Consider the following 72,089-nt stretch of genomic DNA (forward strand, 5'->3'; position numbering starts at 1 on the left):
CTTCTACAACAATGGCCCTTCAGTCATTGGTTGATCTGATCTATTACCTCTCAAACTCCCATGCTAAATTTTTGGTATTGGGTGACTTCAATCTCTGGCCCTCCGGCCCTCAAGATCTAGCCTATAGAGAACTTTGCCAAGCGTGTAATAACATTCAACTTGTACAGTTGGTTTCGTCACCTACTCACGCAAAGGGGCATATTCTAGACTTGGTATTCGCCGAGAAGGAGCTAGTTGTAGTGAAAGAGGTCGTGGATCAGTGTTGGACCGACCACTCTCTGATTATCATGTCTATTGCTCTGCCTGCTTTGTTAAAACCAAGCAACTCGGGTGGCACTAAGCTCAATCGACAATGGTCTCGCCTTCTCAGGGAGCCCACTCGACCCACACTACTGCACAGAACCTTCATGGTGGAGGATAGTGTGGATAAGAGCTATGCTGTCCTCTGCCAGCAAATTTTGACATCTCTGGATGAGTTGGCCCCTTTACGAAAGGGGAAGAACAGGCCTAGAGGAGCCAATGCTTGGTTCACTGAAGATCTTGGACAAACTAAGCTCCGCTGTAAACAGGCCGAACGCACTTGGAGGAGAGGGTATAGGGAGCTGGATAGGGCAGCTTTTAAAGCGGCCCTGCAGGAATATAAAAATCAGCTAAGGAGCGCAAAAGCAAAGTTCCTGGAAGACGTATTGGCAAAGGCTTCTAATAAATCGCAGACCCTGTTCAAGCTGGTTAATAATTTATCTAATCCGTCTTGTGCAGTACCAACTATTCCGGCTTCTCAGGAACTCTGTGACTCTTTGGCCCTCGCGTTTGAGGAGAAAATCAGGACCATTCTGAACGGACTCGTAACATCTGGGCAGTTTGTGCCGCCTCCATCTAACCCGATGGAATTCCCATGCCACTCGGAATCCGTATGGGTGGACAACAAGGCAGTGCTTTTCCAGCTATCCAGCTTCCCTGTTCCCTCGCTAGAGGAATTTAGCATCTTGGCCAACAGTGTTTCCTTAGGTTCACCGCTTGACCCAATGCCTCATAAGATCTGGAAGGCCTTCCAAGATGAGTTGTTTCCTCCACTCCATTCCATCTGCTGCCAGTCGCTGATCACGGCCTCAGTTCCAGACAGCTGGAAGTTGGCAATAGTAACACCATTGCTAAAAAAGGCTATGCTGGACCCTCTATGCCCAGCCAACTATAGGCCCATTTCGCTTTTACCATTTGCAATAAAAATTATTGAGAAGTGGGTCACGAGAGCCTTGTCTAACTTCCTGGAAACAAACTCCTGTCTGGACGTAGCTCAATTTGGCTTCAGGCCGGCCCATGGCACCGAGACCTCATTGGTCACCGTGTTGGACGATCTACGAACGTGTGTCGACAGGGGAAAGTCAGCATTCTTAGTGCTGCTTGACATGTCGGCCGCGTTCGACATGGTGGACCATGAGGTTCTACTGGGTCGTCTTCGGAGCGTCGGAATAACTGGTCGGGCTTTAAGTTGGATAACATCTTACCTCTGCAACAGACAGCAAGCTGTGGCGTTACCACCTTTTCGATCAGTTACACGACAGGTGAATCAAGGTTTCCCCCAAGGATTGGGGGTCAGTCCGATCCTTTTCAATCTATATCTCCGGCCCCTGGTTGATCTGATAAAGTCATTTGGCATATCAGTCATCAATTATGCCGATGATACTCAACTGATTTTCTCATTTGAGGGCACTGAGACAGTCTCGAGGGACACCTTTCACCGCTGTATGTCGGCTACAGCTGAGTGGTTGCGAGCCAACTCACTCCAATTTAATGGGTCAAAAACGGAGGTACTCCACTACTCCCTTGATCGCCTCCCCCGTGCGCTACCGGATGACTTCTGGCCAACCTCTATTCGAGGATCGGTGGAGGCCGCGAAATCGGCCCGCAACCTGGGAGTTATGTTCGAACCCAACTTACAGTTGGATGCCTCTGTAAATAGGACTGCAGCGACCTGTATGGGCTTGCTTCGTGCCCTACGTAAGATCCTGCCACTACTCCCCCGGGAAGCTAGAGCTGAGGTAGTGCGTAGTTCTATTCTCAGTAGGATAGACTACTGTAACGCACTTCTGCTGGGAGCCCCAAAGATTTTGATCCTAAAGTTGCAGAGGATTCAAAACATGGCGGCTAAATTGGCTCTATCTTGTCCTCGCTCCGCTTCTTCATCCACAGCACTGGCTGATCTTCACTGGCTACCGGTCCAGCAGAGGATTGCCTTCAAGGCCTCGTGCTTGGTCTTCAAGGCTCTGCATGGACTAGGACCGATACCACTTCAAGATCTTTTCTCCTGGTATCAAGCTGCCAGACCTTTGAGATCCTCCTCGGCGTTTCTGGTGAGGATTCCCAGGATCAACAGAGTGAGGATGGGCGGCCGCGCATTTAGTTTCGCAGCCGCCTCGTTATGGAACACCTTACCTTTGACGTTGAGGAGTAGACAAGATCTGTCCTCTTTTAAAAGGGATCTCAAGACCTATTTGTTTCCAAGAGTAATGTAATGCACTTCACCTGATGATTAGATTGGTCTCAGCGCCAAGATACCCTTTGGGTGACAGCTGCGCTTAACAAGCATTAAATACATACATACATACATACATACATTTCGTACATCAATTGAAAATCCTATGACACTGCCAAGGTTATCACAACCTTTTGTGGGGCTGAGGGTACAAATATCTGGTACACCCCTACAATCATATATCTACAGGATGTAGGTTGAGTTCCTTAATTGTTTACATGTATCTTGACCACAACCAATTTAGTGCAGGATGTAGGGTGAATTCCTAATTTGTTTAAAATTATCAATGTTTTCTTTAGCTTCTTCCTATCTCGAATATACTTCAGATGTAGACTTTGTTCCCATTCCCCTTTTCATTGTCACTGTCAACTGCATCTTACCATTGCACTGCTGTCCTTTTGATCCATTTCTTAATTCAACTCACAGTGTCTCCCTCTGCACCTCTCTTTCTCTTCCATTAACCTGTCCTGGTATCCATGCAGTTTTCCACTACCACATTTATCTCTTTGCTCTGTACTGCACCATTCCTGTATGCCCTGGCTGTCTGAAAAGCACCAGTCCCCTTGTGCTCAAATTACTTTGCCCTTTCCATCCTGCAGCATTTTATTTTATAGGGTTCGCAAATGATGGAGCCCCAGTGCAAGTTTTTTCAAAGCAACAGTGTTAGACCTATCAGCTTTAAGGTGGTTTTCCCCCACACTTGTGTCTACGTATCTGCATTTTTGCTGCTGAAATTCTTTTTTTTTTTTCGCCTCCGGAATCTTTGTAATTTACCACTGCTGATCAGTGCTAAAGTGCTTGTGCTTACTACCCTAAACACAGCTTAGTTGGCTTACACCTAATTGGCATATTCTATTTATTTATAAGTCCCTTGTAGTGTGGTATGCCATATACCATATACCCAGGGCCTGTAAATTAAATGCTACTAATGGGCTTTCAGCACTAATTGTGCTACCCACTTACGTTGCACCTTAAAACATGTCCCAGGTCTGCCATTGCAGCCTCTGTGCAGTTTTAAACTTCAGTTCGACTTGGCAATCTAACTTCCTTGCCAAGCCCTAAACGCCCCATTTATTGCATATAAGTCCCCCCTAAGGCAGGCCCTAGGTAGCCCATAGGCCAGGGTGCATTGGAATCAAAAGGTTGGGCATGGCCTTTTAAGCTTTAAATGTCCTGGCAGTGAAAAACTGACAGGGATTGTGACTGTTGCTGACCAGGGTTCACACCCCAGCCAACCAACAGCACAATTTCTCACAACCACTCATAATTCTGTTTCTACTTTTGGGTGCTCCCTACAACATGTTGACCTCTTGTTGATTGGTGTTGTGACATCATGAGATAGATGCCTACAATGACTTTAATGCATCTGCAGCACTGTTGCCCTCTGTCCCAGCGACACAGCTGCCAATTGGGCCGACAGATTCAGTGGTCCCTAATCACATCTGTCAAAACCTTGTTATACTAGACCTTAGAGGCGCATAGAACTTCGTTGATGCACATGAATTCTGACTTAGGTCATTCCTGTCCTTTATAATTCTGTACTTTGGTACAAACATGCATACAGTTTTGATCCACACACTCCAAGTGCTTCACTTCACCTCAATACTGAGTTAAAGTATTCCTTGCTATTCAACTATTGAAAGCCATAGAAAGCTCTGCAGTGCTTCTCAGCACTAACAAGAAATACCCTATTTTACTCCATTAATGAACCCCTTGAGACTGCAGCTCAAATGCAAGTCACTTCAGTGCTGATTTGTAATATTGAAACCTATAAGCAACTCAGTGTGTAAGAGCTACAGATTTTGCAGCACGGCACATATTTTGTTGTTGTTTTTTCTTTTCAAATGGGAACGGTATTGGCACATTGTAGTGCAATTGGCAATGGGTGCGCTGTCAGTAAGAGGGGCTCTACAGGGAATAGCCCAGCGAACGTGCTTCAACAGACACAGCACAACATCTCTGCCAGATGGCTCAGCATCACTTCAGGGCATTGTTTTCTAATTTAAGACAGGACGCAGATCAATTTGATCATGGAAACTTGGCCACTGACAACTCCTTTGCAGTCATGTTCGAGCTACTCTTCAATAAACTTAGAAACTTTGGGCCTCATTTATGAAAAGTGACGCATCGCTGCGTGAAAACAGCGATGCGTCACTTTTCATTGCGCCCTCCTTGCGACACCAATGATGCGTCATATTTACAGTATGACGCATCATTGCGCAAGGAGTTACAGATACGTCAGTATTTCTGACGTATCTGTATGGCGCAAAAGTGACGCATTGCTGGAGTGTGTCACAAAGTGACGCAACTCCAGCAATGTGTCCTTTCACATGGGGCAAGCCCCTGTCGGCAGGCGTAAGAAATTGACGTATTTGCCTCCTAGAAGTGGCGCAGTAAAATCTTATAGATTTCACTGCGTCACTTCTATGACCCTTTCTTGCGTCAGAACGCCCCCCTGCATACATTATACCTGGCGCAGGTATGATGTAGCGCAGGGGTTTACAAAGTGACGCATCTACCTAGATGCGTCACTTTTGTAAATATGGCTCATTTTTTACGCTGCTGGTGCGTCACAAAAAGTGACGCACCGACGGCATAAAAGTGACGCACGGCCTCATTAATGAGGCCCTTTGAATCCAGCCAATATGCACCTCAGCTCTGAACGGTATGGCTCCATCTAACTTTAATGCTAAGGATTGTGATGCTCTCTCATTATGAGAACAGTAGCTATAAGTCAATACATTTGCTAGAAACATCTGCGATGAGGAGTCGAAAAGCAGGTGTCTGCCAAACAAAGACTGTTTCAAGAGGATGTTCTCTAGGCTTCCTAGTGGCACACTGCCAAACCCAAGGTGGCTGATAATTGCAGCTCAAGGCCACAAACTTGATTATGATAATGATATATACAGAAGCGTTAAGCTTTCTGTCAATCCTTGATATTGTTGCTCACAGCACTCAGCAATATGGATCTTGTTGCTTCCCTTTTACCTGAATGCAAACCAGTATAAGCCAGCAGGGGTGATGGTCAATCACAGCTATGTGAGTGTACACCTAAACTTCGAATATTTTTTATTTTTTTTTACAAGAATTGTCTACATAATACGATTTGGCCACGCATCTATAGAGTAAATATGAAAAAGGATGGAAAACAAAATAAAGTAACATATAAAATATATTTATTGTGAATTGGTTCAGTTGCAGATGTCAGCAAACTGTTGGACGACCATGATAGATCATGTGCCCAACATAAGTTCTGCATCTAATGATGGCTGCACACAAAGTCCAGTGGCAAGAGGAACGTTTCACTCTGGGCTGACACTGCAGTACTATTAGGGCTGCGCTGTTGGTCCATGTTAGCATTGAAATCTAAGTGTGCTTGGAATAAAGGTCATTGAGGGGAATCACCAATGCAGGTATTCATTTTAGCTTCCTATGATTCTATAGGCAACTATACAGAAGGCTTGATTCACAAAGGCAGTCTGAGACAAAAGTCTAACTTTACAACTTTTGGTATTCACATAGGTAATTTACGAGTCGTATCTTTACATCCGCAGTCAGGCTGGAATCTCCGCTCCCAAGCCATACTCTCCTCCTCCAGCCAAATTGTATTCCAGACCATTATTACACTTCATACCGCTCCAGCCGGGGAGTACAGCTGTAGCTGGAGAGTACAACTGTAGTCAGAGAGTACGGCCGGGTGCGGAGAGTACCTCTGTGAATACCAAAAGTCGTAAAGTTAGACTTTTGTCTCAGATTGCCTTTGGGAATCAGGCCGGGAGTGAGCAATTGTGTGTCTTGCCTCATCCCCTTATAAAATATTGGCATAATCAGTGGGTTGGTTTGATGCAGTCTCAGTGCTAAAAGGCTTAGCTATTCAGTTTAGCTCTATCATTCCATGTGTCAAAATACCATCAGAGATTCAGAGATGCACACCATCTAGTACGTCTCAATTATGTTGCTATTGATGTGGCTGCAGCACTTCCTTTCAGCTTGCCATAATATATTAGGTAAGCAATATCGCTAAGGAGTACTGCTTGTGGAAAGTGCATGAGTAAGACTTCAATCTTGACTGGTCCAAGGTTGTGTCATCCTGAGCACTTTAACATATTCATAAGACTCAGATATGCATACTTGGATAGCAAGCATATGACCCTTAAAATCATCAAACCATATTATGTGAGTTACAGTTGCTGTAACCTTATTTGTGCCTCTATTCTGTCCTCAAATATCATTAATATTATAGGAACATTTCATTAGCCGGTATTTTTACTGATGAGCAACAGAAAGGGATATTACTCAAAACTGTTTGAACCCATAACCACACTTAGCTTAAAAATGGCTACCATTCCAAATCACTTAAGAGTAAAAGCATCCTAATAAAACAAATACAATGTAGTTAGGAAAATGCGATTAAGAACTTATTTCCATTTTTGTTACAAAGTTTACTTAAATTAGCCTTCTTATGCTTTAATGCAAGTAACCCTACTGCCATTATAAAAACATTGAGGATGTGCTATGTCACCTTCTTTACTGTCTACCCAGCAGTAAATAATTTATACTGATCTAAGGTAATTATGTGTCCATTACAAGAACCCTAAGTCTTGTCTTAACCACTTGGTGCCTGCAGCCTATGTCCTGGACCACATGACGGTCATTAGCATGGCAAGTAACGTTTGTGGATCCCAGACGGTAAGACAAAGAGGAGGGAATAGGTGTTGGCAGGATGGCCATCCTTCCAGGATGTGTGGGTGGAGCAGTTCTCAACCCCAACTTACATTTCAAAGGAGCTGCCTCAGCACACTTAGAAAAAACCACTCCAGTTTTTTGTTAACCCAGACCCCTTGAAGCCTGGGCAGAGAGGAAGGAAATGCCAGACCCATCTGTGAGGGGAAAGTCTAGAAGTTATGTCCACTTCAAAACTGGCACCATGTAGAAAAATAAGACCCTCAGACCCACTCCTCAATACACTACTGGACCTGGTTTCCTGGAAGAAGGACTAACCTGTTGCCAGAGCACAGCCCTGCTGCTTGCCGCCTGACATTCTCTGTGAGAAGGAAGACTGGACCTACTTCCTTCGGGCCAGGATAACCTGAGTGACTTCAAGGGTCAGGGGGTTGAGCTACACAGATACAACAAGCTCCAGAGGTCTCCCTACAACTGCCCAGTTAACCTGTTGCAAATGGACCTGTAACTGGACCTGCCTGTGCCCTGCAGACCTCTCTCAGCTGAGTCCCTGATCCCCAAGAGGTGCCTCCCAAGGCCCTAGACCCTTGGCTGGCATCAGAGTGCACTCCCTTGAAGAAAAGCGAGAAATCATGAAGTTTTGAAGAAAAGCGAGAAATCCTGAAGTTTTGGGCTCCTTGCGACCACGAACATGCCCGTTCTCACTGAACTCTTGCCACTCGCGATGCACATGACTACAAAGGTCCAAGTAACTTGACTTTTCGCCCAACTGTCACTGCCAGAGACGAATGGCAAAGCGAGATTGTGCTACAGCAATGGCAGCCTGTGGTGACTGCTGACCACCTGCAACGCCCAACATGTACTAGTACTAGAGTGATGATCATCTGCGATGCCAAACCTTCTCTTAGCACTACAGCAATAACCATCCGCCACACTCTTCTCATTCCTGTGGCCTTCTTCCCCGCAAACTGGACTCTTTGCACTGGACTTTGCGAAGGTAACATTTTCAGCAGGCTAACCCGGTCCCTGAATCTGGCGCTCACTCCATCATGGTTGGCCTAAATTTGTAATTTCCCCCTGGTCTAACATGACCAGATGACCACGAGTGGTGCATTGTGCTTTCAGCACAATACTTACTGTAGGAAAGTAGGATCTGCTTCTATGTTACCCCCACTTTTTTCCTGGTGCTAAGCTGTATTTGACTAGTCTGACTGGGATCCTGCTAATCAGGACCCTGCTCTATCTGGTTTCACCCTAAATTGTTATGTTCAGTACTTAGGTACCCCCAAATTGGATACTGGGGTACCCTTATAAGTCCCTGGTATATGGTACCCATGTACCCACGGCCTAGGTGCCCCGAGGGTTCCCATGGGCTGAAGCATGTATTCTGCCACCCATGAAAGACAATTTAAAATGGAACTACATGCCTGCCATTTCAGCCTGTGTAAGTTGGTGCTTGCACCACTTACTAAAGATATAGGTTTCCTATATCTATGATCACGGAACTTAATACATATATGTCACCCCTACAGCAGGAGGCCTTTGCAATCCTAAGGACAGGGTGCTCGGTTCTAAGTCAGAGGGTGCCACTGCATGAGCTGGACACCCCGGCAGACTACGCAGTCTACTCTCCTGGGTTGTCAGTGAAGAGGGGTACCCTGTAATTAAGTGATGACCATCTCAAAATTGGCTGCGGCGAATCCTATCATGTTTGGCATCAAACATGTTTGAATCATACACCCATGTGATTCCAGGCACTGTAAGAGCCCTCCATTAGGCTCACAGTGTTCCCGGTACCAGCCTTCTTGACAAGGACAGCACAAAATGGTTGCTGCCGACCTGAGACATGATTCTGATCTCCTGCTACTGAACCCAGCTTCAGCAGGGGAAGACAGAACAATAGGCATCCTGTCACAGGGAGGTGTGACCACCTCCCAGATAGGAATTAGTGTATTGGGGTGGGGTGCGTACGCTTTCCAGTGCCAGTAAGTCTGCATGAGGGGCACATTTGGTGTCCCTGTGCATATTCCAGTTCAAACCAGTCCTGCAAGCCTTTGGCTCCCGCTCTGGGCGAAACTTGACAAATGACATGGGAATAACCTCCCCCCTGTCCAGACCCTCCCCTGGGAGGGTCCCCTGAATCTTCCCAACCTTTTCCCTAGGGTTATTGAGGGCTTAACTGGGTGTAAGTCCTTAGATTCGTCGTGGATAATAGATTTAGATCAGACACCACTTCTTCTTCTACCGTCTGAGCACTCTGGACTTCACTGGACTTTGTTTGGGACTGACTCAGTCTCCCTTCCAGTCTGCTGCATTGTCTGTGCCTGTGTATTATACAAGAAGCTTCCAAGGCCTGTGAAGCATCAAAGACACTTGAAGGAATCTCCCTTGGCATGAAGGAGTCACTCCCCTGCATTCGCAGTCACCGCAACTAAGTGGATGGTCTGCTGATCCTGAGCTCCTCCTGACTCCCTAAGGTTCTGCAACACAAGTGATAATTTTCGCCAGCTCCTGAGGCCTGCTCTGCCCTCTCACCAAGTTTGAGGCAAGTATCCTTCGTGGGGGTTGCAATAACTGAACCCCTGTGCACCGAATCAACCTTCAGTTGCAAAGGCTTGTTGGCTTCCTTACAAGAAGATATTCAGGCTCTACGTAGCCTCAATCTCGAGCACCTCCAATGACCAGAATCTTCAGCCACACCACATTGTGTGCATCGTGGCCTGCATCTTTTTGTGATCTGCTTGAGGTCCTCTCGCGACTACAGTGCCTCTGCCCAGCGAGTCCACTTAAGGGTCACACTTGTTTCTTTTGGGCTCTCCTGATACTTGGGATCTGCCCTGACGCCCCTGCTTTTGGTGAGTCCCCTGGACCTTGTTGGTTCCGACATTGCTCCTTCTAAACTTCCTGGATCGGTTGAATTTGCAAAGGCTTGTTGGTGCTCCTGCCGCACACCGACCTCCTTAGTACTCAACATCCTTCATTGGACAGCTTCTGCAAGGCTCCTGTCCTCTTCAGTGTCGCCTAGTCTTTACAGCTGCAGAGTAAAGGGCATTGTTACCCATCCTGCAACATCCGACACGAGGGCATTCGTTTTCCAAATCTCCTGGTCACTCCTGAGTGACATAGACTCTGTCCACTCTGCTTGCAGGTACCTCTCATCTATAATCGACCTTCGGAATCTACCGGACACTTTCTCCTTCTGCAACAGTGGCACTTTCCTGAAGTCCTCTATTGGGTTCGACGGCGGTTTCCGACACCACTTCACACGTATACACCTGGCTTCCCTGGTATAGATAATGCGGGTACTAGGGTATCCATGGGTGGGGTGACTCTCCAACCTTCTGTTTTCCACTGGGTTTCTTCTGGGTCCCCTGGGAAGGGTCTTTAACCTTTAAAAATCCAACCACGACTTGCACATAGAGATGTACGGAGCACGTGGTCATGTTTTGACACTGCACAAGCTCTCCATGGGGTCCCTATCTACTCACCTTGGGTGGTTCCTTGGGTCCCCAGCACATCCTCTTCACCCTGTCCTGATCCTAGTTGTAGTTCTTTTACCACTTTCCTAGTATATGGTTTGGTCCCCTCCTTGGGGACCCTGTATATTTTGTGCTATTTACTGTGTTTCTTTGCTAAAGTATTGAGTGCATTGTGTTTACCTCCATGTACGAGATATTTGAAAGTACTAAAGAGTATTATATAATAAATACATATTTTCATAAATACTTGGTGAGATTCTTTTCACTGGATCTATACTATAAGAATGCATTCTGATAAAAGAAGCTGCTTTATAAGCCTGAAGGCTGCTTTCCACAACTACCACTTAGAGAGCTTTCTGAGGTAGTCTAAGACCCCTTAAATCACCATAAGGGTTGTCTGGACTGGTGCCAGTCGCCCACTTACATTAGTGGACATCATATACCAGGCCAGCTTCTCACGCTTACCTAAATCTTTGAAACTGAATATCTCCAGTCCTACTGACTGGATTTTTATTGTTGTGGTCTCTTTTTTATATCATTACAGTTTACTCAATTTGTTCTAAACTGATGTAGTATTTCTCTTGTGTGGAGATGTCACTTTATTACTGTTTATGTGCTGCACACATTCTTTTTGAGTTCAAAAATAATTTTATTAGTCAGAAGAAAAAACAAGGTATCAATACACAATATATGAAAAAATGAAGGGGAACCAAAGGAAGGGAAAAGAAAACAAAAATAATCAGGAAAGGTTTTACAAAGTGGTCAATGACATGGTCTAATCATGGGCAATAAGGCCAAATATAGGCAATGCAGTAGTTACATACATGTTCAGGTAAGAGTATATACATAGCAAGTAATATTGAAGAAAAGAAGAAATGCAAAGGGTATTCAAGGGGGTTTGGGGACTTCTTGTTGGGAAGGCTGCAGATGAAATGAATAATTAGCACAATTATCTAAATACAGTGTAACAGGAAGCCACAATTCTGCACGTTTCACAGCCATGTGAATGGGGAAGACAAAAGTAGTGTCCAGTCTATGGTTATGACAAACATTGTACCACCATGCTTTGAGAGAGGTGGTAGAAGCAGCCTTCCAATTGATAGTAATTTGCTGCAACGCAACAGCTAACAATAAGTCAACAATACGAACATCAAGTTCAGCGTCCTCCCAACAAGGTGAGGGGCTACCCAAAAAGATATGAGCACAAGAGAAGGGAATGCGAGTATGGAAAATTACATTTATTTGAGCCCACACCTGTACCCAAAAGTCGTGCACCGACTTGCAAAGGAACAGCATGTGGAATAGGGTGGCATGCGGGGAGGAACAAGACCAGCACACATCTGGAATGGTAGAAAACCGCTTGTTTGAGGTAGAAGATGTATGAAGCAACCTGTTGTAAAAAAAAAAAAGCATTCCGTTAGGGTCGCCGCTCTGGACGATTTGCGAATCTTAGACCATATCTTGTCCCACAGGGGAATAGGCCAAGTCGTGGCAAAATCCTGTTCCCATTGCTCCTCCACCTTGGATTTAGGCCTAACAGACTCGTTAGCATGGAGTTATTTGTAGAGAGTAGAAGCCTTGGAGATAGAACGAAGAAGAGAATGAAGACGTGCAACAGGGGTGGGAGAAGAGGAGGGGGATGTCTGTGCTTGCAAAAGTCGAGTGTATGTAGATAGCACTGCCTTTTTATGTAGGAGGTATTTAGGGGCGAAGGAAGCAGGTAAATCAAAGGAGGAACAAAGAGTCGAGAAAAGTAGAAAGGTAGAGTGTGAAAATAATTGCGATACCCAAACTTATCCCTTGTGCCTCCAGGATTTCCAGTAAAAGGGTTTATCGTGAACAAGGAGATGTGCATTATGCCAAATAGTGGAAGAAAGGAAATCAGCGATAGTAACAGGGGGAGGAGGACTGGATGATAGGAGGAGCTTGGTAGTAAATTTGTGAATGGGAGTGGGAATAGAAGGAGGTTTACGTGTGAAAGAAATGTATTCAGCAAAAGAGAAAGGGGAAAGGAAACTGTTCTCGACCGTAGCCCATAAAGGACAGGAGGAAGTGGGATCCTGTAACCAAAAGGAAGCCTGCCTTAACAGAAAAGCTTTTTGGTATGCTGGGAAGTCTGGGAAATTGACTCCGCCTTCTGATGCCGGACGGATTAGTCTAGCAAGGGACATCCTGGATTTCTTGTTGTTCCATAAAAAGGAAGACAAGACCGAGTTAATCTTCTTAAAGAATTTAGAGGGAATGGGCACAGGAATATTGGAAATCGTGTAAAGGATTATGGGGTACAACATCATCTTAATAGTATCGAGGTGTCCCCACCAAGACAAATAAAGAGGGTGCCTCCGGGCCACTAAATCCGATAGTTTTTGAATACATTTGTTTAGGCAAAGGGAAACGGTATCTGAGATCGAGGGGGTAATATGTAGACCTAAGTATTTGGTTTGCGAGGGGCTCCAAGTAAAATTGGAAGCGTTGAAGTCAGGTTTAAAAGTGAACTTCGTCAAGGGCAAGATCTCGCACTTGTCATTATTAAGTTTGTAGCCAGATATCAGGGAGTAATGCCGAACTTCCTCTAGGAAAGCCGGAATTGAGTCTGTGGGGTTGGAGAGGAAGAGTAAAATATCATCTGCATAAGCAGGAAGTTTAATGTGGGAATGAGTGGTTTGAAAACCCTGAATGTTGGGATTCTGACGGAGTTTGGACAAAAAAGGTTCCAAAGCCAAGTTAAAAAGAAAGGGGGAGAGGGGACATCCTTGGCGGACACCTCTTCCAAGATCAAAAAAGGAAGAAACATGGCCATTCGCACAAACTGCTGCACGCGGGTGGGAATACAGTAAAAAAACAAAGAAATAAATTTGGGACCAAAGCCAAACCATTCGAGAGTATGGAAAAGGTAGGCCCATTCAACCCAGTCAAACGCCTTTTCGGCATCCAGGGCAATCGCTGTAAGAGGATGGTGTAAACGTGAGGATTTCGATAAGATGTTAAACAGTAATCTAGTATTGTCAGTGATAAATCGGCCCTTCACGAACCCAGACTGCTCTTCACCCAGGAGGGCGGGAAGTAAAAGATCCAGTCGTGCCGCCAACGACTTAGCGAATATTTTATAGTCGATGTTTACTAGGGAAATGGGTCTGTAATTCTTACAGTATTTGGCATCTTTCCCTTCTTTGGGTATTAAACAAATATGGGCATCAGAAAAGGACCCAGAAGCCTTCCCCAGGGCAGCAAACGTATCTAGGAGAGAATGGAGTTTTGGAATCAATAACTTAGATAAATGAAGGTAAAATTTGACAGTAAAACCATCAGGTCCAGGGGCCTTGTTCATTTTGAGGTGCTGAAGTATAGAAAGGAATTCCCTCTGAGAGATGTCAACCTCCAAATGGGAGAGGTCGAGAGGGAAGTGTTCAGGTTTCTGGACGGTAGAGAAGAAATGTGTAAGAGAATGGGGAGAAGGTTGGGTCTCAGAGGTGTACAACATTTTGTAGAAAAGGGAAAATTCAGTGAGGATGTCAGCATCCTTGTGTTTAAGAACGGAATTGGTGTCGTAAATGGATTCAATGTTCAGCTCGTTGTGTTTAACCTTCAGGTAATTTGCGAGAATTTTCCCAGCCTTGTTTCTGCCTCCGTAAAATGTAGCACTGGACTTCAACAAAGACAATGAGGCATCCTCTGTGGACTTCTTGTTAAACTTTATTTCGGCAGCCACAAGAGCAGTCAGACTGTCCTGCGAGTGTGAGGTAAAATAGGCGTGTTCCAATCTCTTAATGTCACAAAGAAGATCCTCAGTAAATTTACGAGCAGCTTTATGTTTCTTTGCCACAAAAGGAATAATAAAATCTCGAGCTGCAGCCTTAAATGCATCCCAAATAGTATGTGCTGGAATAGAGGGAGTGTCATTGAGCAGGAAAAATTCATCAAAAAAAAGTGGTAAAAGAAGTGGTAAACATGGGATCCAAAAGAAGAGCGTTATTGAAGCGCCATCTCTTAGTTCCAACACATTTAGGGAGGACATCAATACTGATCAAAACAGGGGCATGGTCTGAGAGTAAAATCGGACCAATTTCGGCAGTAGCAAGGGTTTGAGCAATGTTGTGAGAAACAAAAATGTAGTCAATCCGTGACTGGGAATGGTGAGAAGGAGAATAAAAAGTAAACTCCTGTAAAGTCGGATTGCAAAGTCTCCATGTGTCAATAAGCTTATGGTGGGAAATGGCTTGGGTAAAAAGCTTATGGGATTTGTTAGGAGTGTAATGGGCAGCAGAGTTCCTGTCTACAAAAATTCAAGGGGATGGTTGCATTCACCAGCAAGAATGAAGTTATCATCCATAAATCGGGTAATATGGCGAGAGAGCTCAACCCAAAAAAGGGGTTCCCCTACAGTAGGAGCGTAAACATTAAGGAAAGAGATTGGAACACCTCTAAGAGACACCTTAGCATATGTCCACCTGCCATTGGTATCTGACTCTTGAGAGATAAGGGAGAGGGAGAGAGATTTTCGACACAAAATTGCTACACCATTGCGTTTGCCATCACCCTGTGCATAAAAAACCTCACCCACCCAACCTTTTTTAAGTTTTGCCGATGCAATGTCAGAAAGATGAGTTTCCTGCAAGAAAGCTACATCAACATTCAGCTTAGCCAAGTGGGACAAAATCCGCTGGCGCTTGATTGGAGAATTAATACCCTTAACATTCCATGAAATTATATTCAATGACATGTCATACAAGATAACCTATAATAAACACAGTGGCAAAAATAGAGAAAAAACCCATGAGAAAAGACGAAAGTACAGGAAAAAAAGTACTCCTGAGAAGCGAGAAAAAGGAAATGAAGGGAAGAGGTAATAAACAGAGAATAAAGAGAGGGAAGGAAAAGCAAGTAAAAGATGAAGAGAGGTATAAAAGGCCATAGAGTGAAGAAAGTAAAGATAAAAGAAGGAGCAAATCCTGAGGGAAAGAAATCATCACCCGTACACGGAGAGGGAAGAAAAAACATAAGAGGAAGAATACATAGAAGGAAGGAACAAAAGAACAATATACCTGCAAAAGGAGAGAATGAGAAGGAACTGAGGGTGGTGGGGCCACACGGGTAAGGCAACACATCCGAGGTCAGCTGGGCGGGAAACCGGGGAGACATCAGCAGACAGGGACGGGTTCCTGCGGAGGAAAAGAAGGAGAGCAAGGAAGTAAGGAACAGACAAAAATGGGATCGCAAGCGTAGACAACAGTGAACGTCAATACAACGTAAAGAAGGCTAGATTTAAAGTTCTAGGACATTTTAGAAAACCAGAGAAGCAAAATGCAACAACATTAGAAATACTAAGATGAATACAGCTCAGCCAGTGAAGGAAGAAGAAGGTCCGGATGAATCCATGGTAGAGGTTTTATGCGCGTTGATGAAACTCTGCAAACGGATCGGGTCTTCATAGGTGGTAGTCTTGTTAATAGAGGTGACTTTAAATAAGCAAGGATGATAGAGGCCATATCTTGCTCCCATCAAACGAAGGTCTTCTCTCATGCCTAAGAAGGCCTTACGACGGTTAGCCGCAGCTTTTGCGTAGTCCTGGGCGAAGAACAAATAAGAACCAGACCATGTCAATTTCGGAGAAGATTTGGCAGCTGTCAGGACTTTCAGAAGATCAGTATACTCTAAAAAGTATAAAATGACGCCTCTAGGTCTCTGTGTAGGAGAAGCAAAAGCAGATGGGGGACCCAGTCGGTGCGCTCGCTGAATGTTGAGATTCGTGCCCTCCAGCAAGCGGAGTAATTTGGGGAGGAACGATTTGAAAAAGGAAAGTGAGTCTGAGCCTTCAAGGCCCTCTGCAAGACCATATATGCGAAGATTGTTCCGCCTATTTCTGTTTTCCAATTCCTCCACCTGCCGCTGGAGAGCAGACACCTGAGAGTTCAAATTAGATACTGTGGAGCAGGTTTCCTGAAGAGACGTGACGGAATGCTCGACTGAGGACACCCTTGTTTCCATCTGTGACCAATTGTCCGTTAGAGCCTGAAGTTTGTCGTTGGTTTCCTCCATGAAAGGACGAAGGGATCGAAGTTCCTCTAAGAAAGGACGAAAGGATCTGATTTCATCCAGCAATAACTCCATAGAGACAGGTGTAGATGACTTGAGAGGCGAGGGGGATCCTTCTTCAGCCTTTTGGTATTGGCTTTCCCCGACGTAGGGTGAGAGGATTCCATTGTCGAATCAGAACCAGACGAAGTGAGGGAGTCCTCTAGTTTGGAGAAGGCAGAGAAGATTTTAGAGTTTTTAATTAATTTAGTCTTTGTTGTGAGAGGCAGATGAGACACAGACTTGAGCCTTCCATAAAGCACGTGAGATAATGTAACTATCACGCAATGTGCGTAAGACACACAAAGGAGTGAGTGGTTCCACAAAGAGAGTTGCAACGTAAACAGGGAGAGCAACTTGAGTGAAAGGAGAATCAAATGTAGTACTGATGCAGTTTAAACATTAGAGAAGGTGCCAAATCTGCATAACAGACAAGGCAAGCAATGTGAGATATAATAAAAAAGAAAGCGTGATTCATGTCCTACAGCTGAATAAAGGAGAGTCAGTAGGGAACAAAAACACAGAGAGGAACATGTCACAGCTGGCACAAAAGGCCGCAGAATAACTAAACTGTGTGAGCTTTGGATTTCAACATGCAATAGTCACTTGGCGGCAAGTAAAATGGCTGCAGTCCAAAAGGTACTCCCTACTATATGAAGAAGGCATCCAGGCTTCGAATAACAATAAGGCAGATGCGTGATGAGATGTTGAAGAACAAAGTCGTAAATCACAAAGTCAACAACAAGTCAGAGACAGCACTAGCCAGCTTTGAAAAGGTAGGGAGACAACTTCCTGTGTCCAAGAGCTGCATGAGCCTTCAAAGAGGAGATAGTGAAAAGACACTTGAGGTACCTCAAAATGGTGGCCACAGTAATGATGGAGTAGCAAGTAATCTGCAACAGTCACATGGCGGAGGGGATATGCATGGAGCTATGAGGCGCTGACAAGGAAGAGTTCCATGAGGCAATATTTGGGCCAAGCAGAGAGCGGACTGCGTTGTGGAAAAGTTCCATATGCCGGTGAAAAGAAGAAAAGAAGGAATTGCGACAGCTGACACAAAATGGCGGTCGTGCTAGCAGCGGAACCGCTAAAAACTCACTGTGTCAAGGTGCTCATTTGATGAGATACGAAAAAGATCTCCATACGCCGCCAAGCCATCTGGGGTTATCTTGGCAGATGTGTGAGTCCATGCGCCTGTGAGGGGAGAAGGACGCGTCAGCTGGCAGGACGACACAGGAGCGCAAAATGGCGGCCGCAATGTCAGCGAGGCCGCGAAGACTCACTGCTTCTAAATGCTCCATCTGGCGGGCAAGAGAAGAGCTTCCCGGCGTCGCAGGTTCATCTGGAGGTGTCCCGGTGCAGTGGCATCACCTCGTAGCAGGAAGAGATGGTCTCAAACCAGTGAAGCTCCCGGAGCCGCAGCGGAGCCTCACTCGAACGCCGCCATCACCCTCGGGCCCCAAGCCACGCCCCCCTGCTGCACACATTCTTAACACATTGTGTCTTAGGGAAATTTAAAACTGAATGCCTAATTTAAAACTAAAAGTATATCCACGGAAGACATCTTCTTACGCTCTTCCTCGACAAAGGCCAGGAATTTCCCTCTCACTTGACTAATCAACTTGTGGATATGGGCCTTGTATTCAAAGTTATCACCTCACCTGAAAATGTCAGCAAACTCTCCTGGCCTCAGACTTGGTAAAATACTCCGCCTTGATGTGCACATCAAAAAATAGCCAGAAATACACGATTCCAGTTGAAAATTCTGTGTAGGGTGAAGTCCTTTCTTGCAAAGAAATATCTGACATTCACTATCAAGGGTTTACTCCTTTCTCACTTATACTGCGGAAATCGCCCACTGATCGACTTGCCAAATTGCTTACTGCATCTCCTCAGAGAGGTCCTCCATACTGCAGATCTCCTTGTCTCTAATCCAAAAAGATTTCAGTGGATTACACCTCTTCTTACATCTATAGGCTGCCTTACCCTTGAACACTGATCAGGGTATAAGGCTACATACATTTCACGGTAATAAACCAGAACAGATGCGAATGCCTGTCAGTAAAATACCAGATTTCCAGAAGAAACAAAATTCTAATTCGGCCTTTCCTGCTTCTGACGTTTAGAAAAACACACCACTCCCCAACAACCTTTCTCTTGAAATGTAAATGTAAATGTAAATGTAGTGTATTTTGTAAAGCGCACAGCTGTCCCAACGGGGCGTCCCGGCGCTGTATAACGCTGTGGAACCCTTCCTGGCTCTCCCTGTGAGATGCCTCTCCTGGGCACCACCAAGGTGAAGCCAGGTATCCCAGTGTTGTAGGGGCCGTTGTGGAGATTAAGCAAGCTATTGCCCAGAGTTGCAGCGTGGGACCCATGATTAGAGTAGGCGCTGAGGCGAGAATTATCGAGTCCGCGGACATTGAGCCCAAGACCCTGCACCAAAAGGAAAGGAATGTTCTCTCAGTACAACTCGGACATGCCTCTTCAAACTATGCCATCAAGAGGGGCTTCGAACATCAGTGTCTTAAACATTCCTACATGAGCTGCATCCATCAATGGAACCAGACTATAAACAAGTACTTGCTGACACCCTAACCCTCTATTGTTACTGTAGTATGAATCCTGTTGATTATGTACACTACTTTGCCTTCACCTGTACTCTATCACCGTACTGCTTTGTAAATCGCCAGGTCGCCCTGTGCCCAAGAGCTTGACACTCTCAACTGATCCTAATTCATAGAGCATGGAGCGGAGTATTTTTGCTGCCACGAATTTCACATGTAGATATTGGAGCCAAGTGACTGCTATTTAAGTATGTTATCAGCTCTTGGTAGTGGGGAGATGGGAAGTGCCTAAAGGGGTGTCCATTGCATATGTTGTAAATGCCCTCAAAGTTTCAACATTGTCAATATATATTATTTGCAATGAATTTACCACTGAAAGTTGTAAATCTGCAAATTACAAGTTGACTTTAGTAGTGCATATATGGTGGAAAAGGGCAGCGAATATATATATAGATTGTGGGGGCTGTAGGGGAGAGATTCACACCTTTTTATTAACTCTAAGAATGTGCTGTCCACTCTGCGAGCAATCTGCCATTGTTAGTACATAGTTGATAGTTTTATGATTACTTTGCCCAGGTGTGCACTTGTCTGAATTCCCAAAAGTGAGTAATTATATGCAAACTGCAGGCTGTAGCCTATGATCGTTAATCTTTGTAATTCTGACTCTAATTGTCCATGTGTGTGTAATTCTGTCATAGAACTACTGGACAAATACCTAAAACGTTCAATCATGAATCACGTGCAGTGGATATTCCTTTATTTAATTTTTTATTATTATTTCAAGTCAGAGATGTTCAATGCATAACACTCGTTAAACAAAATATCTACACAGAAAGAAGAAGAAATCATTGAGGCGAAAGTGTCAGCCAACATAAATAAAAAGTAGATAGTAGACTTCAAAATAACTAGGGGCCAGGATATCCCTGATTCACACATACATACGTTGGGCAGTCCCAGACAAGCATCTGAAGGAAAAAGTATCAATCATCCATACAATGTGACAAATCCCAGCTGAGACCCGCCCACATTTTGTCATGTTTCCTGAGTGAAGAAGAGCCTCTCGCTTTGGCCAGGGCCCACTCTGACTCATATTTGTCTCAAAAGACACCACCATTCAGTTGTATTAGGGAGGGGCACAAGTATCCATACCGAGCCATACATAACCGGGCACAAACTCTCATTATTGACAATAGACACTTGGTATCACCATCACATTCAGATTTAACATTCATCAACATTTCTTTAGGGTATAAAGGCACATGAAAAGTTAGTCAATAAGACATTAATTTAGTTACATCAGTCCAAAAATGCTGTAGGGCTCGGCATATCACAAACATATGTGCAACGTCTGCCGAAGGCTTCCTACATTTTCGGTACCTAGTTTTATACCTGAAAGCATTGGCACCCCATTCAGAGATTATTTCTGGTGTATATTATTAAAGAAAGATAGCCTTGAATTGTAGCAGTTTCAGGTTGTTAGAATGGACTGATCCATCCAAAATCGTCAATACCCTCTTTATCTATGAAACATGAACATCAGTCCACAGCTACCGACCCTATTTTGAAGTCAGTAACACGTTGTCATCAGTTACATGCTGGCAAAGGACCTGACATACCGAGCTTATCATTGGTGTCCTACCGGCTTTATAAAGGCACACCATTAGCTCTGTACCTACAAGTTCCATCAGGTAATTACAGCGTGTCAGGAAGTAATCTCTAATTTGTACATATTTAAAGAAAAAGTTATGCGGGAGCAGGGCTCGAGTCGGTGGAACACGCGGGTGGACAGTGTCGACCCATTCTTTTCACAGGGTGGATGCCGTCCCCCCTGCCAAGAAGCTGGGCCCCACAGAAATAAGCTGAACGTGTCCCGTTGTAATTTTCAGACACCGGGACACGTTCCGCGCGTGACGTCATGGGCTCATTTGCATATTGTCAGTCCCCCCACTTATTTTACTTGTGCCCTGTGCGGGAGCCCATAGCTAGCCTGTAACCGGGATAATTAGCAAAAGCTATATGAATTGTACACCTGTCCAATAGTCTGAACCCCCTATCGTGCCCAGGTCTTCCCATTTAGATCTTGAAGCATTTACGGAAAAGCAGGATTATTCCACAATGGTGTTTCTTTATTTAAGAAAGAAATTGAATATTTGCTGCACATTTCCTTCCAAATGTGAATTGTATCTTTCACAGCCGTAAAGCAAACCATCTTCTAATAGTTTGGGTCCCCCAACCAGTATAAGAAAAAGCCTGTAGTCTACACCCAGCGCTAGTTGATAGCAGAAATGTACTTCATCTGGGTCAGCCGGGGTTAATAGACTACACAGGCCATCATTTACGAGGAGCACTCTCCCGGAGTATCATAAGGATTGAGAAATTATAAAGTCTGGACTGATGAGCAGGCCGGCGTCCATAGATTTGGAGGATTCCTGACATTGAAGACGCTCACAGTGAGGACGGCATAGAAGACTGCAGGAAATCTAAGACTCTACACATATAAAGTTTCAGGGGACCCGTATCTCAGCATTTTTGGTGGTGGTGTGTTGTTCAGCATACGTAGAGCCCGTGGACTCCAGACACCAGCAGCAGGAGCTGCCGTCATCATCCCAACGTGCCCGGAGGCGCTTTAAAAACTGGCGCGGGGTCCTGCAGCCTGGGACCCGTTTCTCAGCATTTTTGACGGTGTTGTTGTTGTGCAGCATATGTAGAGCACGTGGACTTCAGACACCAGCAGCCCCAGCAGCAGGAGCCGCCCTCATCATCCCAATGCACCAGGAGGCACTTTAAAAACCGGGGCAGGCTCCTGCAGCGCGGGGCGCACGCTGGCGTGCCTGGGCCTCGCCCGGGTCAAGGTCGGACACGGCTGGGCTGGGCCAGGTCATTGACACTCCAGGACCTGTAGGACCTGTATGACATAGGCTCAATGGTTAGAGCGGCAGACCCTGATGCAGAAGTCTAGCCCGGGACCAGGGTTCAATTCCCCGCCTCGGCGGGTCTTGGGCTCAAAATTCCACGGACCTGATAATTCTCGCCTCGGTGCCTATTCCAATCATGGAGTCCCACTCTGCAACTCTGGGCAATAGCTTGCTTAATCTCCACAACGGCCCCCACAACGCTAAGGATGCCTGGCCTCCACCTTGGGGGTGCCCAGGAGTGGACACCTCCCAGGGAAAGCCCGTATGGGCTCCACAGCGGTATTCGTACAAGCGCCTTGAGACCCTTGCGGGTGAGTAGTGCGCTATACAAGTATCAATTTACATTTACATTTACATTGTCTGGTATAGTAGTCTGAACTGTGGAACTCGGGTATCAGGGTATAACGCTTGCTTTTGTGGCACTATAGTATAAAACAGGGGCCGATAGTATGAGCAGACGTAAATCGCTAACAGGGCTGAGGGCCATGGGAACTTTAGATGCATTTTCAATTAGGGCTGATTCGGCATTGATGCATGAAATGGCCCTAACTGAACGCAGACTATGGCTCGAGCCCTTAGCACGCCCGAGTCATCTGCCAGTGACTGCCCCCGTAGCTAACACCATACATCCAGTCGATCCCCCAGCTCCCATTACTCCACTTACTGTACCAACTGACCCTGATACGGCAATCTTACCAGAGGTTCAGCAGCCGTCTAACAGAGTAAATAGATCAAATGTTATGACCAGGGGGCAAAAGGTGAAAAATAGTCATCTGAGGAATCTTGCCCCCCCCCCACCGAAGAAGAGGAAGGGTCAGGGCACTAGCAAGCAACCTCGCCTCATGCATGAGTCAGGGGGATGTATATCTGATTACGGGGGGAGCGTTGACTCAGGAACATACTCTGCCCCCTAACGCTAGGGCAGTCGCTAGTGGTATTTCGGCAGTGAATCATGGCGTTTTTTGGGAGAAGCTGGAGCTAACTGTTTCAGCCCTTCTGAAACCATTAACAACTATATTAACTAATATTGAGGGTAGGCTAGTCAATTTGGAAAGGCATATTAATTGTTTTCCTTTAGCTCCAACTGACCTTCCTTCAAGTAGACTAACAGTTGCACCCCCTAGCAGCAGAGTGGACTGTACATTAAACCATTCACATGTTAATTCTACGAATGAAGTTCCTGGCCAAACACTATTACAAGCAACCAATTCCCAAAATTCATTCAATAATTTGGCTCAGACTAGGTATAGCACGTTGGGTGCATCAGTAAGGTTACACTTAGCATGTGAAAATGAGGCTCCTCACTCCGCCCAGAGTAGATTTATAGGGTAAGAAAGTACGAGCAATGATTCAAAGTGGGTCACATCAGGCAGGGGGGCCCTACAACAAGCCATGAGGATCATACCCAAGGTAGATTAGGATTTCAAAGCATGGCTTGGGGGCATTATTCAGAAACAAGCCAGCTGCATATTTCCCCGGAAGTAACCCTGTATACCGTGGTTCTGGTCAATGTTCCCTTATTGCCATCAGGAGAGGTAGAACACTGGTCTGCCCTGAGAAATAAATCTCTGCACTTTTTAAGTGAGAAGACCGGAATAACCCGTAAATTATTTACTGAATTTAAGGTGGCGAGGCGAATTGGCTGGGTTGGTGGATCTAAAAAATCAATACCTGGAGATTGCATAGTGTTGACGTTTATGTCTCCAGCCTTGGTTTAAACTATTTTGGACAGGGTGTGCAGCTGGCCGGTTAGAAGCAAGGGGATAAGTGTTGTCCCCCTGGGATTCTTTTACCAACCAAATAGACTCCCTCAGTATACTTTGGTGAAGGAAAGACCCATGGGAACAGCACAGTATAGATAAGTTGTTCCAGTCAATAATTACTTCGAGGCTCTCAATGACCCGGAAGATATTGACTGACTGTCACCCTTTGTCCCGATTTTAAAAAGTAATGGCAGTCAGGTCAATTATAATGTAGTGGGCACAATAAATAAGTTTAGCTGTCAAGATCAAACCACTATAATGGAAAGGTTTTCATCCTAGTTATCCAATAAAAAGCAAATTAATAGGGGAGGTAGCACTGAGATGTCAACTGTCCTGTTAGAACAGTGTGAATGCCCTATTAATCCACTTGTTCCACCCGGTATTGATCACCCTGTTACCCCAGTGCTGTGTCCTCTAAATCCCAGGCCACCCTTGTATCCCCTGCCTGTAATGTAATCTCATGGAATATATCGGGGCTGCGCTGTAAGATTGACAATCCTCTTTGGGGCGAGCTCATTTAAAATAGTAATATCCTCTGTTTACAGGAAACCTGGGTTTTAGAACCACTACATATTAATGGTTGTAAGACCTTCTTTACTGAGGCTGTGAAGGGTAAAGGGGAAAGACCTAAGGTGAGGGTTTTGTACGTATATCTCAAACCAGATGAGGTATAATAAAGTAGAATTCCATCAGGGGGATTGTCATTACCATATAATTGTATTATCATTAAGTGTCACCTACCGCTTTGGTTTGGTTAATTTCTATAATAATGTTCCATCAGACAAACTTCATATGGTGGTAAAGGACATAGGGGGGCATTGAATGACATCTGTAATGCTGGATCGAAAGTTTCCATATTTGTGGTGGGGGATTTCAATTGTGCTTTGTGCAATTCACAGGATCCTAGAATGTGTGGCATGGTTAACGAGGAGGAGGAGTGAATACCCATTTTTGTCACACTTTGGTGGGGGAACCGTTTAATGAACTCCTATTCACTAGTGATCTGGGATTTGTTAACACATTTTTAGCGACTCCAGTGCACATGGCAAGTACTTTTAATGGTAGAGGCCTTTCATCCACTATTGATTTCATGTCAGCCTCAAGCATCTGTGCAACTTGGGTGCTTTCCTTTAAGGTTGGGATATTTCCAGAAGTGATCACTTTCCGCTATGCTTATCGGTTAAATTGCCTAAGTATACGACTAAAAGGGAAGAAAAAATCAATACTGTCATTGGCAATATAGAATTGATTAAAACTAACGGTTACTCCTTACGGTGGGCCAAAGTGGACTCAGAAGTGCTATTAAAGCAATTAATCAGGAATTGTAAACCCGCCTTTGATGCATGCCTGAGTGATCAAACTCCCTGTGAGGACATAGTGCAGTCTTTTGTTGAAATCTCAAAAGAGGTTAGGAATTTATTATTTGTAAAACAATGTAATAAACCTAAGGATTCTGGGTGGTTTGACAAGAAATGTACTCAAGCGCATTCAAATCTGATGCGCGAGTTACATAGGCACCCTAGATTTCCTAATAGTATTAGACTGGCTAGACTGGAGTACAAACGGGTTATTAAAGCGAGAAAAAGCGATATGAGAGATGAAGCGAGGGAATCCCTCCACAGTGTGGCAAAACAGAAAGACAGTGCTGCTTTCTGGAAAACTGTGAGGGCCCCTTTTTTAACAGCTGGTGAGGGTCCCTCAGTTGAGATTGCTATTTCCGAGGATTCTTGGATCAAGCACTTTTCTAAGGTCTATAGTGACCAAGGAAATCCTGTCTCATATTTGCATGATACCCCATTAGATCATACTGATAAGGTGGTTTTGAGAGTTACGCTGAAAGAAGTGAACAGAGCTCTTGACTTCAGTCTGGGTGGTAAGGCCACTGGGCCTGACGGCGTTCCAGTAGATTTGTTCAAATCCAATGTCTCATTATGGAGCCCTATAATAACTCAAGTTAATTGCACAAGTTGCGAGACAAACAATCCTAAGACCTGGGTTGAATCGAATATTATACCGATATACAAGAAGGGGGACCGCCATGACCCTAGTTGCTATAGGCGATTTCTTTGCTTGATTCGATGGTCAAAGTGGCTGGATGTGTTATCTTAGAATGCCTGTAAAACTGGGCAGAGGACACACACATACTATCTGACTTAGAGTATGGCTTTAGGGAAGGGCTTGGTACCATTGAACAAAGCCTAAACCTAGCAATTATAATAGGAAAATATACAAGAGTGAAAAAGGGTAGAATATACCTGGCCGTCGTGGACCTCACCGCAGCCTTTGATTCGGTCAGGCACAATAGATTATGGGAGATCCTTAAGGCTGCGGGGGTGGACCCACATACAATCACTTTATTACAGCGTCTATATAGTGGAGCTACTGCTAGTGTGCGCTATGGCTTGGGTGGTGAGCGCTCTAAAACCTTCCCTTTCAGGAGAGGGGTCAGGCAAGGCTGTGTGCTGGCCCCCTTCCTTTTTAATCTTTACATCAACGGATTGGGAGAAGCCCTAGTAAAGAAGGGCCAAGACTATCCCCAAGTTAATCGGCGACCAATTCCGGCTCTGCTTTACGCAGATGATGCTTCCTGATGGCGAATACACAAATAGGCTTGCAGTGGGTCCTAGACAGTTTTAATAACTACGTGAAGGATCTTGGCCTAAGTATAAACATCCCTAAGACGTATATTATGAGATATGACCATGGAACAAAGAGGTTGAGAGATATGTTTGTGAATGATAGAAAATTATCCTCAACTAAAGGTTTTTCTTATCTTGGCATCTTATTTAGCCAAAACAATTCATGGGCCCAAACAATAACTATTAAAAAATTGGCGTCCTCTAGGACAACTAGCGTACTTGCATCTTTTGCAAAGAGGTTAGGCAGGAAGCCTCCTGGCAAACTCCTGCAAATATACAAGGCCAAGTGCATTTCAACTGTGATGTATGGGGCTGGGGTGTGGGGTTTTGTTCATTCTTCTGCACTCCAAACAGTGGAAAACTCCTATCTGAGGTACATTCTATCCGCTCCACCCAGTACCTCCTCTTATGTTTGTCACGAGGAGTTGGGTCCCCCCTTTATGTCTGACCTCATTAAGTTGGAACCCATACTTTTATGGTATTGGTTATAGAGTAAGGATCAGACCAAACTAAATAGGGAGATTTTGCAAGTTACTTTCAGATTGGAGGGGGCCCTTAAAATTCCTTGGGTTAGGTTTGTACGGGATTTCATGAATGATCTGGGTCATCCAGATTATTTAACTAATTTGAGCACCATGCTGGCGACTACCAGATAGGCTTTAAATAAAGAGGGTTTCGTATTATTGGGCTCGTTAAGAATGTCAGAGGAAATCTTAAAGCCTAAACCGTCATGCGACATCAACTAACGCTCACTACCTTGGGAATGGAGCAGTATTTATCATTTGTACCCCGTGGGTTTGATAGGTTGCTTTTAACAAGATTCAGATTGGGCAATGTTCAAAGATTAGTGACATTTACAAAAATGAATGATTGGTCACGTATGTTGATACCTTGCCCCTGCGATAAACTATCTGAGCAATCCACCATTCACTTAGTCCTTTTTCTGTACATTTTATATAGAGTTGAGGAAAGTGTGGATAAGACCACTTTTAAAACAACGGGGTTTGAGGCAATGCTGCCCAGCTCTAATTCGACTGCAGTTACTGGAGGATGAACATGTAGCATGGAGGTTATCAATGTTTCTGATGAAGGTGCTTCAATTGAGAAAGAGTATGTTAATTGATGAATTGTAACTTCTGTGTATCCTTCCAGTTTTTTGTATGTGGTTTTTAACAGAGTCGATGTAATCTTTACGTATCCTGTAAATATTGTTATTTGATCATTTTATTAACTTGTGTAATTTTAAATGCAATTGTATCCGTATGTTTTATGTGCTTTTATGATTGTTAAATACAACAGTTGAATAAAGCTTTGCTTGACCTTGACCTTGACTACACTGGCGCCCCACAAACGTAGGCGAGAAATACAACTTTAAATCAGGGAGTTGAAGCCCCTTGCTTATATGGGAGCTTCATAGGTCGAATTGCTTGTCTTGCTCCCTTTTAGCCCCATATTAAACTTCCAATGGCTCCTTCCAGGCACCTTAAAAAAGAATCCGGGACCTAATAAGGCATGGCCTGAAAAAGATAAGGACATTCCAGAAGGATATTCATTTGAACTATATTGCATCATCCAATTGTAGTAAGTGGTAGCCTATTCCATGCATTAATTTTGGCAATGACCAATATAAGCAGGAGCTCATAGTTCAATTTGATTATTTCCCCCACCTCTGAATATAGTTTGACACCGAGATATACAGCAGTCAAGATTACCCCTACCATTTGGACATCTGACTCAAAGTTCACAAGGACCTGTGTTTTGGAAATATTTGGCCTATACCCTGAAAACTCACCAAAATCAGCGGCCTCCTTAAAAACCTGTCCCAGAGCTGATAGTGCATTTGATGCACAAACAGCCATATTGTCTGCGTACGCAGTAATTTTAAGTTCATGACCCCCGAACGTCAATGGCTGAATGCCGGGTTTCCAAAACAACAATCTAAAGTATGGCTCGATATATAAAGCAATTAAAAGGTGAGACAATGGGCATCCCTGTCGAGTTCAGAGGTATAAATGAAATGTACTTGAATACCTCCCTGAGTATATCACCCTAGCAGGAGGGGTCTTATATAATGCCTGTAGTATTTATATGTATTTGTCACCAACATTGAACGTGCACCACGAAGCCCACATACAGTCCCAGTTCACATGATGAAAGGCCTTCTCGGCATCTAATAAGATCATGCCTATCCTGGTGCTGGATTTCCCTGCAACGTCAAACTCAGCAACTGCTGTATTGGTGTGATTAGTAGTGTCCCTTCCTGGTATGGATCCATGCTGTTGTTCAGAGACTAGCATCAGAAGGAGAGGGGTAAGTCTCATTGCCAAGACCTTAGTCAAACCCTTAGCATCCAAGGTTGTAAGGGAGATTGGTCGGTATGACCTCATGTCCTCTGATGGCTTGCCTTTCTTTAAAAAATACCATGGTGTTGGTCACATTCCAGGAGTCTGGGATTTCCCCACCATCATGAATATTCTGTGTACACTTTGAGAATTCCCTAGCCAGTATATCCTTAAATGCCTTATAAAACTCTATTGGAAGAGCATCCTGAAGGGAGACCTGTCAAGGCCGCCTCCATCCCTCCCAAAGAAAACTGAGCTTTTAGCTCGCCTGCCTGATCATCCACTAAGTGGGGCAGCCTGCACTTATGTATGTATGTTATGATCTGTGACTGGCAGTCTATGTGATGCTGAAAGTATGAATCCTGATAGAACAAGGAGAACTGCTCTATAATAGAGGCAGGGTTCGTATGAGAAATAATGCCCATGCTTTTGATACATTGTATTGTACATTTAGACTGCTTATTTGAGATTTGATAAGCTAAAACGTAACCAACACGGTCACCGTATTTGTATTGCGGAGCTTTATTATTAGCATAATTAGTTGCGATCTGCTCTTTTAGCTCCCGCCCTCTACGCAGACTTTTTTTCAATTAGTTGTAGAAAGGTAGCCTGCTCGTCAGTGCACCTTGAACAATTTTTAGGTGCATGAGAAATTTCGAGCTGTAGAATTTCTTGCCACAGTTGATATGCAGCATCCAAAGCAGCTCGGTTTTGTTTGATGTTATACTTTAATGTAATGCCACAGATGTACGCTTTCATGGTATCCCCGACAATGTAGTGTGTAGCTGTACCTGTGTTATTAGTAAGAAAGTCCCTTAATAAACCTGAGGTGTAAATCCCATAATAACCTTTGAACAATGGATGATGGGGAAATGAAAATTGACGAGACAGATTGTAAATAGAAGGGGGTTGTGGTCTCACACGATCCTCGGGCATACTTCTATTTCTGCCCTTGCTAATAAAGGCCTTCTGACAAAAACCATATAGATCCTGGAGTAGTGCTTTTGTGGGCATGAATAAAAAGTATACCCAGGGTTAGCTGAGTGGAGAGTCCTCCATACATCACAGTGCCAATGAAGCCGGGTCAGCTCGTAACCTAGTCCTAGTCATATGGGGTAGTTTTTGCAATTGGGTGAATCAATACTATAATCCATTATGCAGTTAAAATCACACATTATAATCAGTTTCCCCAAATAGTCTAGATGCTCTAAAGAGAGTGTATCCAATTCCTCCGGATCGCCAGTATTTGGCCTGTAAAGTACACATATAACAAATCTCTATGAATATTATAACAATTGTGCAAGCACCCATCTCCCCCTTGGATCTGCCACAGTTTTCAAGATGTTACATTGGAAGTTCTTTGTAGACAATAATACAACCCCCCATATGGGAACAGTTTGTGAGGTGGAAGTAATTATGTCATAGCAAAATAAATTTAGTAATAGATGATCCTCATACGCTAAGTGAGCCTCTGTGAAGACTAGCAGATGAGGACTATAATTCGCTATATCCTCCCTAACCAACAGGCACTTACTTTGTGAATTTAGGCCAGAAACATTCCAATTCATACATTTAATATTAGCCATTAATCTGAAAGGGTATGCTGCCTAATACTCGTCCTAATGACCACAAGAAAACAAAGATAAACAGTATGCATACTCATTTTTTATAGAACATTCTGTCTTGTTTTACTCCCCCACCCACCCTTGATCATGGAGAAAACTGTTCCCTCCATCCCAGAATGATATTTTATGACCAGCCTTTTCAACCGCCTCGTCCCCCCTCAACCCTCCCCGTGGATGTGGGAGGGAATTATCCCAGCCATCTGAGCTGTTGGTGCCCTGACAGACCTTATGGGAGTGTAGCCCTCAACAGCACACCCCAACTTCCGCCACCAACCAGCTCCAACACCCAATCACCAATGACATATACAGAAAAAACTAGATACCAGCTATGCAAGCAGAGAAATTCATAGGGAAAAGGGAAGTAGAGGCAGTGGAGGAAGGGGTAGAAAGAAATACAGCGTTGAGGTATCTATAATGAATAATTCTAAATGGTAGAGCCCTTAAAGCGGGTCAAAGCCTGTGAACCATCAGCCTCAGAGTAGCACATCAGTACTCGGCCATCCTTAATGATCTTAAGTTGTCCTGGCTCTTGCAGGAATACCTGCTCCCTGGTGGCCTTAAAGGAATCAATAAATTGACGCATTTTATCTATAGTAAATTTGCAGAGGTCTGACCGAGCTACAATCAACATTGCATTTACCATTACAGATTTTGTGAGACATGCTTTAAGAGAGATTGCTGGTACGAGAAGAACATTTCCAACATTGGCTTGGAATTATCCACATTGCGATTAGGAGGACAACGGTGGGCAAGTTGGATCTGAGAGTCCCAATTCCAGTTTGTCAAGTCTGGGATGGCTTTGCCTGTTGTTGCTCAGTGATCTTCGTGGTGAAGTTAGTGATCTTTCCCGGCATCTCTGACACTGTTTGTTCCATTTTCATATTGTCTGCCCTTGACTGTGCGTAGTATGACTGTACCTCAGTGCGCTAAATTTGCAGTATCTGCATGACTGCCGTAAAAGACTGTTCTTTAGGGTTTTCCTCTGTACCCGTTTCCTTATAGAACACAACTGTTAAGGGAAAAGTCCACCCACATAAATCGAACAATGGCTCACAAGGAATCCACAAGTTTACATATATTGCGCAGGAGCTCACAAAAAGCCATCGTGCGAGGAATAGTTGTTCCTTTAAGCTTATGAGAACTAATTATACGATCTTTTCGGTATTCTCCCTATCCAGATACATGCTCTCGAAAACCCTTGGAGTTTCAAACTATTTTCCCGTGGATTTATATCGCTTCGCAAACAGCTCTAATTACTATGGGTGGATGGATTAACCCCGGTAGCTGGTAAGCATATGTCCCTAACGCTAACAGGGGGACAACCTTGTATGAGATGACCTTCACTGCAACTATCCGTGCCTATTTCCTCTAAAATTTGTGATTCTTGTTACTATAGGTTATGAATGGACTGAAGTGAGCCCCTTACGGTTATTTTCTCGGACCTCCTCCGGATCGCCAGCGTTCCTTTACGGACCAATACCCCCTGTGGCCCAGGTAAAATCTTAAAACTGGATTTTTTAAAATCCTAACAAACGTAGGTGGTTGATTAGTTTACTACTAGGCCACCTTAGAAAATGGTTATGTGCTCCCTCGAAAAATTAAATGAGATTGAAAAAAATTGCTCCTCTCAGTGTCTCTCTGAGGATTGCCGCTGGACCACAAGGTAATACATCTAGAGTGTGTGAATGTTTTGAAGGAATGTATTGATTGTGAGTTCTAATTACTCATGTGGTCGGGGATTCCAGTGTGTGATTTTAAATTTGGCTTTTTTCATCCATTTATAAAATTGCTATTTACACTGTTTGGAGCTTACCTGACATGGGGTGGGGTTCTGAGGCAACATGTGAAATATTGAACTTTATGTCTATTTGAATGTAATGTGTACTTATGACATACGAAATTGAACAAACTATGCGAATGCCACAGACCCCTTGGTAAATTGTCAATATTTTGAACACAGGACTTGTATAATTTTATAAGCCAGCAATTGGATTGCGTAATCTCAATGAATTCTCTTTTTACTACAGATTTGTCACGGGTGTATCATTTTTGAGCTGTGTCTTCCCCCCTTCCTCGACGTGCAAGCCCTGATGAAGGTGCGCCCGTGGATCTGGGCATGGCACCGAAACGCGCGTTGGCGTTACCTGGTTGTGGGATCCTGTTTAATCGACCTGGCCTCTTTAGCAGTGCGCTATCTAGGCTCCGCTGGATCCCTCTCTTGTGTAATTGTGGGAATTACCTTGAGGAATTTTCTCAGCATATGGAACTTGTATGAATGTATGTGTGTGTGTCTGAAGTACTAGTGAATGAATGGTTGTGGAGAGGTTGATGTGGGGAAACTATGCTATACTATGTATATTTATTTCGACAATAATTTTCTATTTATATGTTGAGTTGTTATGATGTCCTATGTTTTGAATAATGAATATATGAATCAAATATGATAAAAGAAAAATAAAGATTTTTGTACACTTATATTTTGAATTCCTTTATCCCCGTGATTCTTCTGTTGCCCCCCTTTGTGAGCTCCTGCGCAATATATGTAAACTTGTGGATTCCTTGTGAGCCGTTGTTCGATTTATGTGGGTGGACTTTTCCCTTAACAGTTGTGTTCTCTTCCCCTGACGTCTGCCCGTATTCATTGCAGGGGGCCCCTCTGATTATTAGCCCGGTTTCCTTATAGGCCAGAGCAGCAAAATGTTCGGAGGAGGTGCCACAAGATATATCTGAAGGGGATAAAGGATGAGGAGTGGAGCACCTAAGAGGGGATAGCTTTTCTTTAGGGCATTTATTTACAGCAGCTACAGCCTGGACTGCTGACAAACAGGAGATGAGTGCCTTTACCGTACCTCTTTACGGGACCCAGTTACTAAGTGGGCTACCCTTCGCCCCAGAGGCTCCTATCTTGTTTGTCTGCCACTACCTCACAGATTTTCCAGCTTGTTGCATTCTACGCGGCTCCATAGACCTCCACTTAGTATTGCCCCTGCCCTTCAGAGCAGACCTGCTCCCCTCCTCATGACCACCCGAATGGTAGCAGCCAAACCCATCATCAACACCCAGACCAACAGTGGACATATAGATGGGGGCTCACAGCCATATATCTGTGTGTCTGAGTAACCTGACTGCCACGCTAACCCCCAGGTATTTGTTTCCAACATGCTAGATCCATTGTCCCAATTTGAGCCTCAGCCACTACCTCCTTATCCACCAAGGTATCTGGACGGGTAATCATAGATTTTGAAGGGCAGTCCAATGCCTGATAATAAACCGAAGGGTTCATATCATCCTTCGTGTGAGGGGGTGTGGTAAGTAAAGGGCTGTGACATCCATGTTGGAGCTGGGGCCGTTAGCTTGACAGAAAGCTGGAAAATTCACAGGGTCTGTTCCAAGACTGCTGCCATCTTTAACAATATCTAAAGAACTGGGGGATACTGCCATATTCCCTCCAGCCTTGGCTGCTGCCATCAATGCATCGACCAGTGGGGATTCACCTAGAACTGATTGTTCTTTGGCTGCAAGTTGTGAACAATCCTTCTCTGCTCCAGATTGCAGCAAATTCAAGATAGGGCGTCCAACATGTTACTTTGCAGGAGACAGACCTGCTATCTGTGGGCTGACCTCTCACTCTTTATTGCTCCCCTGCACCTATATATTGCGCCCCTAAGGAGTAAGCCTGAGTGGAGTTTGCGGAGTTCTACTATGCGGAACTCCGCGGAGTGCAAAAAAAACTCCACCGCGTTACGCAGCGCTCTGCAAGCGGCGGAGTGTGTTGGATAAATGCTGTTCATGGTGATTTTCAGTGCCAGGTGCTTGTCTGCACTGTGCAATCATCGTGTATGGCACCATGCACAGCGCAAGAGCGCCAGAGTACCAGAGCGCCAGAGAGCTGCATTGCAGAGAGGTGTTCAGAGGACCAGCCCCTTTTTACAACACTCTGCAACGCAGCTCTGTGGTGCTTACTGGAGTTACCTGGTGGTCTAGGTGTCCCCCAGGGACCCTCAGATGAATTAATTCCCAAATTCAAGCTGTGCCACAGGGTGTGTTGGCACACAAGTCAACTCAGTCCCCGCCCCCTCCCTTCACCACTGTACAAAAGCGCCCCATGGCGTGTTTTAAGTTAGGGGATTAACTCCCCTTGAAACTGAGGGTCCCTGGGGTGCAACTAGCTAACCAGCTACCTCCAGTAAGTGCCACAGAGCTGCGTTGCAGTGAGGTGTAGAAAGGGGCGTGGCCTCAGAACACCTTTCTGCAACGCAGCCCCCTGGCGCAAACTGAAGGTTCCTGATCAGCTAGTTGGCCCCCAGGGACCCCCAGTATTGAAGCGAAATTCTTTCCCCATCTGCAAATGCGCCAGGGGGCGCATTTGCAGAGTGCTCAAAGGAGGGAGCGTGGCCTCCAGCGCGATACCGGTATTATTTTTTTAAAGAAGGGGGCTGTGTGGCCTCCCTTCTTTCGCTAATATTCTTGGCCCTGGGGACCCCATCCCCCATAGCCTGCTCACACATTTTTTTTCTCACAATTTTGAGAAGGGGGCCGCGTGGCCCCCTCTCCTGAGGCCAAAATCTACCCTGGGGACCCCATCCCCCGGGGTATGGCAATATTGGTTTTTTTGGGAGGGAGGCTGCCTTGCTCCCCTCCTTAGGCCATTTATGGCCCCCTGGGACCCAATCCCCCGGGGTCAGCCTTTGTTTTTTTTTATATTTGCATTTTGGGGAGGGGGGCCGCGTGGGCCATGACAAGGCTCCAGGAGGGGGGTGCCCCCTCCTCACATTTTCAAAGCCCCGGGGGGTGGTGGTCCCCAGGGCTGGGTGGTTCCGTCACGGACTCCCCAATCTACCCAATCTAAATATTTGGAGCCCTGGGCAGGGGGCAGTCCCTGGGGCATGTGGGAGGGCTTGAGCTCCCCCACACGGTATTCTTTTTTTAAAAGCCCCAGGCCCAGGGGGGTGGTGTTACCCGGGGCTGCGGGGGCAATGTGCCCCCGCAATCAAAATTAATTCAAACCCTGGGGGCGGAGGTCCCTGGGGCTTGGGGCGGCGTTAGAGCTCCCCCCCAACATTTCAGTAACCAGCCCGGTGGGTGGAGGTCCCCAGGGCTGCAGGGGACAGTGTGCCCCCCTTGCAATCAAAATTAAATCGAGCCCCAAGGGGTGGTGGTCCCCGGAGCTTGGGGGGACATTAGAGCCCCCGCCATTTGATTAACAAGCCCCAGGTTGTGGTGGAGGCTGTGGAGGGGACGCGTGCCCCTCGCAACTATTATTACTTTGCCCGGGGGTGGCGGTCTCCGGGTCAGTGTGGGGGGGGATTGCGCCTCTCACACTTTTTTTTTTATATGCCTCCGGGACTTGGCCCCTGGGGGCTAATTAGCAACGAAGCCTTCGTTTTTTTTTTATCTGCAGGATCCGCACACCCTGTGCGCATTTTGCCTATTTTAAAAAAAAAAAGGGGGGGCCCTGGTGGTCTTTGTTGGACCCCCTAAGCAGGCCTAGTGGGTTAGGGTGTTTTTACCCTTCCCCCTTTTTGCGTTTTATGCTTTTATTTCTCGTGCCTCGGTTTTACCAAGGCACAAGATGGCTGCCAACACTTCCTGATTTGGAGTGTTGACAGCCATTTAGCATACAGCTCGTACTCGGCAGGGTGTGCTGAGGGTGCCCGGATCCTCCGCGGCCATAGATATATATGTCATTTTAAGTTTGAGTTGTCCAGCAACTACTGAACAGATTTACACCATTAAACTAAAAGGCATGACTCTGAACCAAGGGCTACAATTTTGCCAAATTTGGTATAATTCCGTTCGGGCTGTAGCTGTGACTAAAGGTTCCTATGGAAAATTGCATTAGCAAAACACATTTTGGGACCCCTTTTTTCTCGGCCCCCGCTTGATGAATCACCCCGAGCCTTTCAGAACAGGAGCGGACCGAAGCTGGCCAAAAGTTTGGAAAAGTTTGCGAAGATTCGTCGAAGTTATTCCAAATAGAATGTGGCGGATTTCCTATAGAAAATAGGTCCTAACTATAACTACCTACTGGCGACCGCCAGTAGGTAATATATATATATACAGTCGCCAGTAGGTAGTTATAGTTAGGACCTTGTTTCTATTCAAAAAGCATTTTTTCTTTTCCCTATAACTTTGGCACCAGTTGACGAAACTTCGCAAAATTTTCAAAACTAGTGGGGTGCTCTGGTCAGCTCCTGTCTTGAAAGTTTCGGGGTGATTTGTCAAGCAGGGGCTGCTACAGCCCGGACTGGTGAACGGAATTAGACGAAATTTGGCAAAAATGTAGGTCTTAGTTCAGAAAGAGCTGTTTTTTTTAAATGTTTGAATCTGTTCAGAAGTTCCTGAGAAATTAGAAAAAGAAAAAGTTTTGATATCTATGGCCACGGTGGGTTCGCGGACCCTCCCGGGCACTAGCTTCACTCTGATTGGCTGCCAACAAGGAAAGGGGGCAGGGTAGAAACACCCTGACTCCCTAGGCCTGCTCAGGGGGTCCGACAAGGACCCCCAGGGCTGAAGAAAACATTTTAAAAATAATTTAGGCAGAATTCACGCTGGGGTCACGAATCCCGCCGAAATTATTGAAAAAAATGAAGCGCAGGCTTCCACGCTTCATTTTAATGAGACCCGGGGCATTGCCAAAAACTAATAGCGGGGGCCCCCACAGCCCTGGGGACCGCCACCTTCCTGGGGCTATGCATATTATGTGCGGGGGCACGCCGCCCCCCGCAGCCCCGGAGAACGCCACCTCCCTGGGCTTTTTTAACATAAAGTGCCTGGGGGCATCCCACGCTGTCTCTGCGCCCGTCACCTCCATGGGGCTTCATTAAATAAGGGTGGTGGTGCCTCGTGGGCCCCCCAAGCACCGAGGACCGCCACCTCTATGGGGATGTGATAATTAATGAATGTGGGGGGCTCAAGCCCCCCACACTGCCCCGGGGATCACCACCTGCCTTGGGCACTTTGTATTTAAATGCTGGGGTCCGTTAAAAACCCACAGGCCCTGGGGCTTTGCAAATGTTGAGAGCGGGGCCACGCTGCCCCCCCTCCTGGAGCCCTTGATGGCCCTGGGGACTGCCACCCAACAGGGCCAGCTCCTGCAGTATCCTGGGGTGCCCAAACCGGGACACTGCTGTTTGCAATGACCGGACGGGAGCTGTTCAGCTCCCGCCCTGTCATTGCAAACGCTGCTTTGCTTCATTGAAGCGAGAGCAGGGAAGCCTGCTCTCACTTCAATGAAGCAAAGCAGTATTGCTTTTCCACAAGGGGAGCTGCATGTAAGCAGTTCCGCTTGTGGAAAAGCAATGCTGGCTCCCACAGGAGGAGGGGAGCTGGCAGGGACCATGGGGGCATTAGAGCTCCCCCCATGGCCCCCATCATGCGGCCCCCCCTCCCTGAAAAAAAGACAAAAATAGAGTCACAGCCTTGGGGGATGGGGTCCTCGGGGCTAATAGAGGCCTCAGGAGGGGGGGAACACAGCCCCCTCCTTAAAAAATAATAAAGTGTAAGAAAGTAAATATATGGCCATGCCCTGGGGGATGGGGTCCCCGGGGCAGAAATTAAATTAAAAAAAGCCGGCATCATGCTGGAGACCCACCCCCTCCTTGAAGCACTCTGCAAATGCGACCCCTGCTGCGTTGTAAGTTGGGGAATTAATTCCCCTTGAATACTTAGGGTCCCTGGGGGCCAACTAGCCCACCAGGTACCTGCAGTATGAGCCAGGCAGCTGCATTGCAGAGAGGTGGACCATGGTTACGCCCCCTTTTTACACCACTCTGCAACACAGCTCACTGGTGCTTACTGGAAGTACATGGTGGGCTAGTTGGCCCCCAGGCACCCCCAGGACTCCAGGGGGCTTAATTCCCCAATATAAAATGCGCTAGGGGGCGTGTTTGTACAGTGGTGCATGGAGGGGGCGGGCCTGATATTACAAGTGTGCAAACACACCCCCTGATGCTTTGTAAATTGGGGAATTAAGTCCCCTTGAATCCCGGGGGTCCCTGGGGGAAACTAGCCCACCAGGTGCCTCCAGTAAGCGACACTGAACTGGGGTCGCGAATCCCGCTGAAATTATTTTTAAAAATGAAGCGCGGGCTTCCGCGCTTCATTTTAATGAGGCTCCCGGTTGGGCCAGGTCCCGGGGGCATTGACAAACACTAATAGTGGGGGCCCCCACAGCCCTGTCATTGCAAATGCTGCTTTGCTTCATTGAAGCGAGAGCAGGCAAAAACCTGCTCTTGCTTCAATTAACTAAAGCAGAATTGCTTTTCCACAAGGGGAGCTGCATGTCAGCAGCTCCCCTTCTGGAACAGCAATGCTGGCTCCTGCAGAAGGCGGGGAGCCAGCAGGGACCTTGGCGGCATTAGAGCTCGACCCTCGGTCCCCAACATGCGGCCCTCCTCCCTGAATAAAACTTTTAAAAAGAAGAAAAATAAGAGGCACACTCTTAGGGGATGGTGTTCCCAGGGCTAATAGAGGCCTCAGGATGGGGGGAACCCAATAATAAAACTAAAAAAGTAAATATATGGCCATGCCCCGGGGGTTGGTTCCCGGGGCAGAAGTTACATTTAAAAAGTAGTAATTGCGCTGGATTACCCGCCCCCTCCCTGCAGCACTCTGCAAACGCGCCCCCTGCTGCGTTGTAAATTGGGGAATTAATTCCCCTTGAATACTGAGGGTCCCTGGGGCCAACTAGCCTAGCAGGTACCTCCAGTATGCGCCAGGGAGCTGCGTTGCAGAGAGGTGGACCAAGGCCAAGCCCCCCTTATTTTTTTTTTTATTGCCATGAACTTCAGATACACAGCTCCAGGACTACAACCTCTAGGGCCGGCCGCGTTATATATATTCCGAGTAAACAATAGACACATGCGAACACAGCCCAACAGCCGACAACCCGGGGGTCCGGCGGCGTGTTCCTCGCAGGAGCTGACAAATTCACAGTTATCACCGCCAAAAGAGCGGGGTGCAGTTGTCATACGTGTTTTCGTTGTTTTCTCCAATAGTTCGTCCCCTCCCTCCCTCCTCTCTACTCCACGCCTCAGATTAAAGAGAAGTGCGTTCGTGCCATAACTTAACTAATAGTAACTCCCAACTCAATCAGTGTCCCTGTCCCCCCCCACCCCTACCTCCAAACGCTCACCATGTATGATAAATGTGTGATTGCCAAAGTGTTACCTAGTTCTGTTCCACAGCCACACCCCCTCCCAATATGTCCCTGAGCAATGTCTGCGCACCATCAGAGCTATCCTATCTGGAATGTGTGTCCCGATTACAATGTCCCAGCCAGCCTTGGAATGAACAGTGTGTCCTCCTTGCCACTCCGCCCGTCAAATCAGTACCTGCATCACTCAGCGTCTCTGTCACGCTCCATGAAGCAATCTCTGGATCATGTGTACAGCCCTCATATCGCACTGCCCAAGGTTCGGGTTCAGAGCCATTGTCTGCTGGCCGATTTGGGGTCCCCGTCTCCGGACTGTCAGATTTCTCTCGCTCCCTCCCATTGAGGTAAGTTTGATACAATGCCCAAATTTTTTTAGGGCGGCTCTTGGGGGGCACTAATTCGCCATAATTCTCCGCTTGGGTGCTACAGTACAACATGTCTCGCGCCCATCGAGTTATGGTTGGGAGCGGTCCTCTCATCCAGCAGTATGCTACTACTCTCTTAGCCATTAGCATCCCCATATCTGTGAGTCTGCAAATTGCTACCGGTAGCCGCTTGGAGTTACCAATGAGCGCCCAGCCCGGTTCCGGGGTCATGTCTACCTCCAGGATTTTGCTCATTTCCGAAAAGACGTCACACCAGAAAGACTGGATGCCCGGGCAGTTCCACGCCAAGTGCATGAAGTCAGCATTAGTGGCGTGGCAACGTTCGCAGTCTGCCGTTGCCTCAGACCATATCTATGGAGTCTCTCCGGAGTGTAGTACACTCTCTGCAGGAACTTGAAGTGGATCAACCTATGCCGTCCATTAAGCGATATCCGCTTCGCACTTTCACAGCAGTATCGCCATATCGCATCATCTAATGTGGTCTCCAGGTCTCTTTGCCATGCCAGTCTCGCTTTCATAATCTTGTGTTCTCCTTGTGACCTAGCTAACCTATATAGATTCGTGAGGAGCTTCCGAGGCTCCCTGGCCTTGATGACATATGTCAATTCAAGGACTTCTGGGGGCTCTGCCATGTCAGGACTAAGCAGCTTCAAAAGAGCACTCCACGCCCTGTGCAATTGGAAGTGTTGTAGCTGAGGGATCGCTCTGCTATCACCGCACGTTTGGTCCCAGGTTTTGGCCACACCATCCAGGAAGAGGTCACCCAACCGGTGAAGACCTAGTTTCGCTAACTCTCTAGTGACACCCTTCTCACCCATAGGTGGAATCCAGAGCATTCACTCCAGTGGCATATCTGGTGAATATAGTAGCGCACCCCCCTGCCATTGTAGGAGTGAGTGCCATGCATGGGAGGTAGCGGTTATGGAGTCTAGCACTCCTGTTCTGCGATCCAAAGGCATGCAAATCGTGGCCTAGAGTGGCTGCGGGTGTGCGAAGAGTCGCTCCATGGGGACATGCGGGATCAGCTTGTCTCCGTGCACCCAAGTGTGCAGGTGCGACGCCTGAGCTACTCTGTAATAAAGTTTAAGGTCTGGGGATGCCAGGCCTCCCATGTTGTAGGGCAGAGTAAGTGTCGACCACTTGACCCTGGGTTGCTTTCCCGCCCATGCTAAACTGATCATGAGACTCATCAGCCGCTGAAAAAAGGCCTTAGATAGCACTATTGGAAGAGCATTAAAGAGGAACAGAAAACGCGGCAAGATCACCATCTTCATAATTGCTATCCGGCCCATCAAAGTGAGAGGCAATTTACTCCAGAGCACTATATCATCTTCCAGTTTGCTAATCGCTCTACCGTAGTTCTGACAGATGAGCAGGTCTGGGTCCGTATGAAGTTGTATCCCAAGATACCTAATCGGGTCTTCGGACCACTGGAGGGAGTATTCCATCTCCACCTGTCTAGTCGCTGGCATGAGAGGAAAAATAATGGATTTTGCCCAGTTGATTTTGAGGCCGGAAAGCGCACCGAAGTGGACCACCTCTCTCAGCAGCGGGGGAAGGTTAGTCGCGGGGTCATGCACGTACAGCAGCGTGTCATCCGCATACATGGACACTACTATTTTGTAGGTCGGAAATCGTATGCCCTTATGGCTGTAGTATTCTCTCAGTGCGCAGGCCAATGGTTCTGCCGCTAGTGCATATAACAGGGGGGATAGGGGGCACCCTTGACGAGTTCCCCAGCCTATGTAGAAGGGTCGCGAGATCGCGTTGCCAACTCGCACTCTTGCCGAGGGCCCTTTATAAAGAGCGCCAATCATTTGCAGGAAGGGCTCCCCAATTCCCATCCGTCGTAATACCTGGAGTAGAAATGGCCATTCCACCGAGTCAAATGCCTTTTCCATGTCAAGGAATACAGCCGCAGCCGTCACGTCCTGCTTATCATGTTGGATAGTTCCTAGCACCGTTCTTATATTGTAAGTCAAATTTCAGCTAGGTATAAACCCTGCTTGCTCTGGGCCACTAATTCGGGGCCAGCAGTGCTTAGTGTCCACGTTCAGCAACGATAACGGCCTGTATGATCCGCGCTCATCGTGCGTCTTGTCCGGCTTAAGAATAGTGACTATCATTGCCTCTCTCATGGAGCACGGTATGCTTCCCTGGATACAAATGTCGCTCATCAGAGTGGAAATATGCGGCAGCAGCTGCTCCTGGAATGTTTTGTAAAAGTCTACCGTCAGGCCATCTATGCCGGGCACGCTGCCCGATCGCATTGAAGCCAGGGCTTCCCTAATTTCGTCATGCTGTATAGGGTACATGAGGAATTCCCTTTGAGAGTCAGTGAGGAACGGGAGCTTTATATGCTGCAAATAATCTAGGATTTCAGCTGACAATTCCCCGCACTTCGAGGAATACAATGCCGAGTAATAATCTTTAAAGATGGTAGCTATGTCCACCTCATCCGTGGCACAATGTCCATCGGCATCCTTCATTTCCGTGACCAGCGGTTTCCCTCTCTTGCCTTTAAGGATGTTAGCCAATACTGAGCCAGGCCTTTCACCTTCTCCATATGTGCGGGCAGTGGCATATTTGCCCAAATGTTTAACCTACCTATCTGCTTCATCATGGAACTCCACTAGGAGGCGTTTGATTCCCTCCTCCGTGGCCTCATCTGGTCGGTTCCGCTGCTGTGCCTCAAGGGCGAGCAGCTGGTTTTCTAGCACCGCCAACCGATTTCTTATCGCCTTCAGGACGCTGGAGTGTTTAGACATCGCAATGCCCCGTATGTAGACTTTAAACGCTTCCCACACAGTCTGGAAGTCCTCCACCGATCCGACATTCTTTTCAAAGAATATTTCACTCGACTCTGCCAGTTCTCCGCAAAAAACTGGGTCTAGGAGCGAATATGGTGGAAAGCGCCATGTAAAAGGAGGGATTTTCCTAACCGTGGCCTCCATTACCAATAGTATGGGGGAATGATCCGACAATGTGCGTGGTAGTACCTTGCAGTGTCTAATGCTACGGTTTGTCCCCGAGGTAGCAAACCAATAAACTATTCTAGTGTGCACACCGTGGTAAGCCGGGTAATGTGTGTACCCACCCGGACCCGCATTTCTCCACACATCTTCCATGTCCAACCCAAGAAGTCTAGCTACCAGCATCTGTGCCGCTGCCGACGGCTTGCGAGGTGGGCCTGTAGACCTGTCCATGTCCGGGTTAAGTGTCAGGTTAAAATCCCCTCCCCATATTATTTTGGCCGTGTCGTATGTGCCAATCTTTGCAGCTAGCGATTCGTAGAATTCTGGGGCATCGTAGTTAGGGCCGTATGCATTGACAACCAGCAAGTCCAGCCCCACGCCCTACAGGACGCTATGACGTATCTGCCCTCTAGATTGGTGCACAGTGTCTGTAAGTGGATTTTCGAACCCGGGTTAACCCATGTGATAACCCCCCTGGCGTGGGTAGTAAACCCGGCCGCAGCTATGTTCCCCTCTAGGCCTCTGCTGTGTAGCATCCTACTTGATAATGGCAAGTGGGTTTCCTGCAGCAACGCTATGTCTATTTATGTCTTTTTAAGTAGCCCAACACTTTCCTCAGTTTTCTGAAATCATTCAGCCCCCTGACGTTCCATGTGAGGGCGCGAACAGTGGCAGACTGAGCATGTTCCTGTACACCCGATGTACTATACATTACGATGTGAAGTGCATAGTGTGAGAGGTGCAAGGACTCCAGAAGAGCACCGGTCCTGTGTGACAATCTAGGAGGCCGAGTGCGCCGCGCACGCAGACCATTCTGTAGTGAGCAATTTGTGAACGTGGAGGCAAGGGGCAAAGTACATACATCCTAAAACAATGAAACTTCCTTCTTCCTGTCGGTTCTCCTCCTCAAGTTTGCGTCTTGTCCCCTTTGCCCATGTTGCTCAGAACAGCCGCAAAGTTACAGTTCCACTCAGTTAGCCGCCGGGTGCCAGTCACGACTCAGAATTCCCTCCTCTAGCACTCCACCTAGTCTCTCCTCCGGCACTAGCAAGGTCTCCCCTCAGGCTTGAAACAGGGTCACACAGACCGCCTATGGGCGCAATAAAGGTGGTCGTATCCGTCTGTCCAACCGGGTTCCCACCCCAGCTGCCAATAGCAGTTCCTCCGGTTCACTGTCCGAAGGGGGGAGTGGGGGCAGTCAGCAGAGCTTTAGCCAGGGAATTCGCAATGTGTCTATGTTGCTATTGGGGGGGCCATGTCAGGTGGCAGGGGGACGTCAGGCCCCCTCACTCCGCAGGGTTCCCCGCGCCGTCTGTCAGCTCGCTCACGAAGCACTCTAGGGCCCTGGCCTCCTCAACGCTCACCTCCGTTGTATAACACGCAGTGGGAACAGTCCAGCCTCTCTGAGGCAGTCGCGCCAGGAGGGGGGGTGCAGGAGACCAGTAACTCCAGGCCTCACCAGTCTCCCCCTGGTTATTCACTACGCTGATGTGTCTGCCTGCGGGCATGTGAACCCCTGGCAGATGCCGAGCTCCTCCGTTGCTCGTAAGTAGAGGGCCTCTCCCGGCCTTGTTGGTGTGTCGGGCCGGGGAAGTGTGGGCCCAGATCAGCAGGGAATTCTCCCCGTGCGCAAGAAGGACAGCGGTCCGCACCTCCTTCTTTGTGACCCCCTCAGGGCCTTGGAAGTGTGCCGGCTCCCCCGGGTCAGATATCGTGGCTCCAGCCGCCCGGCATGTGGCGAACTTCAGGCAGCGTGCAAGGCAGATCCATGGCCTTGCGGCCTAGCTCGTGCTATCGCTGTTATCACTCCCCTCCTTTCCGGGCCATCAGGGCTCTGCTGAGCCTACCTCCGCTGGTGTGTGCAGATTCCGAGGGTTATTCTCCTCCCCCGCAGCCTCTCAGGGTCCGTCTGCAGGGAGACTCGGGGCTTTAGTATTGTTCCGGCGCCTCCGGGTTGGGCACCGCAGCTTCAGCCGCACGCAAGACGATGCACGCTGGGTAGAGTGCAGGACGAGCCCGAGGCTTTGGGGCTTTGTTTGCCGGAATGGATATCTGGCCGCAACTCCGTCCCGGCTGGTCAGAATTCTGCAGCAATCCCCTATGATGTTGTCGGCTGGCTTCGGGGGCCGCACCCCCACTTCAAAAGCTCTTGGGCTCCGTTAGAACAGGATTTTGTCATGATTGTTCGGGTGATGGTGCGGAGCTCAGCGCTCAAGCATCCACCATCGGCGCTGGCAAGCTCCGCCCCCCCAAGCCCCCTTTTTACACCACTCTACAACACAGCTCTCTGGCGCTTACTGGAGGTACATGGTGGGCTAGTTGGCCCCCAGGGACCCTCAGGACTCCAGGGGTCTTAATTCCCCAATATACAATGCACTAGGGGGCAACAATTACACAGTAAACAAATACATAAATACATAGAAATACACTTTAAAAATGTCAATAGAGAACAATATTGGTTTAACAAAAAAGGTACTAGTAATCATTGCACAATCACTGCTATAAAAATTATAGGGTATCAAAATCGCAAAAAAATACCTTCTTATTTAAAGTGCAAAATTTCACAACTCAGTGACTCCCACCATAAAACCATAATTATATAAAAACCATAGCAGAATGTAGGAGTTTTGCACGCTTAATCCAAAAGGTCCTAAAAAACATCACCACACAACAGACTACTATCTGAATGGTGTCATTCTGTAATATTCTGAACATTTCCTTGTGCCTCCTACAGCCTAGAATGTTACAGAAGGGAACAATCCACTTTGCCCGTATTGGTTTGTATAGGGGACAAAAGTACAGAACATGAATGGGTCTTTTAGAACACTCTTCACAGCCCGGACACATATCAACTCTTTGCCCCTTTTCCTGCTGCCATCGACTGGTAAATGACCTTATGGGTAGGGTGCCATACCTAAATTGCAAATAATGTTTACTGGCCAGTGGAGTGGCAACTTCATCAAATGTACCTTCATAGGCCGCTAACGGTTTCTGTGTGATAAAAGACGCGGATAAGGAACCCATACACATCCTAATAGTGCTGAGCACCACATGTTCCCCAAATAGCTTTTTTAGGCATATGCTTTTGGGGTTAGTCCAATGAATGTATGATAGTATCCAGCTGTATTTCTCCCCGCAGGGAATCACAACGTGGTCGTTACAATGACCGCTTTGTGATTCCGCATACCATTACTCCGCAAGTCAGAACAATGACTTGCGAAAGGGGTGCACAGGATGTTGGAATAGTATAATTTACTATTCCAACTCCAGTCTGTGTCAACAATAGGGAAGGTGTTGGATTTTAAATACAACACCCTCCCCCCCTCCGCAAGTCGTTGTTCCGACTTGCGGAGTAATGGTATGCGGAATCACAACTCAGTTGTTGTAATGACGGCGTTGTGATTCCCTGCGGGGAGAAAGATTCGTGGTCACCTTGTTTACTTTCTCCAATACTCGTCAATATTCAATTGATTAAGCAAATTCTTCATAGCACATAGCCTGGGAATTTTCCAATGCGTACTTGGAAACTAAAAGATCTTTCACACCCTCACTTTAAGACTCAAGGGCAGGAGTTGACGATAACCTGTGTAAAAAGATCAACATTCTACATTTAATCTTATCAGCTATTTTCTTTTGGCCCATGTCTAAATAAAGAGGGTACAGAGGTGTGCTTAGGGCAGATTAAATAGGGTTCTTAAAAACCATTGCTCCACTATGGACAGACCTTTGGTGTAAGAGTAACCCCACAGCTAAGCGCCATAGCGCACCGCCCCTAGGGCCTTCACATTATAAATTTCCGATGCTTGACCCACCCTTCTTGATATTGTTTTCCTGTGGATTTTTCCTTTGAGTGCTGGATGTTGAATTAAGGATACTTGGGCTTTTTCCACCTGTGGTTTCCAGCATAGGGTCCTGGTCAGTTTTATCCCCAAGTACGCAAAGCTTGGCACTACTTATAGAGTTGTTTTGCCCACTAACATCCTCCTCTTGAAAGAAGTCAGTAACTGTCTACTAAAAATCATGTTTGGTCTTTGAGCTGTTAAGCTCCAGTCCTCAATCCACATTAAACAATTGCAAAGAGTTCAGGAGTTTTTGCAAACCCTGCAGTGATTTCGATATTAACAAGGTATCATCCGCAAAGAGAAGCACAGACGTGTATTAGTAATGCTGCTTTTTAAAATCACAGTACTTGAAATATATCTTAGTTATGTCACGTGCTATGGAGTATTGGTAGTCATTTAGGCATAGTTTGGCTTCAAAAGCACCCTAACTGATGTATTTCAAAGTCTTTTGTGATATATTGTTTACGTGTTGTAGGTTGTAGCACACATCTTTGTACCATGGTTAAAACTATGAGTTATGTGAACTGTTATGAAAGTTGTCTGGCCCAGTTAATTTTGAAAAGTACAGTAACTCCTGCTACAGCACATATTGGAAGTGCATACACCATAGCCACAACATTTTTCCCAGGTACATTTCAACAGATTAGCTTTGCAAATATCTTTCTTGGAAAAACTTCAGTGGGGGGATAAGTGCCTTGTAAATACCAGGGCAAACAGCTTTGGTGCAGAGAGCACTAAAATATGTATCTTATGTCCCTTTTCCTGCCAAAAATCCTAATTGATACTATTAATCTCACCTGATAAATTCAGACCTCCCCAGTATCTAATTTAACATTTGCAATATATATCACAGTCTCCTCCAGGCCATTTGTAATTGGGGTCTAATTAAAATATGTAGTGTGCAGTAGAAAATTATGCAGACCTAATAAACATCATGTTTAATGTTTGTTTGTGAAAAGATATATGCAGGCAATATTGTTTTACCTGAATGACCATAGCTTTTTCATGGATTGCTCATGTCATACTTGTTTAGTTGTCTCATACATTTGTGATACTGTGCCAGCATTTCCCAAAAGCAAATTTTACCCTGAGTGGTAATTCTCTGATCTAAAGGTTTGCTCTTTGGTGCAGATGTATTGTCATAAGTTCAAATATACTCTTTTAGTTCGCATGGTCATTATTTTGAATTAATCTACATTTACCTTTCCAAATGTCCATTAGCTTGATGAAACATACATTTGAATATGTTCAGTTTGACAAGCAATAGAAATGTTGCCCTGTGTTGTGGCCCAAAGTTCTTCTTTGTGGATGGGTAGCAAGCTATTCAGTTGGTTGTGTTTTGTTGGCAAACTGTTGGCTTCTGGTGTAACCTGAAATGAAAGAGTATTAGTGTGAGCCCTGGATAATCCTCGCGTGCTCCTGCTGTGACACAGCTTATACTTATATGGAGTGAAGCAAAGATCAGTAAGACATATATTTGGCAATGCTTATAGGTAAAAGTGTTATGTTTTCCCTTACAAGGAGACATTCTGGTGTGGGGCATGATGACCAGAGGGTTCCTATAATGTAAGCAATATTTTAGACATACATAAGCTTGGATTGGAGCCAAGAGGAGTGAGAGATGTGAATTCCTACTAGTCGTACATAGGTGTCTGACTCAACTTAGTGGGATTGTTAGGAGCTGGGACTGCTTTCCAGTAGTGGTGTCACCTTTACTGAAATAGCCAGGTATTTAAAGCATCCCTGAATCTGAGTTGGTTTTGGATTTTTCAGATCTTGGCTGGGAGTGAGTTTTATAATTTTGTTTTGTGGACAGAGAAGAACGTTACATCAGTGTGTATCTTTCTGCAGAAAAGGACTGAGGGCTGGGCTGCCAGTTTTGAGGCCAGTGCTCTAGGCTGTGTGCATTACTTAAGCTTTGTTTAGATTACCCTGTGGGTAATGAAAAGTGCTTTGAAAGCGGCACATCTGACCAAGTATTTTGAGAGAGAGAGAAAGTGGTTTGTGAAGCAGAGGTGATGTCATTGCCTTGCTGCTGCTTTCTTAGTCTTATGATTAATAGAATGGTACATCCATTTTGTACCTTTAAGTCCAAGTAAGTTGTTTCAGGTGATTTATTAGCATTCTAAATCAATGACTTATTATAGGCAATGGTCTATGTCAGATCACTCCAGGTTTTCAAACTTGAGGATTATCTGGATGTCATCTGTGTAGCTGTAATACTTCACATTAAAGGACCTGATGAGGCCTGTTAATGGGCTGAGGTAATCGTTCAAGACGGGATTGCAAGATAATGGAACCTTGCAGCATTTCTGAATACATTTACTGAGTATGGTGGCGCGAGATAAGGCTTTATCAGCCAGAAAGGTAGGAGGAAGTCCCATCTACAATTATTACTTGCAAGATATCATGACCCTCTAGTAGGTAGGAGCGGCAGACTATATTGCAGATATGCCTAGAGGCAGTATGTGGCAACTCAATTCATATCAACTGTGATTTTCAGGCGGATATGGAGGTGTACAGTGATCCTCTGCCAGAATGGAAGTCAGTGTGACAATTAGAAAGATAGGATGTTGGACATTTAAGTGAAAACAGCTCTTTCTTCCAGTTTTTAGAGGAGTGCACTATTGGAATTTCATTAGCTGTTGGCTAAATCAATTAGATTAAGATTCATCTTTTGTATGATTGGCTTTGTGTAAGAGATATTGAGAGGAAGATGTCTAAGTTTAGAAGTAATGTTTCAGGCCTGGATAGGTATGTTAGTGGAAATTAGCATGTCCTCTACAGGTGAAAATGCATCTGATGGGGGAGATAGCTGGGTGGCTGGTACTGAGGAGTTACTAGAAGTGGGTGGGGAGGAGTCGTTTCCACCAGCACCGATTGTCTTGTACTTTGTGGACTGAGGCTGGAGGTTACTGGGTGACTTAGGTTTGAGGCAATGTTCCAGGATATTGGTTATCATGACACACAGGTCTTCAAGTGCAGCACAAAGTTATTGAGGTAGTGTGATCTTGGTAACTGGGGAGGCTAGGTTATGGAATGTGTCATTTCAGTCAGCTATTTGACTTCTGCAATTCAGTTTTGCATTCCTTCTGTAAGATTTCTACATTTGTATTGAATCATACTATTTTTCTTCTGTGTTTCTGGAAAGAGTAGGCCTTGAGTGGTTTCTGTTGGGGCCATTGGGTACCCTTCTCTTCTGTTATACAAGTGTGATACTAATGATGTAGTGAAGTGATGGTTGAGTGTGATGAAGTTGAACTAGTCTGTAGAAGGTATTGCATCTCTTTGATATTGTAAAAGTGGTAATGGTGGCCAGGTTAATGTTGAAGGAGATGAGTTGTGGTTTCTCCAGATGACAGGAAGATTAACTGTTCAGTCCCTGAGTTTTGGTGTGGAAACAATTGTGTTCATAGTTTGTCCAGTACAATGGGTCGGTCTAAAGACCAATGGAAGATAGTGAGTCTTTGGTTTGAGATGAGGAATCTAATTTGAGTTGTGGTTGGACATTCCAGGTGCTAAAGTTTCTCAGGATGCAGTTGCTGTTGTGTTCAGTCATATAGAGGGATGGCACCCCTGTATGTGGAGGTGTATGGTAGGGGTTGTTTGGACAAAATATTGAGTCCAAAATATAATGTGGATGAAATATTGTGTCAAGAATATCGAAGACAAAAATATTGTGAAGGCCACTTTCTGTGGGCATGCCAAGCTTTACTAAAGCTCCACATATATGTACCTTGATGATATATACCTTCAAGGTACATAGATGTGGAGTTAAGAATAGTAAATCTATTCTTACCTATTTGCAGTTACATTCTTGATATTTTGATTCACAATATTTTTGACATGATATTCTGTCCACACAATATTATTGTCCTCGCTATTCTGTCAGTGATTGTTGGTAGGGGCTTTAATATCAGTAGGAACAAGCAAGAGAAGCCAGGCATTGGTGAAAAGCAAGTGTGAAGAGATCAATATTCAGTAGTAGGACCCCTTTAGAAAACATAGAAAAAGATCACTCGAATAAAGAAGAATATTAGTGTCAAACTAATTGTAAAATGTACTATACAGCTACTGGTAACAACATTTCATGCTGATTGGATGAAAATAGGTTATAGCGCTGTGATATGCATCCTACCATACCTAGGGTTTCTATGTGAAGTGTACCAGTGGGTCAGCCACTGACAAACTTTACTGAGGAACACTTTTGCTTTAGACCTTATAATGTGCCTTCAATTTAATATTTATTGAATATGCTTTAGTAGGATACAGAACTAGCTTCAAGACTATTTAATTAACCAATTCGGTCTAGACCTCTGACCTCTGGTCTGAGATCTGCTCTCTCCCCAGCAGTTCCGCTGTGCCTTGCCTCGCCACTGATTAACTACACACCTGTTTGTTTCTTGCTATTGTCATTCATTTTGACTGTTTTATTGTCTGTTTTATTGATTTTGGCTTTTACTGTTGACTCTGTGCCTCGCATTGCCCGGCTCTCTTCCCCGCCACTGATGCCCCTGCGTCCCTGCCCACACCCGTTCTCACCTCCCAGCTGCTCGTCCCTAAGGGATAAATATATATATATATATTATATATATATATATATATATATATATATATATATATATATATATATATATATATATATATATATATATATATATATATATTCACTGAAAAAACCATAGGTTATAGACCATATATAGTTAGGAATTAGCATTTACAAAACCTTGAAAATTCACTGGAAAAACCATAGGTTATAGACTATATATAGTTAGGAATTAGCATTTACAAAACCTTGAAAATTCACTGAAAAAACCATAGGTTATAGACCATATATAGTTAGGAATTAGCATTTAAAAAACCTTATTTTACTCACACAAAACCATTGAAATTCCATATATAGTTAGTTGCACTAACTATATATCGCGCACCCGCAATCCACTGCTGATGATGTCACATATTACATCATTCATGACATGGTCAGTGACATCACTGATGACATCACTGATGACATCTCAAAAAAGGAATATATTTTACTTGCAGGACAGTTGTAAATTTTCCGGGAAAGTACATTAGCCTGGAACATTATAACATATATGTTTAAGAAAAAATAATGTTCGAAAGTAATAAAAAGTGTAATTTTTAGGTCATATGACCAAGCCTTTCATCATTGGAATAAGAAAAGTAAAATGAACCAATGAAAAGTTTTATTAACAAGTCACATGACCTGTTATGCTTACGTTACGCGCTGCGCGCCGCGCCCCGGATCGCTTCCGGGAAGCTGCGCACCGGAGCATTTCCGGATGCGCTAACGCGGCGCGTCATATGACGCATTACGCGACAACGCAGGTCCAGAATATAGTCCAGAAAATGTCTCCTCCAACCAGCGGTCGGAACACAACCCCTTTCAGCAGGCTAAATAGTTCTGTTAAATGACAACAGAAGGGACAGGCAACAAGAACCATCAGTCAAAGAGGGGAGGGCAAGTTCTTCTCTACCGGGTCACGTTGGGGCGCTACCGGAACTAATCGAATTGGTAGTCTACAGTGTTTCTGGATGTTTCAGACTGAAGCTGGCGTCAGCATGAGAGCACCACCATCTCGGGGCCCCCAAGACTTTTGTAGAATCTTCAAGGCTGAGGGGACGCTTTCGAGAATGGGGTCCAAGACCTAGCAGACAAGCGTCCGAGTTCCAACGTGTCCCAGGGCCATTTCAGTGGACCAGGCCCAAAAAGGAAAGAGCCTGCCACCATTTTGAGAGTCCTGTGGCAGCCGCCTATCGCTGCACCGCAAGAGTGGGCGCAACTCAGCTGAATGGCGGATTTTGGCACAGTGTACCAAAAGCGGGCGGAATGGCAACTGAAACGGTAAAGGGGCGCCCCACTACAGCAGACGAGCCTCCACCTGGGGAGGCCCATTCACGCCGCCTCACCCCCCCCCCCCCCGGGGCGCCCCACGCCGTTATTCGGAGCAGCATTGTAGGATACCAAAACCAGTGCGGCAACTTACTGGACATCACCTGGGTGCCATCCACATCTCAGCGCGTTCTGCTGCCTTGGGACTATTCGCACAACAGACCGCTACTGACGAGGCCTCCCCCCGCACCCCCCGGGACGCCCCACGCCGTTTTTCGGAGCTGCATTGTAGGATACCCAAAACCAGTGCGGCACCCAGGTAACATCACCTGGGTGCCGTCCAGAACTCAGCACGTTGTGCTGCCTTGGGACTATTCGCACAAAACACAGCTACTGACCATTGTTGCTTCTTTTTCAAAAAAAGTTGAAATGTATTTACTGTTTTTGTTGCGTTGTATATATTTATAAGTTATTAAAGTTTTATAATCCTACTACTTTGTTGGAGTGCTATATATTTTTAATGTGACACATAATTGTAAAAACTTTGATGTACAAAGAGGCATCCCTGGAATCTTCCGCTTCAAGCTCGGTCCCCTCCCCAATCACAATACAGGATGGTTTTCAGATAGTAGGAACGCGTGTGGTGTGACGGATCTCATCGGGTGGGGGCCTTGATATGCTGTAACTCCTTTGAAGAGAGGTGATTCTTTACAGCTGGGGCCATAAACTACATCTGCAGGGCTAGGTGATAGCCTGGGACCGGCCTGGACAATCGGACACAGAGGAAGAGGAGTGTCAGAGGGTGCGGTAGTGAATAGGGCGAAAGGGAGGTGTCGGGCGGGCACAGGGTGTGATTCTCAAGGAAGAGCAGCGCAGATGGGGGGAGGTTTATTGCCCATGCATAAGACAGAGAGCGGGGGTGACCAGTGCCTGGGGGAGATGCTTGCGAGGGTGGGGAGCCATGCTAAGGATCCACAGCGTGCAGAGAGTGGGTCTGGTCAAGGCATCTAAAATGGCTGCCGTGCACGACAAAAGTGTGGCATTTGAAAAAAGGCAAGATGGCGCAGACAATGTTTTTCAACACTTCCTGATTTCCTTCGAATCGAACGTTAACAGACGTTATCTCTCCCACACTACCGGTCCCCCTGGGCTTAAACGCCGAGATGGTAGGGACTGCATCCCGTGGAGATAGGCCGAGGCGTCACTCGGCAGAAAAAAATAAAAAAATCAAAAAAAGTCTATAAACATACAATAAGTTAAAAGTCAATCATTCTTGTTTCCTTGTAGTACGCTCCCCAGACCGCTTCCCGGTTCGCGAACCGGGCGCACCCCACGAAAAAAAACATTTTTTTTGCCCCGCGGGGCCCTTTTAAAGCCTCCACATCAAACCTAGGGGGTCAGGGAGGATCTACTATGCCCCCTTATGGTCATTTGCCCCTTCGCTTTGGCCTCCTCTTGTCTCTCGATCCTACCGAGAGACAAGATGGCGGCCACTACGGACTGTTTGGAATGTTTACAGACACCGGAGAGCCAATCAGCTTCGCTTCGCAAAGCTCCGTAACGCGAAAAGTACGCGAAACGGAGCGCTACCCGGGACGCTGTCACAGATATATATCTTTTTTTGAACGTTAATTTCTCAAAATCCACTGGAGCACATATATTGAGACCTAGCAAAGGCACATCGGGCTACCAGTCCCTACAATTTTGCCAAGTTTCGTGCAAATCCATTCAGCCGTTCGGGCTAAAAGTGAGGCCAACCGCCCTATGGAAATTAACATGGTAAAAACGCGTTTTGGGACCCCCATTTTTTCTCGGCCCCCCCTTGACGAACCCCCCCCCAAATTTTCAGGGGCTGCTCAGAAACAAAATGTTCCATTTTCCTGAAAATTTCAGCCAATTCCGTCCACAAACGCCAAAGTTATTAGACATAGATTTTTCAAAAATCCCATAGAGAAAAAATCCTAACTATATATACCTACTGGCGACCGCCAGTAGGTAATAGATATATATATATATATATATATATATATATATATATATATATATATATATATATATATTGCTTTTGCAGGAAGGACAGCATTTATTCACTCCTTGCGTTAACACTGCTAACAGAGTAGGCCGAGAACCATACAGACGCCATTTTCTGAACCTATGCTCAAACACGGGCTGTGATCACATGTTAGTCTCCGGCAGTTGTCAAGCCCCAGTTCATCTGAATTACTGGGAGCAGCTGAACGTAGGCTGTTTACTCGACTGTCCTGAGACTCAAGGTCGCATCTGGCTTTGGGTGCGATAAGGGCATTCCTGGAGGCGCTGTACCTACACTCCCGGGCACCAAGACGAAAGGTAGTCACCCCTCCTGACCTTCCCAGTAATAAATAGTTAAGCTTTGAACTAAACATGTGTGCCATATATGGTCCTTTCCTGGAGCTCGAGGGCCAACGGATGTTTTTCCTTTTACAGTGATTATATGTGTTGAACTGAAAAGTATATAACCTCATGTTTGAATGCAAGCCAGTAGTCTTCTCCGCACACCTGATGGGTGAGGGTTGGAGAGGCTCCTCTATAGAGTATTTTTGCTTAATAAATGATTGAACTTTCTTCACTGCCAACTGACTGAATATTTGGTAATGGGATTGTGGCTATTGGTAGGTATAGCTCTTTATGTTATTTTTATGGTACTTCAGTTGGCGACTCTGGTGGGACTCCGTGATAGGGTCGTCCTCCCCATAACCGGTTAGAAAGTACAAAGAAAGGGGAGCTTACTCGCGATCAGAGTGCCCCAGCTGCTAGTGACCCTTTGCCGGAGTCCTACGGGCGTAACCCAGGAGCTGACCGTGTTGGTCTTCAGGAGTTGGCAGTGGAGAATACGCAATTGTACCTGCGTGCACCAGGTGAGTGGATTGTTTTTGGTGTCTTTTGGAATACGCTGTTGAGCAGTGCTTTTGAAGCAGTTAACTGTGTAGGATTTGGTGGTCGGTGTACCATGGAGAATTTAGGGGGTCTGACGGGGCACCATTGTGGCTGCACGGGGAGATGCTCCATGGACTTGTTTTGTGAACAATAGAGATCGGACGCCCTGGTGTGGCTCGTGTGGTGCACACCAGGCCGGACTGGTCTCGGAAAGGCCTGTGGTTGTACCTGGGTAGCCTTGAGGACATATCTGAAGCGGTGCTAAGGAAGCGGGCTTGGTCAGAATAGTCCCAAGGATGAACCAGGAAGACTGCAGGACGGTCTGTAGGACAGTCTGTGGTTATACCTGTCCGGCGGTCTCTTGGTAGTCTTTGGACTGCTTGATTTTGGTATCTGTTGGTCTGGAATCTGAATTGATTGATTCTCCATGATTAGGAGTCGACGGGCTCTGTTCTTTGTTTGGAAAGACATAAAAGAGACATGTCAATTTGAATATCTTTGTATGTACATATATTATTGTTCTGTGTGTGTTCGAATAGGAGTGAGGTTGAATATGTTGTGAATGTTTGAACATGGCCATGTTTGAAAGTACGTTTTTATGATTGAATGAGGAATACGTGACAACAATCATTATGCCGCGTGTTAGCAAATTTATTTGTTTTTTCAGACGTTGTTGCCGCCCTAATGATAGGCGATTGGCTGAAAGTCAACCTGCCCCGCCTGAGGGCAGCCCGAGTTATGATATGTATGTAAAGCATGGTATTACACCTATCTTGCTTAACACACTATGGCATAAATATACTAAGGATAATGTAGAGTTGCAATGGCCTTTAACCGGGTCTTTTGATTAGAAAAAGATACATTTCCTGCAGGATCGATTGTTTTCTAAACGTAGTCGACAGTCAATGTTTGATTCCCTAAACCTATGGCAGAAGTAAGCAAAACGTAGACGTATACGGGAGGAGAAATTATGCAGAATGCAGGGAGGTCAGACGATTAAGCAGAAAGCCATTGCTTATGATAAAGCTCAAACCGAACAGGGAATTGATTGTGCAGATAGGCAATTTAGATTGCAAGTGGATAAGACCTACGTGGCTAGGACTGAAGCGGAGGATGAGATGGAGGATTAATTGGACACCCGTCCACCTCTACCTTATGCTCCACAACGTATATATCCCGTTGTTCCCCCAACTCCAGGACAGGTCACTTCAGCCTCTGCCCCTGTTGTTTCCTCTTCCACTGTCTCTCTGGGAACGTCCTCTGTTTTATCTCCCTCTTTGTCTGAGACGGCTACCTTATGGTCTGTTACATTGCCATCTTCTGGTATGTCCACAGAGGTTTCATCTTCCCCTACCCTTGCGTGGGCTTCCCAGTCCGCGAGCACGACCCCATCCCTAGCTGTTTCAACTCCAGCTCCTACTCTGGGGGATTTTGACACACGAAAGTTGTTTACTCATTCGACTCTAGGACTAAATGAGGAACAGATGGTTGAAAATCAATCATCCCAGTGGATTCAACATCCTATTTATACTATAACTGATATATGGAGCACGCTCCAAGACTTTGAGCCTGTTATGCAGCAACATGCCCTGAAACACATGGCCACATGTCTTATTACTTTATGGGAACAGTGTTTTGCAGGTGGGATGGCCCCCCAAGTGATGTATGATATTCGGGACAGGGCTCATAAGTTTGAACTTAGACCAGAGGAAGTGTACAAAAATGTCGAGGTTCTATTAAGTTATCAAGGGCAGAAGCACCAAAAATGTTCCTCATGGGACTCTCAGCACCCTATGCGAGAAGTCCATCCTATCTTTTACCCTGAAATACCGGAATTAAAAAATGATCAGGATGTTGTGACTGGACCTCGTTTAGAGGCACAAGTGCAGGAACAATGGGTTCACACCCCCTGGAAGAGGAGTGAAGTCCTCTCTCTAAAATCGCAACTACCTGACCCCCGTAAGAATCCCACGGCTTATTATAAAGAACTCATAGAAGCGGCTTCCTCAGCCGTTATGACCCTAGCTGACATAGAGCTATTTTTTGCATTGCTAGTCCCTGTTGATGTATGGCATCAGGTGCATGATCGGGACCATGTTCAGGAGTTGTGCGGAACATGGGAACAGATAAAAGATTGGGATAAGGAACGTAAGCCTGGTGATCAAAACCCGAACTATTGGCGTTACCTGGCCGTATTATTACTTACATGCATTCCTTAATTCAGCCTCGTAAAGTGGATTGGGATAAATTGACAGCATCTAAGGAGAAGAAAGACGAAAGCGTTCCTGATTTCTTCACTAGATTTGAAGGTGTATTAATTGACTTTAGTGGACTGGATTTATCATTGGAAGGCGGTATACTAATTATTTGTTAATCGTTTTGTGACCAATTTGTTACCGGAAGATTCTCTGCGGCTACAAGCCGCTGAAAGTACCTGGACTACGTCTACGCCCTCGGTAACATTGAGTATGGCCCAATATTACGACCATAGAGAAAATGAGAGTAAGGATAAGACGGAAAAGAAAACTAAAGATCTTAAGACGCGGGTGTTGTTGCAACAAGTCGTCCGAGGACGAAGCAGAGAGAGCGGCGGTAGAGGGTTCGTCCCGAGGGGGGCGGGAACCAGATGAGGCGGAGGGCTGGCTGTTGTTTTGGGCCCAAACCAGTGCGCTTACTGTAAGGAGGAAGGGCATTGGCGATTTCATTGTCCATTGTTGCTGGCTCAGAATGGAACTATTAGAGGAAGAGGTTGAGGGGGTGTGGATCACAGTGATATGCGACGAGAGGAGGCAACGCACGTCGGATCAGAAAATAATTATTTCGATAATCGGAGAGGTAGGCAGTACTATAATGAGGACTGTGCGATGGATGCAACCGAAGGGTATGCCTATAAGTAGGACAGCCAAGGACAGAGTGGGGGCCAGGTGTCAGTACCCGTAGATCAGCAAGGTCTTTATGAAAAAGCACATTTGCTGGGGACATCTGAAAAGTTTTCAGTTAATACGGGTGCGATGAATAGTTCTATTTCTCGTTCTCTGGACCCAGAGGCTGCTCTGTCCGGGCACAATAATGTTTCAGTGGGATTCTCGGGAATTCCGGTGGTAAGCCCCATTTCCAAACCTATTCCATTCACAATTGGTCCAGTTACGGTAGACTCCCCGTTTCTCTTGACTTCTCATTTTGGTGAAAATGTATTGGGCTTGGATTTGTTGAAGAAATTACATGCAAAAATTCATTGTTCACCTGATGGTGTTTATTTGACTATCAATCCCCTGGGCAGGCATACTATGCAGTGTTTCACCAAAAATTAACCTCTCCCTCCTGAGTTTGATGCTATCCCAGAGATGCTGTGGGCCACTGGAGACAAAGATGTAGGATTATTAAGGATTCCACCCGTTTATATTACTCTGAAACAAAATGATCGGCTTCCACGTATACCTCAGTATAACATTTCTCCAGCGGGCGAGAAAGCTTTGCTCTCCATCATACAAGATCTGATCAAAAGGGGTGTGGCGGAGGTGACGGCTGCTAATGTATGCAATAGCCCCTTTTAACCGGTCTTAAAAAGGCCCGTGTTGGAAGTGATCCTGACTATGTTGATACTTATCGTTTTGTGATTGATTTGCGTGAACTTAATAAAATAGTGGTGCCCCAATAACCTGTGGTTTCTGACATCACTACTATTCTCATTATGATTCCCCCAACTGCAAAATGTTTCTCTGTGATCGATTTTAAAGAATGCTTTCTGTAGCATTCCGATACATCGTGATAGCTGTCATATTTTCGGATTCTCATTTTCTGGTTGCAGCTTCCGGTTTTGTCGCGCTCACCAGGGGTACCCGGAGAGTCCTAGTATTTATAGTCAAGCTTTGAAGACATTGTTGGATGATTTGGTCCTATTCCCTGGTAATGTGCTTTTACAATATGTCGATGATCTGTTAGTGGCCTCTGATACTGAGGAAGGTTGTAAGGAAGCCACTGTACAATTATTGTCTCATTTGGCAGCTAATGGCAATAAAGTATCTCTTTCTAAATTCCAATATTGTCAACAGGAGGTAACCTATCTAGGTCATCTACTGTCAAAAGAGGGGAGGAGACTACACCCTGAGCGTATGACTACCATTTTTAATATGTCTCTATCTCATACTCAGCGTGATGTCCGTGCATTTCTCGGCATAACATCTTACTGTCGCCAATGGATCCCTAATTTTTCCCTTCTCACTAAACTTCTCCTGTATTTAACCACTAAAGATGTGCATGAACCTTTACCCTGGACTGATGATTGCCAAAATGCTTTTGAAATCTGCACTTTGCTCTGCACCCATTCTTGGTACCCCTGACTACCAAAAACCTTTTGTGCTTTATGTACACGAAGTTGACGGTTGATCGCTTTCTGTGTTAACACAAGGATTTGGTGGTAAGCAGAGACTATGTGCTTATTCCTCTGTGGTGTTGGATAACGTCGCCAGAGCACTCCCTAGCTGTTTGAGGGCTACTGCTGCGGTCGCAGTGGCTATTTGACAGTCGGAAGGGCTCGTTCTGAACACTGATCTCACAGTGATACATTATTGAACAAAACGAAGACCCAGCACCATACGAGTTTGCTCCCCACATTACGCTTAATTGATGTGCCACTCCGAACCCTGCCACGTTACTACCCCTCCCTTCGAATGAAAAGAACAATGATGTTTATGATTGCATATTTCGGACAGAGGAAGAGACGAAGGGACAGGTAGACCTGACAGACAATCCTCTATCTGACCCTCAAGGGGAGTTGTATGTCGATGGCTCTTGTTTCAAATTACCAGATGGCACGACAACTGCTGCATATGCGATAACTATTCTTCACACGGTAGTTGAGGCTTCTCGAGTACCCTATCAATCAGCGCAGGCAGCTGAGTTAGTGGCATTGCTTCGGGCCTGTGACCTAAGTGAAGGATTGAGAGTAAATATTTACACCGATAGCCAGTACGCCTTTGGCGTGGCTCATAGTTTTGGCCGACTTTGGGCCGAAAGAGGTTTTCTACTTCCCATGGTCAGCGAATACAGCATGGCCCCTTGATTTTGCAATTGCTGACAGCATTGACGTTACCGGAGATGGTGGCTGTAGTTAAATGCAGTGCACACAAGGCAGTGGTTGATGCAGTGGGTGAAGGTAATGCCTTTACTGATCAAGTAGCTAAGGAAACTGCGAAATCCAAAATGACCTCAATGTTTGTGACTAGCTCTGCTAGGTGGGTGGCAGAAAAAGAGAAGTTTAATAACACCATGGAGAGTGTCAGAGAAATACAGAAAGAAGCTACCCCTATTGAGCTGGCTCACTGGAAAGAGAAAGTGGGGAAATTAGATGCAGATGATTGTTGGATTGATTTGACAGAAAAACAATGGTGGTTGTTGCCCAATGCATTAGTGAATGTGGTGGTAACAATGGCACATGGTTCAGCTCATATAGGGGCAAAAGGTATTTGTGCATTATTAGATCCTGTATGGTACAATCCCAATATTCCAGAGACCGCTGCTCATTTGGTGCAATATTACATGTTTTGCTTACGACATAAACCTGGGGGCAGGGAGCCTGTTCTGAGTGGACACTTTGCACCACCATCTTTGCCTTTTGAGGTGCTCCAAATGGATTATATCTAGCTGGAGCGTGTAAATAATTTGAAGTGTGTCCTGGTCGTGGTGTGCGCTTTCAGTAAATGGGAGGAAGCCTACCCGACCAAGGAAAAAACTGCTTTGGCAACGGCAAAGGCATTGGTAAAGGAATACTTCCCACGCTATGGATTGCCTCGGTGATCTGGAGTGATAATGGGAGGCACTTTAATGCAGAATTCATCAGTCACATTTGTAATGGAATACAGATTAAACAACAATTCCAAGCGGCTCGACATCCCCAGTCCGCTGGGTTGGTTGAGAAGTATAATGGAATACTGAAGCTCAAATTAGCAAAAATTCAAGAAAGTACCGGATTGAAGTGGCCAGATGCTCTGCCACTGGCATAAATGTCATTACGGGTTACCCCACATTCCCGTTCTGGCTTACCTCCATATGAGGTCATTTTTGGGCACACTGCTAATGTTTGGGGCGTCCCGAGACCCAGAACGTGTCGTGATATAGAGTATTCTATGTTGACAGACTATCTGTATGCTTTGACTAAAGAACTCCATTTCATTCATCAACAGGTCTCAGCAGTTTTGCAGCCCCTGCCGGAGGGTCCCGATCATCGTTTGGAGCCAGGACAGTGGGTTCTGGTCTGTAATTACCAGCAAAAATCCAGCTTGGATCGCCGTTGGTCTGAACCGTTTCGAATCTTGTTGGCCACGCGGACGGCGGTAAAGCGACACTGGATCCATGTGTCACATCTGAAAAAACTACCCCTCCCACTTCCATAAGATCAGCGAATCCAAGAAGGGGTTCTGACGCAGGAAAATGAGCGAGTTCCTCATTTTGTCCCTTTTTTTTCTTCTGATGCCCAGGTAATAGGATAAGGGCAAGGAGAAGGTGTCTCGGTCTCGGAAGGGGCTCTGTCATCAGCACAAGTGATTGCCCCAGATTCTGTTGCCCCTACAGTCGAACGAGAGGCTCGCATTACCCCTGTTGCACCGGATTCATCATCCTCTGTTTTGTTCTCTGATCAGGAAGATGCTTGTGCTCGATACAACCATGCTCGATACAACCTGCGGCCCAGAAGATAACGCAGTACCCCAGGTGAATATGGTAGGAGGTAGGGAGAGACTTGAGTGATAGGGTACAGACTTGTTCCACGAATGTCTGTTAAATGCACTTCTGGGGTACTGAGCGATACACTGGACTGAATGCGCTGAGAGCCTTGAACATTTGCTTGCTCTGTTCAGAAAGAAAGACAGAATTTCTTGTTTAAAGAGGCCCAGGTTGTGTTTTCTTCAAGGGTTGTGTGAGAACATAACTCCAACATGAGAGACTTGCTTTGGAATTATTTGTGATGAACGATAGGAGCCTACCTGTGAGGCTCTAAATGGACACAGGAAAGAAGCACCCTCTGGCAGGTTGGACTGCATCGCCCGAGTGTATTTTTGGACTTTTAGTTAGTATGTATCCCTTTGCTCGTTTCGTTCCTGAAGAGGAAGTCCTTTTGTACTGCGTTATTTCCCTGCATATGTGCCTGTCTTTTCTAGTTGGACCCAACGAGTTAAAATTGCATTTATATTTATTATAGCAATATTATTAATCATATTGATAGGAGTATTAATCTATTTAGAATTCCGCCACCGTATGTATACTATTTTAGGAACAACTGCCCCACCTTCGGAACATGAGTTTCATACTTTAGCCCCATATAACGAAAGGCATCGTCAGACTTATGTGAAAAATGTATTTGTTGAAATGCTTCATCAAACACACAGCGCCACCGATGCTACAAATTGTTGGGTTTGTGGTCTTTTACCATCTGTTATGCACAAGCACAAATTAGTCATATCCCTACCCTTGTCTCATCTGGGGAGTTGTGGGGCTTGGTTTAAATTACTTTCAATGATGTATATGCATTATACTGTGGACACGCAAAGGTTTTCGGAAAAGGATTATGAAATGATTTTAACATATATTGAGGTTCATCAAGGATTCGACCCCGAGGGGAATAATGGAGAGGGAACCTTGGATCTGAATGCATGTATGAATATGTATACAACGCATGAAAATACCACTTGGTTGAAAAATGAGATTTTGGATTTTGTTGAGTTTAATTTCACTCAGTATTTTTGACATGTTCAAGACCGTAATGTTACTGAAGATAGGGCTATTGCAGTGCCTATACTAAATAGTACCTCTGCGTTCTGTGTTCAGGGAGTAAGGTACTTATCAGTAGGAGAAAGCCAATGTAATTATACTTATCAGTTGCGTACCTTTAGCAGCCCCCCATTGTTAACCCCTCCTAATGTATATTTTGTTTGTGGAGAAAATGCCTATACTTGGCTTCCACGAGGTTGGGCTGGACGTTGCTACCTGTCCTTCCTGTATCCACCAGTTTATATTGCCCCTTCTAATTATCACAAGGATCACCTCTTAGATAAACGAATTATGCCTGTTAAGAGAAATAAAAGAATGATAGATACTACCGATATAGACCAGACAGATACTCCTTAACAGCATTTTACCGACATTGTAAAAGGAGTGTTTCCCATCTGGGGGCCTATAATCACCAGCAAAGAAGTACGCCGTTTGTCCAGAGTAGTTGAAGGGGTAATTAACACCACTGCAGGAATATTGACTAATCTGACCGTAGAGCTACAAGCGACCAGACTCGTTTCGCTTCAAAATCGTATGGTTTTAGACGTTATCTTGGCAGATCGAGGAGGAGCATGCTGTGTGATCGGCAGTTCTTGCTGTCTTTAAATCCCTCACTCAACCCCCTCCGTTCATTTGGCTATCCAGAAGCTACATCGTTTGGCTTCCAAAATACATGTACAGACTGGTACGTGGTCCCTCTCTGGTTGGTTCTGGGGTCTGTTGTCTACTTGGGGATGGAAAATTTTGATAGTGCTGGCAGGTATAGCCGGTATCATATTCACGTGTTGCCTTTGTGTAAAATGTTGACCTGCATGTTGCTCTTATTGCGCAACTAAACTCACCTCCTCCTTGGCCGGTCCATTCCCAGCAGCAGTAAAGGCTCAGTTAGTTCAGCAGGAGCTCAAAGATTTAATGCAGATTGATGCAGGAATATTTGAAGATTGAGCTGTTTTAGTTAGCTACATCATGCTAAAAAGGCCGTACTGAGGGATAAAAAATAGATTTCCTATACATAAGGAGTATCGGACCATATTATGTTAGCATGATGCATCTATATGTACCCTCTTTGACTCTTTATATATATATATACACACACACACCCAAACGGCAATTTCTCCACTCATCCACTCCTGGGAAAATGAAGAAGGCAGACCACAACGTTCGAGGCAGAAGGTATTTTTTTCTTTTCCGCTCTGCTGCGACGCGTTTCGAGCACCTCCGTGCTCTTGTTCACACAAAATGTAGGCAGCATTGTATACCTTATAAGTGTTTTTTTTTTTCAACTGCCCGCCCCTTGTGCACATAATCACGTAGTGCGCTCTAGCATGGACATAGAAGACATAATCCCTTCTTACTTCATGTTGTTTAAACTTTGCAAATGAATACAACTTTCAATGTTATTGCACTACTTGCTTGATCTAGTTATTGATTATAACTGCATTTACTTAATTGTAAACAATGACTCTCATACTCGGCATAAATGCCTGAATCTCCTTGGAAAAACACAGATATTATAAATACTGTATTTAAAAAAACATATACATATATGTCAACACATATCTTTGCACCAATACCATAAAATTCATAAATATAATTTCATATATTAAAAACTATAAATAAATCTCATATGTACAATGTTTCATCTCCATATAATTTACAATGGATCTATGTACAATACTATGTGCAAATTTAATTGACCATATTAATGTTTTTTACACAGTTTCTTACATGTTTTTTTCTGATGTTTTACCATGTTTTTCCTTTAAAATTCCAGAGTCAATGCACTGTAAATTGCAAATCTTTGTAAAATCTAAAGTTCAAACTTTACTATAGACCGCCTAGAGTGCTGAAAAGAAACCGTAAAGTGCTCAAAGTGCTAGACAAAAATAAAACAAGACAAAATGATAACTTAAGACAAAAGCCCAATTAAAGACAAAATCCTAACTTAAGACAAAATCCTAACTTAAAACAGAATCCTAAATTTACTACTACTAAATGCCTTCTGTGAATATCAAAAGTAGTAAGTTTAGGATTTTGTCTCAGATTAGTTCTGTGAATCGGCCCCACAGTCTTTACTGTGGCAAATTAGGGCACTTTCTGAGGGACTGCAGAGTTAAACGTATGGAGTCGGGGAACTGATTTGCCTAAGCATGGTGGAGACGGATCGCTCAGGTGGGACAGATTTACCGGTCTCCCACTTGGTAGGGTTAGGGCCTACTTCTTATCCTCTACAACACTTTTTTCTCTCTGCTCAGCTCAGTTGGGGTGACCAGAGGATTGCCATACAACTCATTCTTGATTCTGGGGCCACTGGAAATTTCATTGATTCCGCTTGAATCAAGAACATGTGTATCCCTACAAAACCGAAGAGCACCATAGGCATGGTTAAGACCATTGACGGAAGTCATATGAAGTCTGGACCTATTACACATCCACTATAGAGTTAGAAGTGGGTCTCTAAGAGCAACACAATGAAACTATTTGTTTTGATATTATTTCCTCACCACAGTTCCAAGCTATCCTTGGTCTCCTGTGGTTCACGAAACACAATCCTGACATCAACTGGGAAAACTATACTATTGATTTCACTTCAGAGTATTGCATGAACTTTTGCCTTGAGTCTCCTACAACAATAAAACAAGTAGCTAGTAGCACTGATTGTACAGCCCCTAAATTACCTGACTGTTACAAGGAGTTTGAGTATGTGTTTGACAGAGAAAAAGCATCAACTCTGCCACCCCATCGGTCATATGACTGTCATATAGACTAAGTACCTGGTGCCAAAATTCCGTGTAGTCGCATGTATGCCTTGACGGAAAAAGAAAACACATATTTGATGGAATATTTGGATGACATGCTGCAAAAAGGATTTATTTGTTTTCTTGATCTGCAGCATCCTCCCCTCTTTTTTTTTATACCTAAATGGGAGGAGGTCTTAGGTGTTGCATCGACTACAGAGCTCCTAACGGTGAGACTATAAAGAACCGTTATCCTCTGCCTCTTATACAAACCCTGTGCGACCAGGTAAAATCGGCCTCCATATTTACTAATTTAGATCTGAGAGGGGCGTATTACTTGGTTCGAGTACAAGCTGGAGATGAATGGAAGACGGCCTATCGAACAAAATTCGGACTGTATGAGCATCTAGTGATGCCATTCGGGCTGTGTAACACCCCGCCACCTTTCAATTCTTTACTGACAGCGTTTTAAGGGAGACCCTAGACTTAAACACCATTGCTTCCTTTGACAATATCCTGATCTATTCTTCGTCGGTGGAAGAACATGTCGGACATTTGAAGAGTGTCCTAACCCGTCTCAGGGATAACCACTTGTACGCAAAACTGGACAAGTGTGAATTCCATGTTCCTGAAGTCACCTTCTTAGGCTTTTTCTTATCAGAAAAAGTGGTGTCCATAGATCCCCAAAAGGTTGCGATCATCACAAATTGGCCCTCTCCTTGTTCAGTAAAGAAGTGCAGAGATTCCTGGGCTTGACAAATTTTTATAGGCAATTTATACAAGGATGTGCAGCTCTTACAATCCCCATCAGTAAACTTTAAAAAAGGGGATGTTGTTCCATTGGACTCCAGAAGCTGAAAAGGCTTTTTCTTATTTAAAAAAGCCTTTGTTAGAGCCCTTTTTTTAACGCATCCTGATACTTCACAGCCTTTTATTTTGTAAACAGACGCCTCCCAAGTTGCCATTGGAGGAGTGCTGAACTGGGATGGTGCAGTGAGCTAAAAAAAGGTGATGGATCAAGCCCTGATCTGTTGACTGGGTAGGAGTGTTCTGATTAACTCAGATACTCTGTCCATCACCACCCCCTTTTTGAATCGTTTTGGCCACCACAAGCGTGGAAGGGTATGCTCAGATGTGAGTCCCTTGCTCACTGCACCATCAGGATTCAAGCAAGCCGGGCCGAAGACGGCTGTAATGCCAGAAACCGGTCCCCGGAAGCTTGTTTCCTTTCCAGTAAAGAATTGGCTCGGTAGTTTGGTCTGCCCTGTTCCCATGATGCACTGGGCCAGGGACAGACTAATTTGCATGTAGCCAGGTTCTGAACTGGGATGGTGCAGTGAGCTAAACAACGGTGATGGATCAAGCCCTGATCTGTTGACTGGGTAGGAGTGTTCTGATTAACTCAGATACTCTGTCCATCACCACCCCCCTTTTTGAATCGTTTTGGCCACCACAAGCGTGGAAGGGTATGCTCAGATGTGAGTCCCTTGCTCACTGCACCATCAGGATTCAAGCAAGCCGTGCCGAAGACGGCTGTAATGCCAGAAACCGGTCCCCGGAAGCTTGTTTCCTTTCCAGTAAAGAAATGGCTTGGTAGTTTGGTCTGCCCTGTTCCCATGATGCACTGGGCCAGGGACAGACTAATTTGCATGTAGCCAGGTTCTGAACTGGGATGGTGCAGTGAGCTAAAAAACGGTGATGGATCAAGCCCTGATCTGTTGACTGGGTAGGAGTGTTCTGATTAACTCAGATACTCTGTCCATCACCACCCCCTTTTTGAATCGTTTTGGCCACCACAAGCGTGGAAGGGTATGCTCAGATGTGAGTCCCTTGCTCACTGCACCATCAGGATTCAAGCAAGCCGGGCCGAAGACCGCTGTAATGCCAGAAACCGGTCCCCGGAAGCTTGTTTCCTTTCCAGTAAAGAATTGGCTTGGTAGTTTGGTCTGCCCTATTCCCATGATGCACTGGGCCAGGGACAGACTAATTTGCATGTAGCCAGGTTCTGAACTGGGATGGTGCAGTGAGCTAAAAAACGGTGATGGATCAAGCCCTGATCTGTTGACTGGGTAGGAGTGTTCTGATTAACTCAGATACTCTGTCCATCACCACCCCCTTTTTGAATCGTTTTGGCCACCACAAGCGTGGAAGGGTATGCTCAGATGTGAGCCCCTTGCTCACTGCACCATCAGGTTCAAGCAAGCTGGGCCGAAGACGGCTGTAATGCCAGAAACCGGTCTCCGGAAGCTTGTTTCCTTTCCAGTAAAGAATTGGCTTGGTAGTTTGGTCTGCCCTGTTCCCATGATGCACTGGGCTAGGGACAGACTAATTTGCATGTAGCCAGGTTCTGAACTGGGATGGTGCAGTGAGCTAAAAAACGGTGATGGATCGAGCCCTGATTTGTTGACTGGGTAGGAGTGTTCTGATTAACTCAGATACTCTGTCCATCACCACCCCCCTTTTTGAATCGTTTTGGCCACCACAAGCGTGGAAGGGTATGCTCAGATGTGAGTCCCTTGCTCACTGCACCATCAGGATTCAAGCAAGCCGGGCCGAAGACGGCTGTAATGCCAGAAACCGGTCCCCGGAAGCTTGTTTCCTTTCCAGTAAAGAATTGGCTTGGTAGTTTGGTCTGCCCTGTTCCCATGATGCACTGGGCCAGGGACAGACTAATTTGCATGTAGCCAGGTTCTGAACTGGGATGGTGCAGTGAGCTAAAAAACGGTGATGGATCAAGCCCTGATCTGTTGACTGGGTAGGAGTGTTCTGATTAACTCAGATACTCTGTCCATCACCACCCCCTTTTTGAATCATTTTGGCCACCACAAGCGTGGAAGGGTATGCTCAGATGTGAGTCCCTTGCTCACTGCACCATCAGGATTCAAGCAAGCCGGGCCGAAGACGGCTGTAATGCCAGAAACCGGTCCCCGGAAGCTTGTTTCCTTTCCAGTAAAGAATTGGCTTGGTAGTTTGGTCTGCCCTGTTCCCATGATGCACTGGGCCAGGGACAGACTAATTTGCATGTAGCCAGGTTCTGAACTGGGATGGTGCAGTGAGCTAAAAAACGGTGATGGATCAAGCCCTGATCTGTTGACTGGGTAGGAGTGTTCTGATTAACTCAGATACTCTGTCCATCACCACCCCCTTTTTGAATCGTTTTGGCCACCACAAGCGTGGAAGGGTATGCTCAGATGTGAGCCCCTTGCTCACTGCACCATCAGGATTCAAGCAAGCCGGGCCGAAGATGGCTGTAATGCCAGAAACCGGTCCCCGGAAGCTTGTTTCCTTTCCAGTAAAGAATTGGCTTGGTAGTTTGGTCTGCCCTGTTCCCATGATGCACTGGGCCAGGGACAGACTAATTTGCATGTAGCCAGGTTCTGAACTGGGATGGTGCAGTGAGCTAAAAAACGGTGATGGATCAAGCCCTGATCTGTTGACTGGGTAGGAGTGTTCTGATTAACTCAGATACTCTGTCCATCACCACCCCCTTTTTGAATCGTTTTGGCCACCACAAGCGTGGAAGGGTATGCTCAGATGTGAGTCCCTTGCTCACTGCACCATCAGGATTCAAGCAAGCCGGGCCGAAGACGGCTGTAATGCCAGAAACCGGTCCCCGGAAGCTTGTTTCCTTTCCAGTAAAGAAATGGCTTGGTAGTTTGTTCTGCCCTGTTCCCATGATGCACTGGGCCAGGGACATACTAATTTGCATGTAGCCAGGTTCTGAACTGGGATGGTGCAGTGAGCTAAAAAACGGTGATGGATCAAGCCCTGATCTGTTGACTGGGTAGGAGTGTTCTGATTAACTCAGATACTCTGTCCATCACCACCCCCTTTTTGAATCGTTTTGGCCACCACAAGCGTGGAAGGGTATGCTCAGATGTGAGTCCCTTGCTGACTGCACCATCAGGATTCAAGCAAGCCGGGCCGAAGACGGCTGTAATGCCAGAAACCGGTCCCCGGAAGCTTTTTTCCTTTCCAGTAAAGAATTGGCTTGGTAGTTTGGTCTACCCTGTTCCCATGATGCACTGGGCCAGGGACAGACTAATTTGCATGTAGCCAGGTTCTGAACTGGGATGGTGCAGTGAGCTAAAAAACAGTGATGGATCAAGCCCTGATCTGTTGACTGGGTAGGAGTGTTCTGATTAACTCAGATACTCTGTCCATCACCACCCCCTTTTTGAATCGTCAGAGAGACAGACAGGCAGGACATCTATATCCTGTGGCAAAGTATTCCCATAAGCTAACATCTGTTGAAGTAAACTACTCTGTGGGAGATAGAGAGCTACTTACTATAAAGAGAGCCTTCGAAGAATGTCGTCAGTACCTGCTTGGAGCCCTGCACAGTGTAACGGTTATCACAGATCATAGAAACCTGCAGTTCTTAAAGGCTGCTAAGGCTTTATCTATGAGACAATTGTGATGGGCCCATTTTTTTAGTAACTTTGACTATGTCATTCAGTTCCAGGCTGGCAACAAACACGGCATGGCTTATGCCTTATCCTGTTTTGGCTACGACTTACCAGATGAGCTGAGCACGCAAGCCTCACCTTGTATCCTGAACCCTGATCGTGTGTTGGGGGGTACCTTCTCAGAGGAATCTTTTATGGCAGAGGTAGATGTTGCATACGACTCACAAGAACTCAGAAGCCTCGAAACCAAACATAATGGGGTCAGAAGTAACGACTTAGTGTTTATTCAAGGTGACTTACTTCTCCTTACTCAGTCTCTTCAAACACAAACACTGGATTGGTGTCATACACACGCCTTAGCAGGCCACCCAGGATATAAAAAAAACCTTGCTCTGCTTAAAAGACATTTTTCATGGCAATCTATGAATCAAGATGTCTGGTTGTATGTTCAGGGTTGTTACATCTGTGCGCAAAGCAAAAGTACCCACCAAGTACCTGTTGATCTCTTGTCTCCTCTACCTACTCCTCCTACCCCATGGCATTCCATCACTATGGACTTCATTGTAGAACCGCCCCCTACTAAGTTAGGGCATGCTGTCATACTTGTTGTCATTGACATGTTATCCAAGATGTCCCATTTCATACCCTTGAAGAAATTACCTACTTCCAAAGAACTAGCCTATGTGTTCCTCCAACAGATGGTACGACTTCATGGCTTACCCTCCATCATTGTATCAGACAGGGGCCCTCAATTCGTGTCCCATTTTTGAAAAGGGTTAAATAGCATCATGAAGATAGATGTGCATCTCTATACGGCTCATCACCCCCAGACTAATGGTAAGACAGAGAGGGTCAACCAGTGTATTGAACAATATTTGAGGTGTCACCTCTTACAAGGAGAGGAGGATTGACATTCGGTATTATGGACTGCGGAGTTTGCATATAATAACAGTGAGCATGTTTCTATTGGGGTTTCTCCCTTTTTCTGTACTTATGGTTTCACCTTCGCTGTGGTCTGGTTTCTCCTTTAACGTCTTCCACTTCCCCAGCTGTTCAGGAATTGGTATCTCATCTCCAGGATATTCATGCCTCCGCTAAAAACTCTTTGGATGAGGCAAAAAGAAAGTAAAAAGAAGGAGCATATCAACATTGTCGACCTCCTCCTGCTTATTCTGTAGGAGACAGGGTGTGGTTGTCCACTCGGAACATTCAAATTAGCTGTCCTACCAAATTTAAGCCCTGCTTTATTGGTCCCTATGTTGTTTCTAAAGTGGTGAACCCTGTAGCTCTGAAACTTTACTTACCTGCCTCTTTGGGTTTACATCCAGTCTTTCACATGTCATTATTGAAGCCTGTTGCCCCTGGCACTGTTGTTCCTGTACAGCTCCCTCCTGAGTTGGTGGATGATGGTCCTGAGTATGAGGTGGCCT

Source organism: Lissotriton helveticus, chromosome 11, assembly GCF_964261635.1.
Source record: "Lissotriton helveticus chromosome 11, aLisHel1.1, whole genome shotgun sequence".
In the NCBI taxonomy this organism is placed as follows: Eukaryota; Metazoa; Chordata; class Amphibia; order Caudata; family Salamandridae; genus Lissotriton; species Lissotriton helveticus.